The sequence below is a fragment of the Rutidosis leptorrhynchoides genome, chromosome 8 (assembly GCF_046630445.1).
Source record: "Rutidosis leptorrhynchoides isolate AG116_Rl617_1_P2 chromosome 8, CSIRO_AGI_Rlap_v1, whole genome shotgun sequence".
Taxonomy (NCBI): Eukaryota; Viridiplantae; Streptophyta; class Magnoliopsida; order Asterales; family Asteraceae; genus Rutidosis; species Rutidosis leptorrhynchoides.
In genome coordinates, this window is record NC_092340.1 from 262,404,430 (window position 1) to 262,476,518 (window position 72,089).

The 72,089-nt window shown below is 34.9% G+C and overlaps 2 protein-coding genes across 2 annotated transcripts; one reads left to right on the forward strand and one right to left on the reverse strand.

Annotated features, from left to right (window-relative positions):
- Positions 1-31,495: 31,495 nt before the first annotated feature.
- LOC139864914 (protein IQ-DOMAIN 11-like) lies at positions 31,496-46,307 on the forward strand. The gene is made up of 5 exons (XM_071853480.1): positions 31,496-31,561; positions 31,646-31,855; positions 32,243-32,449; positions 32,542-32,673; positions 45,753-46,307. The coding sequence occupies exons 1-5, from the start codon at positions 31,496-31,498 to the stop codon at positions 46,236-46,238; spliced, it is 1,101 nt and encodes a 366-aa protein (XP_071709581.1). The 3' UTR covers positions 46,239-46,307.
- A 622-nt stretch (positions 46,308-46,929) lies between these two features.
- Positions 46,930-48,649, reverse strand: LOC139864174 (F-box protein FBW2-like). The gene is made up of 2 exons (XM_071852760.1): positions 48,285-48,649; positions 46,930-47,335 (listed from the first exon to the last, which is right to left on the reverse strand). Exons 1-2 carry the CDS (start codon positions 48,647-48,649, stop codon positions 46,930-46,932), a joined length of 771 nt encoding a protein of 256 aa, XP_071708861.1.
- Positions 48,650-72,089: the final 23,440 nt, after the last annotated feature.

Consider the following 72,089-nt stretch of genomic DNA (forward strand, 5'->3'; position numbering starts at 1 on the left):
TTGACTTCCTCTATTACACCGGGGTGATTTTCGGTTCGGACTAGCGGATAAATATAATCTAGAATTTGGTATAGTATATAATCGTGGCGAGATACTCTGGAAATGAAAGAAAAGATGGTGTTTCGAACAGGTTTACCGATAAGTGCTTCAGGTTCTTCGCCAATAGGGCAATGTGGCGGATGGAAAGGATCACCTTCTTCTTGTCTCCAATAATTGAGGAGGCTACGAACCCATCCCCAATTCATCCAGAATAGATGATGACTGATTGGTTGATCCATTCCGGTCACACTGCTTTCGGAGCTTGAGTGGGATTCCATTTCGGAATTCGAGTGACTTGAACTAATGACGAATTCCATTTCATACGATTGAATAAAGAATTTTTAGATATGAAATAATTTTCTGGCTAACGGATGGTATTCTAATTACATAGAATATCCATATATATAGAATAAAAGGTTTCGTAGATTACGGAGAAATTTACGGAATATATCAGGCAATTTACAGTAACCAATGTGCTAAGATATGAATTAGCAAATACGCTAAGATATGAATTTTTGTCTATACACTATTCATGCAATCGATGCAGTACGATGTGTCTAGACTAAAGATGGTAAGCAGATAATTTTTGACACGAATGATAAGCAAAACTTTTAACATGCGGACCAGGTTCAAGTCCAGACTCATTAATATAACCTAACAACTACTAAGTTGAAGTCCAGACTCTCTAATGCATCCTAACGACTATCAGTTAGACACACTAATGCAAGACCTGGTTCGCTAAGACCACCGCTCTGATACCAAATGTAGAGACCCGTCCTAATCCATCTGGACGAAGTCCATATCGATTATAAACGATTCACAACAGTTGATTACATCGCGATGTACTTGACCTCTATATGATACATTTTACAAATATTGCATTCGTTTTTGAAAAGATAATCTTTAATTACATCTGATAAGGCTAAAAAGGAACATATATTTCATAGCAATATCCCTCCTAAATAATAGGTTTTCATATGTAATTGTATTATATTTTCATTGTAATTGTTTAAATAAATAAGTGCAAAGACAAAAGGCGAAAACGAAGATTTGAAGACAAAAACGTCCAAAAAGCTCAAATGTACAAGATACAATCCGAGTGGTTCAATTTATTGATGAGAAACGTCTCAAAATGACAAGAGTACAAGTTACAAAACGCAAAGTACATGATATTAAATTGTACGCAAGGATGTTCGAAAATCCGGAACCGGGACATGAGTCAACTCTCAACGCGTGACGCAACGGTGCAAAAATTACAAGTCTACTATGCACAAGAATATAATATAATATATAAATAATTATATTAATTATTTATATTTTATATTTATATATTTATTATGTCGACAAGCTAGGAGTCAAAAGTTTGTGAGCTGGATTTTCAAACTCCACGACTCGCGGAGTTTGAAGGCCAAAAACTCCATGACTCGCGGAGCTGTCAGAAATCAAAACGCCTATAAAAAGCCATGCATTCGTTCGATAAAAATAATAAATAATAAATAATAATAATAATACTCCGTAGTATAATATAAATAAATATATATATAATATATATATATACATATATATATATATATATATATATATATGTATATAGTATAGATTAGTGTTATATTAGATTAGTTTGGGTTATGTAAAAGTTATTTTTACGGGTTTTAAAGTCGGAGCTCTGTTCGTGTACCACTACGCGATAAATAATCAATGTACGCTATGTTCTCCTTTTTAAATTAATGTCTCGTAGCTAAGTTATTATTATGCTTATTTAATACCGAAGTAATCATGATGTTGGACTAAAAATATTAAAATTGGGTAATTGGGCTTTGTACCATAATTGGGGTTTGGATAAAAGAACGACACTTGTGGAAATTAGACTATGCGCTATTAATGGGTTTTATATTAACTAAACAATACCTTGTTAATTTAATATACAAACTTATAATTTGACGTATTTATATATAACCACATACGATTGACTGGGTACGGTGGGCGGGATATCTATAAATACCAATAATTATTCATTTTACCGGACACGGAACTGGATTAATAGTTAATAGACATGTTGAAACAGGGGTGAATTACATTCAAGGGTAATTGATGTAATTGTTAACAAAGTAGTAAAACCTTGGTTTACACACAGTCGATAACCTGGTGTATTCATTAAACAAAGTATTAAAACCTTGTTACAATTCGAATCCCCAATTAGTTGGAATATTTGACTTCGGGAATAAGAATTTGACGAAGGCTTTCGCTCTTTATATTTATGACTGATGGACTATTATGGACAAATTCGTATGGACATATTAAATAATCCAGGATAAAGAACAATTAACCCATGGGAATAAACTAAAATCAACACGTCAAACATCATGATTACGGAAGTTTAAATAAGCATAATTCCTTTATTTTTATATTTAATTGCACTTCTAATTATCGTACTTTTATTTATTGTTATTGAATTTAATTGCACTTTTAATTATCGTACTTTTTAATTATCGCAATTTTATTTTATCGCACTTTTATTTATCGCAATTTCATTATCGTTATTTACTTTACGCTTTAAATTTAGTCTTTTATTTATTTTTAATATTTTACATTAGGTTTTAACTACGACTAAAGTTTTAAAAATCGACAAACCGGTCATTAAACGGTAAACCCCCTTTTATATATTATTAATATAATATATTTTGTACGAATATAATTGTTTAAAATATAGTGTGAAATAAGCCAGCTCCCTGTGAAACGAACCGGACTTACTAAAAACTATACTACTCTACGACTAGGTACATTGCCTATAGTGTTGTAGCAAGATTTAGGTATATCCCATTTGTAAATAAATAATTAAAACTTGTGTAAAATTGTAGCATATTTAATAGTATTTCCTAGTAAAAATATAAGCTATTTCATATACACCTCGCATAACATCAAGTTTTTGGCGCCGCTGCCGGGGACTCGGTGAAATGCTATATTTTTAATTTATTTTTGTATATATATATATATATATATATATATATATATATATTTTTAGAAAAACAATATAAAAATTAAAAAAAAACACGTTTTTCAAACTCCACGACTCGCGGAGTTTGCAGGCTTAAAACTCCACGACTCGCGGAGCCACCCTGACAGGCGCACCCAGAAACCCTATTTCGCATTAATTACGGAATATTATTAATTATTATTATTTATAAACCCTATTTAATTTATTATTATTAATATTTAGTTTTAGTTTTTAAATTAATTTATATTTTGTATTTTAATTAGTTTTATTATGAATAAAAATTAATACTTTTATAAAATAATAAAGATAAAAATAATATTTTTATAAAAATTGTACTTTTTACAACTTTAAGTTTATTTTTATTTTTTTGTTTATTTTTATTTGTTTTTAGCATAATATTTGTATTTTTATTGTTCGTAGCTAGTTTTAAATTTAGTATTTTGCCGTAGCTTATTTTTATTTCTAGATTTTTAGGCTTTGCCGTAAAATCCCTCAAGTGCTTTTTCTTTAGATTAAGATTTAGGCGCTTTAGAATTTTACGACGCCGTTTTAAATTTTAGTGCCTTTTAAGTTATTGCCGTTTTGGATATAGAATTCCTGTAAGCTTTAATACCTTTAGGCGTAACTTTTAGATTTAATTTTTAGACTTTTAAGTTTCGACGTTTTTCTTTCTTATTTTTATTTTTCGACGTTTTTCGACGCGCACTCTTTTTGTTTCTTATTTCTCGCCACGCTAGTTTTAGGACTTAGAAATTTTCTCTACTTCTTCTCTAAAATTTCAAAAACGAAAAATTATTTTAAGCGGTTAAATTCATAGACATCCAAATTTTCTGCTTCGTAGTAATAGTTGGATTTGTTAGTAGCTAAGTTGTGAGCTTCCGATTTAAAGGGTTCTGGCTCCCTGCTACATCTTTTGGCTATTCGAAACGTGGGCAAAAGCAGAAAAGTCTATTAATTTGATAACTTTAAATAATTTTTATCTTTTTATAACTAATAGGATAATTAGTGAATGCACCACATTGTAGCTAAAATTTGGCCATCGCAATAAAATGAAAAATTTTGAAAACAAGGCCTTGGAAACTCTTTATGACATCCGAAATCAATTTAATCAATACTCTCAAATGGGTATTGATGACAATTCGTTCGGTCAATCTTGGATCACGAATGACGAAACAATAACTGGTTGTGAAATCTGTGGAGATTATCACTCAACATGGGAATGTTATTATTACGTTCCTATGGAAAATTATGCACCCATGGAACCTGAATGGAACGATTATGAGAAATACAATTCTAATTAGGATTATTCACAAGAATATATCCAAACTCAACAACCAGAAGACGAGGAAAATTATGTGCCTGAAAATTCTTTAGATTATATGAAAATCAAACTCGAAGAACTCGATGCTCAAAATGAACAAATGAGAGAGTTTATAAATCGGCAAGCTGAAACTATATCAGATTACACACCTGTTGATCTGAGGAGTCGTGTGCAAGAAAATCTCATATCATCGAATTTTGATGAATTCGAGAGCTCCGAAATCACCAACTATCCCGATGATACTTTTTATTCAGCTTTACCAATTTCACAACATATCGACACATTAGCCTCTACCGACGAAATCATCGACCAATCAATGAATGAAGAAGAAGTAAGGGTGACAAATTGGTACTCTTGGAAAAATGATAACGTTGAAAATTTTACCCCCGAGACCAAAATAGTGGGACCGATAAGTACCGTTAATGAAGAAGAATGTACTTCGATCCCGAAATTCACTATTCCACAACTTTCCAACCCAATATTCTTAATAGACGAGTCATCTACCGAAGATGAACTACGAGCTGTAATAGATAATGACACCTCGGATTTCACCCAATCGGGTAATAGAGGAGAAAACTTTGATCACGAGAATAAAAGGAAGAAAATATTAGGAATTGTCCACCCTATAATATATATGTCGGTGTATATCGATCCATTTGACCAAGAACCAGAAAAGAGATATATCCATTTACTAAAAGCTACACCTAAAAAAGAATTAAGTAGTGACGATCGGGTGGTTCTAAACTTTAAACCCATTGATATATTTTATACCACCCAAGATGTAAATAAGTGGCTCACTATTTTAATTCGTGGAACTTATTCTACCGACTTCACATGTCGTAAGCTAAGTGTGGGGAAGTTTAACCCCACTTAACGTTAAATTAGGGGTTCGGGTTAGTGCATAACTCGTTAATAAAAATGCATGATGAGTTAGGGTAAAAGATGCTTTTTCAAATATTAGTAAACAGTTCAGAAAAGCAGCCGTTTTTGAAAAAAAGCATGTGTGATAAAACAAGAAGGAATGAACGATGAGGCGCGCCATCTATCATTCGACGAGCTTTGTAATTACAAACTGGGTATTTTCAATCATTTTTCTACACTAATCACCCTCATGAATTTATAATTAGAGTCTGATTTCATGCAAATGAGGGCATTGCATGATCTCAAGTGTGGGAAAGGGTTATAAATTCTCTCGGGTTTATACTTGGTTTATTTGCCAAATTTTATGAAAATTTGAAAAAATTTTAACTAAATGAATTTAAAATCATGTTTATATATATTTATGAACGGTGAAAACTAGGTGTTAATACCGAAATTATTGTTACCTCGGAAAGAACATAAATTGAGAAACACCCTAAAACGCTTGAATTCATTTAAAATGGAATAAAGGAGAATAAAAAGGCAAAGAAAGAAACTAAGTGTGGGGAGAATGTACCTAGTTATTCAATTAAAAACTATCTAGCACATGTTTCCGTAAAGTTATTGCAGGTGGTTTTGTTTTGGACTAAACTAACTATTTTACCCGATGAAAGAAAAGAAAAGATGGATCTACACGATGAATCAATTCCATCATTAAAAAGAAGTAAAGTCTTCCGAAAAAGACACGCGCTTCTTGATTTAGGTCAAGAAGTTGTCATCCAGACCAGCTGTAGGTTGACGAAAAATCTAGAAAAGTCATCACTAAAATCAGCAGGAAATCCACGGACCTCACCATCAAACAGGGTCGCCAAGTGGTCAGACTTATCCTAACCATGAGAGGATCTGTCTTGTAAAATGGGGAGGACGCCGTGCAAATTAGCTTAATAAGACTAATGAATCAGACCCCCAGAAAGGATAATCTCCTTAAAGATTAAAAATCAGCTTCTAAGACTGATATTACTCAATCCTTGAGATTGACCTTAAAGATTGAGAATTACAAACTCATGGAATTCAATGATATCTAAACTCGAGCTTGAACGAGAAAATATTTTGATCAAAATTACAAACCGATTTGTTTTCTGAAAACCCATTTTCAATGCGTTCATTACTATTGAACGTAAAATCCTGGGAATTCACCTGGAATTCATTAGGTCACCTGAACAAAATCGGGTGTCAACCGTAAGAACGGTGGTCGCATAGCATGGTCGAAGACAGGACCTTGTGCCAGACCGAAAAATTATAGGATGATCTTTACTATTGCTCCTACAAAGGATAGTGCTAGCATCCGACACGTTATAGACCATAATTAAAAGCATGTCAGGGGACATTGCCTTAAAAGTTGCTTGTTCAACGCTTTCCTTTACAACCGGACGGTAGTTTGCCGAAAGGTAATATACGGGACAAGTAAACTGGATGTGTTGCTTTCCTAATACAAGGTTAGCAAGTGGGTGACACAAAACCATAAGTTTTGAGCTAAAATTTTCAAATCTGAAACCCACAAAACCCACAAAAATATTTTGCAACACCGGTGAAGGGTTATTCCAGAAAACTTGTCTAGGGTAAAAGCTAGATTGAATTTTCAAAAGATCAAATATTTTCATAAAGATCTAATTTCCTAACGGATCTAAATTTTCATAGTCATGTGGGACTGTAAACCGCCTTTCAAATGTGCACTTTGCTTTGGAAACCGAAAGTAAATCGGCTATTTGATTGCAAGTATCATTGACCTAAACCCGAGGCAACTGTGGATGACACACCCACCTTTAACCATGGTTCTATCATTACTATCATTGTTTATACCACCATATCAAAATCACTGATGTACAAAGTGTGAAGAATAAAGAAGTGATTCGTGTGATGTATTATATTATTTCAAGTTATGTATTGCTTGAGGACAAGCAACGTTTAAGTGTGGGGATGTTTGATAAGGCTAAAAAGGAACATATATTTCATAGCAATATCCCTCCTAAATAATAGGTTTTCATATGTAATTGTATTATATTTTCATTGTAATTGTTTAAATAAATAAGTGCGAAGACAAAAGGCGAAAACGAAGATTTGAAGACAAAAACGTCCAAAAAGCTCAAATGTACAAGATACAATCCAAGTGGTTCAATTTATTGATGAGAAACGTCTCAAAATGACAAGAGTACAAGTTACTAAACGCAAAGTACATGATATTAAATTGTACGCAAGGATGTTCGAAAATCCGGAACCGGGACATGAGTCAACTCTCAACGCGCGACGCAACGGTGCAAAAATTACAAGTCTACTATGCACAAGAATATAATATAATATATAAATAATTATATTAATTATTTATATTTTATATTTATATATTTATTATGTCGACAAGCTAGGAGCCAAAAGTTTGTGAGCTGGATTTTCAAACTCCACGACTCGCGGAGTTTGAAGGCCAAAAACTCCACGACTCGCGGAGCTGTCAGAAATCAAAACGCCTATAAAAGGCCATGCATTCGTTCGATAAAAATAATAAATAATAATAATAATACTCCGTAATATAATATAAATATATATATATATATATATATATATATATATATATATATATATATATATATATATATATATATATATATAGTATAGATTAGTGTTATATTAGATTAGTTTGGGTTATGTAAAAGTTATTTTTACGGATTTTAAAGTCGGAGCTCTGTTCGTGTATCACTACGCGATAAATAATCAATGTAAGCTATGTTCTCCTTTTTAAATTAATGTCTCGTAGCTAAGTTATTATTATGCTTATTTAATACCGAAGTAATCATGATGTTGGGCTAAAAATATTAAAATTGGGTAATTGGGCTTTGTACCATAATTGGGGTTTGGATAAAAGAACGACACTTGTGGAAATTAGACTATGGGCTATTAATGGGTTTTATATTAACTAAACAATACCTTGTTAATTTAATATACAAACTTATAATTTGACGTATTTATATATAACCACATACGCTTGACTGGGTACGGTGGGCGGGATATCTATAAATACCAATAATTATTCATTTTACCGGACACGGAACTGGATTAATAGTTAATAGACTTGTTGAAACAGGGGTGAATTACATTCAAGGGTAATTGGTGTAATTGTTAACAAAGTAGTAAAACCTTGGTTTACACGCAGTCGATAACCTGGTGTATTCATTAAACAAAGTATTAAAACCTTGTTACAATTCGAATCCCCAATTAGTTGGAATATTTGACTTCGGGAATAAGAATAATTTGATGAAGGCTTTCGCTCTTTATATTTATGACTGATGGACTATTATGGACAAATCCGTATGGATATATTAAATAATCCAGGACAAAGAACAATTAACCCATGGGAATAAACTAAAATCAACACGTCAAACATCATGATTACGGAAGTTTAAATAAGCATAATTCCTTTATTTTTATATTTAATTGCACTTCTAATTATCGTACTTTTATTTATTGTTATTGTATTTAATTGCACTTTTAATTATCGTACTTTTTAATTATCGCAATTTTATTTTATCGCACTTTTATTTATCGCAATTTCATTATCGTTATTTACTTTACGCTTTAAATTTAGTCTTTTATTTATTTTTAATATTTTACATTAGGTTTTAACTACGACTAAAGTTTTAAAAATTGACAAACCGGTCATTAAACGGTAAACCCCCTTTTATATATTATTAATATAATATATTTTGTACGAATATAATTGTTTAAAATATAGTGTGAAATAAGCCAGCTCCCTGTGGAACGAACCGGACTTACTAAAAACTATACTACTCTACGATTAGGTACACTGCCTATAGTGTTGTAGCAAGGTTTAGGTATATCCCATTTGTAAATAAATAATTAAAACTTGTGTAAAATTGTAGCATATTTAATAGTATTTCCTAGTAAAAATATAAGCTATTTCATTTACACCTCGCATAACATCAACATCGAAAGTTGACGGCATGCATACCATTTCGTAATATATCTAACTATAATTGTCTTAATAACAATCTTGATGAACTCAATGACTCGAATGCAACGTCTTTTGAAATATGTCATGAATGACTCCAAGTAATATCTCTAAGATGAGCAAATGCACAGCGAAAGATTTCTTTCATACCTGAGAATAAACATGCTTTAAAGTGTCAACCAAAAGGTTGGTGAGTTCATTAGTTTAACATAAATAATCATTTCCATCATTTTAATAGACCACAAGATTTTCATTTCTCATAAATAAACGTCCCATGCATAGAGACAAAAATATCATTCATATGGATTGAACACCTGGTAACCGACATTAACAAAATGCATATAAGAATATCCCCATCATTCCGGGATCCTCCTTCGGACATGATATAAATTTCGAAGGACTAAAGCATCCGGTACTTTGGATGGGGTTTGTTAGACCCAATAGATCTATCTTTAGGATTCGCGTCAATTAGGGTGTCTGTTCCCTAATTCTTAGATTACCAGACTTGATAAAAAGGGGCATATTCGATTTCGATAATTCAACCATAGAATGTAGTTTCACGTACTTGTGTCTATTTTGTAAATCATTTATAAAAATTGCGCATGTATTCTCAGCCCAAAAATATAAAGGGTAAAAAAATGTAAATGAAACTCACTGTAATGTATTTTGTAGTAAAAATACATATAACGACATTGAACAATGCAGGGTTGGCCTCGGATTCACGAACCAATATCATTTGTGTATTCATTAATACATATCCTTGTAATCGAATAATTATATACATATATATTTATATTATTATTAATGATCTAATTTTTATATTAGTAACATATATATTTTCATTAATAATATATATTCATTTGTTATACATAAAAATATTAATTTTCGTTATGTTATATGTATTAAAAATATTTTTAATATATATATATATATATATATATATATATATATCATTTGTATATTAATAGTAGTAGTTATAATAATGTCAAAATAATAGCACTAGTGGTAAAAATGATAATTATTATAATACTTATTATTATTATTAATAAAGATAATAATTTTAATAATTCTATTAATGATAATGATATTTATAATAATTGTACAAATGTTAAATATAATGTTAATGGTAGTAATGATAACGATACTTAATAATTTTAACAATAATAATAATAATGGTCATACTAGTTTTTAATACAATTATAGGTTTAAAATATTGATACTTTTAGTTATAATGATAATATTAATACTTTATAATAAAATTTAATAGTACTTTTATTAATCTTGCTAAGATAACTATAATAATACTACCTAGATGATCACCTTAACAATAATAATTACATTAATAATACTTATAAAATTAATAATAATAATAATAATAATAATAATCAAGATTACACCACTTATAATTACACTAATAATAATACTAATACCTATAATACTTATACTTATATTAATTATAATAAATGTATAATAATAATAACAATAAATAAAATAATAATAACAACAACAATACTTAATAATAACAATAATAATAATTAGTAATAATAATAATAATAATAAAAATAAAAATAATAATAATAATAATAATAATAATAATAATAATAATAATAATAATAATAATAATAATAATAATAATAATTAATGGTGTATCCTATCGTATACACACATAAAAGGCATAATAGTTGCATAAAAATAGCAACAGGAAGGCTGGAAACAACAGTTTTGTGGAGTTGTCCGTCCAGCGTTCTCCGCTGTACAGGCTGCTCCATCATGCGTAAGCCCTGAAGGCCGCCTAGCGCATAAGCCCTGGCCGGAGAGCGCCACATTTAGCATAAATTTTAGAGCACATGTAGCAGAACGTATCATCATTTGACACGTGTCCCCAAACAAATCTGGTAGATCTGACACTATAAATAGACCTCTTGGGTCGTCATTTTACACAAGTTCAGATATTCTGACAACTTTGAGAGCTGAGACTTCACTTCTCTTTCTCTCTCTACTTTCTCTCACTAGAAGTCATCCGGCTAGCACTCTTACGCTCTACGGACGACAGATTGATTAAGCCACCCCACAAGTTTCTACACTTGTGAACCGGGTCTGCAGGGATTATTTTCCGAGGGTAAAAATCAATCGGCAACACTCCGCCCTCCTAAAGCTAGATCACTTCTAGTCTCTTGTTGACATACTAAGCCTTACCTCATAAGGAAATAGGTGTTAACAATGGCGCCATCTACTAATGCAAAGAACACACGAAACGGAAAAGGAACGAAAGCAGCTGAAGCTCCATTTGTACTTGAGGCAGTCAACAATCCATCAACTGACGACATGGTCACTGTTGAAGATGTACCTATTTCACCACTAGATGGTACGATTGAAGAAACAGTTGCTGAAACTATAGAAAGGCTTAAACATTTGGCAACTAATTCAGAGAAAAGGCCAGTAATCGAAGAAGCGACAGCTAAAAGTGCAGAAAGACTTCCAAATTTTGTTACTAATCCAGAGCGACGACCATTGATGCAACCACAGCGATGTCCGTCATTTATACCTTTTCGGCGGATGGCGGATGGCAAAGACAAGCAGATAATGAAAAGGCAATCTATATCAAAGTACAAGTTATCCAGGCTACTTGACAAGCTGGGCAGTCTTATTGATGATTCTGGGGATGATAATGACCTGAGTTGTGATAATAATGACTCTGATGATGAAATTGACAAAGATGAGTTCATGTCAGAAAAGCAGGCAGTGTTGCTTTTCAATGACATTCTTAAGCAGACAGCTCCAGCAAAATACAAGCAACGCTTAGCGCAGCCCGCCGTCCGTGCTATGGCTGTGGACAACTTTTTTGCCCTCATTACTGGAGAACAAGCCACCAAGCCACCAGCGATGGCAGAATCAACGCAGTGTTTCATTGATCGAATTGCTAATTATCCATTGCCCAGAAATCTTGCTATACCAACAATTGGAGTTTATGATGGCACAACGGATCCGGAAGACTTTTTGACAATGTTCGAAGGCGTTATGAGGTTGTAGCATTGAGAGGATGAAACTTTGTGTCATATGTTTCCTATGGTACTGCAGAAAATGGCATGTGAATGGTTTGCTGGTTTGTCGCCAAGGAGTATTACCAGTTTTCTCGATTTGAGAGCAAAATTTGTGATGCAATACCAAAATCTTTGGAGCTGTACTCTGACTCATCTTGATGCACACGAGATCACAATGCATCATAATGAATCTTTGAGCAATTTTATGAAACGTTATACACTTGAAGCACAGAAGATCCCTGATTGTCCAGAATCACAGCTTGTATCTGGCTTCATTTTTTGTCTGGACCAGCGACGGTTTAGTGCACTTGTTCATGCGTTACGGTATGACTTGCCAAAAACATTGCATCAGGCGTTGGAGGTAGCACAGAGGCATGTTCGAGCTGGTGAGCGTGGGTTAAACAAGTTTGAAACTGGTGGCAGTAGCAAGCCGCACAACGGAGGACGGTATTTTGACAGAAATCAGAGAAGGAATGATAATTCAAATGGAGGATGGAGAGGAAACAATCACCCTAATGATTTCCACCACAACAGAAAGCCAATCAAAAGGCACCCGTTGATAATGGCGCTTACTAAAACGCCGAAAGAGATCCTTTTCACTGAACCAATTCGGACCACTTTCAATGCTCCAGCGCCTATGGAAGAGAGGGAGGGTCCAAAGAGTGAGTTGTGGTGTGATTTTCATGAGGCTTGGGGCCATGATACGGACAATTGCAAATCTTTGATGAGAGAAATTATAGCGAAAATCAAGGCAGGAGAATTGAATCATTTGTTGCCTGGAAAACAGTACAGGAGGAATGATCCTCGCAGGAAATTTGCGTGGCAAAGGAATGATTGTAGCAGAGGACGCCGTGGAGAGAACAGAAGAGAGCAGCATGGCGGAAGAGATAATCGGAACCAACCGCAGTACGGAGAACGGATCACAGAGCGTGAGACAACTCCAGAAGTTGTAATCAGGATGGTTTATATTAACGATGGTCATTATGAAGAAGGTGAATCATCAAACAGCAATTTGGACAGGTGGAGATATGCCCCAATTATCTTTCAGCCAATTCAAAATTGGGCGTTGTCCGTCTAACCAGTGATCATTTCAGCAGAGATAGCAAATAAGTTTGTCAATTGTATCTACACAGATACAGGAAGTGAAGCTGACATCATCTACTGGCATTGTTTGAGAACTTTTCCAAGGCATGTGCAGAGCAGGGCTAGGCAAACGAGGTTGAAAGTTTCTGGACTAACAGGAGCACCGATAAATGCCATGGGGCAGATTCGTTTGGAAGTTGTTATGGGCACATTTCCAGTATTGAGAGCAGAAAAGATTGACTTTACTATTCTAGATGGAAATTCTCGTTTCAATGTCTTTTTTGGGCGGACAGCGATAGCAAAATTTGGCGCCATAACATCAACGGCCCATGCAGAGGTCAGATTCCCCACTCCAAATGGAGTCGCAGCCATACATTCATAGTATGTGCAGCCAACAAGGGAAAGTTCAACGTTTGCAAATGGGCTAGAAGGCAGAATGAATCAGAGAAGGCGTGATAGGTTATTCAGCGAGGAAGAAGTTCAGGAGTTTTTCATTTCGTAAGCAAGTGTGAAGGCCGGACAGCGCTGGGCACTCGGCATATGAAGAAGCAATTTGTCAACAAGTTATCAAGAACAGTGTTTATCTTTTCAATAAAGAGCAGTTTCATTTAGCATTTCAATAAAAGCAGTCTTTTACAATCGTTGTACTCATGCCTGTTTGGCATTTGAAGAACACATTTCGAATTATAAGATGAAGCAGCGTTTATCAAACTTACTGTGAACCATTGTGGTTATTTTGCAGTGCATACATTAGCAATTGCATACATTAAACATTCATGACGTACTAATTAGGCTTGATCCACCTAAAAGTCGTCATCAATCGTTTATGTACTGCACAGTACTGAACAATAATTTTATATTTTTCTTAAACAAAGTGCTGCCCGTGACAAATGTAAAACATTACATTTATAACCTGCCCACGGAAGGATCGTATTTTTAAATACCTCCGATGGCGGAAGCTTTTGTGCCGGCCAGTAAAGGCACAAGGGATCGGCTAGAAAACGTTTAAGTTTTACTAGAATGCACCGAGGCATGATACAAAACTCAGATACTTGTCATGACAAACATTATAAAAAATTAGTTCACAGAACGAAGTTATATATTTTATGTATGAAGGAAAAATAATTAGCAATTCTTCCTCATATACTTTATGACGGAAGGCGTAAGACGGAGAGTTTATTGATTTATAGTCATTCTTCTAAAACACTTCATAATTCTTCCTCATTAATTTTATGATGGAAGGCGTAATCAGACATCGTATTCTTAATACTGCAAGGCATTTACATATGAGTTACCTTATGCACTTTTCAAAATGATTTGCTCAAATTATACACTGTACAATTGTGTATAGAAATTTTATGCTCAGGTGCATAATTGATTGGTTTTAAAGCGTTAAGCATAAAAATATTTGCAACAAGCATATAAGCACACATAGTCATCACAATAAAGTCAGTATATATATAATGTTAAAGTCAGTAAGAAATTTATTACAAAACATTGTTTGAAATTTTTACAAAGATCAATTAAACTGCACGCCAAGCACATCTTGAGCAGAAGAGTCTTCTTTGCTGCATACTTCATCATAAACATTTATCTTCAGATTTATCAATTTGTTCTTGGCCTCATCAACTTTTTCTTGAGTACCAGGAGGCATAAGTTTGGCAATGGCAGCAGAAGGAGTTTGGTTGGGAGCAAGGCGTTTGAACAGCTTGCCGGTCACATCAGCAATAGCATGGGCACATGCAGCATCAACATAATCATTGTAGGGATTCCCTACAAGACTGGATCCAAGCACCTTAGCTATCAGACCTGGCACACCTTTCTTAAGCTCAGCAAAATTGCCCTCACCTTTCTCCGCCCTCCGGAGTAGCTCAACAGACTTCTCTCTCTCTGCACTCAGCTATTTCTCCAGCTCACCCACTTTCACCTGCTCAGCATCCTTTTCCCCTTGCAGAACAGCAGCAACATCTTGAGCACTTTTTAACTCAACTTCTTTAGCCTTTATTATTTTCTGCGCATCATTTAAGGCACGCTCAGCATCAACAGCTCTTTTACGAGCATTTGCATTTTCAGCTATGTCTTTACGAGCAAAGGCAAGAATAGACTCTTGATGTTCCTGCAGTTACAACACAGAGTCCAGGTGGTTGGTTAGCAGTACATGAGATGCCATAGTTGATTCCCTGAGTTGATGAGAATAAAGAGCAGAGAATTGGGGTTTCAGCTCAGGGATAACACAACCCTGTACATCAATAAAATTTTATGAGTTATTTCAAACAGCTCACATCAATAAATTACAAGCATATATATGCAGAGGGTCTTATCGTTCATACCTGAATAAGAGTTGTAAATTCTTTATCTTTAGTGGCGGGGTTTGCAATGATGGCTTGCAAAGCCCTCACATGAGCAAGAAGAGTTGGCTCTTGAACATTGGAGGAGGTGACAGCAGGATTAGTGATATTAGGAAGAGGAGAATCATAAGCAGAGTTGCCTTCAGGCCTATCTTCATGAAATTCAGATTCATCGAAGGGAGCAAAGTTTGGGTCAGGCATTTTCAGGCCCTTCTCTCCTTCACTTTTAAGATTCCTCTCCGGCCTCCGGTCACCACCCTCCGTAGCCTTCCCTTGGCTATCATCTGACTCTGCTAAAATTACTAACAAAAACAAATTAGTATTATGAACAAACATAACAGTTATAAGCAAAAACATGTGCATTTTCAAAAGAGAGCAGAATGGACATACTTCTCCTACGTCTTTGCTTTTTGCCCTCCTCAGTACTCTTCACCCTTTTAGAGCCTATGCTCTTCTTTCTTGTCTTTTGGATTGGAGGAGGAGTAGGGTTGGTTTCACCCGTAATGTCAACTGATGCCGATGTTTGCTGATCGGCAGTGGTGGTATCATCAATTGTCCGCTCAGTGTCTGTATGATCAGACCCGGATTCGCTGTCTGAGCTGCTCACAGCAATTTCTTTCCCCTTTTCAGCATCAGCAGCAGCTTTAGCTTCAGCTGCAACTCTCTCTGCCTCAAGCTCTTCAACAGTTTTGTCACGAGCAGTGACCTCTACATCATCATCAAGATCAGGGGATAAAAGAGCAGAGCGGACCTGCATCACGGAGTTGCCTGCAAAGATTACACATTAATAGCAATATAAGTACACATGACAAACAGTAGACAAAAATCTATATATATAATAGGATGATCATATCACATCCTACCCTGTTTTTTCTCACGAAGTACTGGCACAGAATTGCTTGGCCATTCTTGGCTCACTTTGAACAGCACAAGGATTCCCCCATACCTTTCGTATGATCTGGGTGGAATACGGAGTCCTTTCAAGCTATTTACTATCTGCTGTTCTGCGGGAGAAATTTTAACACCCTTTCCTATGCCAGTATCAATAGCACCCCACTCCCGGATAACGGAGTATTCTTCCGGAATAACAGTTTCATCAACAAAGAAAAATGGACTTTTCCAGTCCTTCAAGTTTGAAACTCTATTTAGACCAACAAAATGATTATTTTTCTTACTATCAATAGTAAGCCAGCAATCGCTAATCGTGCGGATTCTAAACAAAGAGATAAAAACATTAATGCGAGGCTTTATATTAATAGCATTGCAGTACATTTCAAAAAGGATGATTTTTTGAAGACCATGGGGATGTATCTGACTAAGACAGGCCCAGTAATATCTAAGAAGGCGAAGAAGAAAGTTAGTAAGGGGAACACGGAGGTTGCCGTGGGTAATTTGTAAAGCGTATAAAGTAATTTTCCCCTCAGGAGGGTTGTCAGCAGTTTGTCCGATGGTGGGAAGAACAGGGTTGTATTGATTGAGATGGCGAAAGGCAATCTTTAATCCATCAAAATATTCACTAGTCAATGATGAAGCCATCGTGCTAACTTATGGAATGTTAGCAGTATTTGATGAAGAAGGCTTGGCGTGTTCTTGGCCAGTACTCCGTGAAGAAGCCATGATAATACAGTAACAGATATCAACAAGAAGAAAATAGCAGTAAGATGAAGTGTACTGACCTTGGAAGACGGTAAACCTTAAAAAGTTGAAGATTGAAGAAGGCGATGAAGATTTGGGAGAAATATGCTTTTTGGATCTTGGCAAAGGTAAAAAAGTGATGGTAACAGGGTTATGACGGTTTTTATAAGGGTTCATCGGTGCAATTTTTATGGTCATGATTGAGACACGTGTATGGGCGAGTTTAAACGAAGGGTACAAAATAATACTTTTTACAACTGGAGGCGCGTGGATGATCTCAGCCGTAAGAAGACAATCATAACAGTGTCAGTAAAATTCGTCTGCATTTAATGCCTAAAATGTTTTCCCCGATGCAAGTGGGCAATGAACAGGCTGGTTTGGCATGCGTTATCAAAAGTTTAACAACTTAATCATTTTTCAAATGCTTAAGTCCTTAAACTGGGGGGACTTAATGGTGTATCCTATCATATACACACATAAAAGGCATAATAGTTGCATAAAAATAGCATCAGGAAGGCTGGAAACAACAGTTTTGTGGAGTTGTCCGTCCAGCGTTCTCCGCTATACAGGCTGCTCCGTCATGCGTAAGCCCTGAAGGCCGCCTAGCGCATAAGCCCTGGCCGGAGAGCGCCACATTTAGCATAAATTTCGGAGCACATGTAGCAGAACGTATCATCATTTGACACGTGTCCCAAACAAATCTGGTAGATCTGACACTATAAATATACCCCTTGGGTCGTCATTTTACACAAGTTCAGATATTCTGACAACTTTGAGAGCTGAGACTTCACTTCTCTTTCTCTCTCTACTTTCTCTTACTAGAAGTCATCCGGCTAGCACTCTTACGCTCTACGGACAACAGATTGATTGAGCCACCCCATAAGTTTCTACACTTGTGAACCGGGTCTGCAGGGATTATTTCCCGAGGGTAAAAATCAATCGGTAACACTCCGCCCTCCTAAAGCTAGATCACTTCTAGTCTCTTGTTGACATACTAAGCCTTACCTCATAAGGAAATAGGTGTTAACAATAATAATAATAATAATAATAATAATAATAATAATAATAATAATAATAATAATAATAATAATAATAATAATAATAATAATACCTAATATATAAAGATTCACGCGTTTTATTTAGTGGTTACCAGAATCAGATCCATCTAGCAGAGCAACCCAGAGAGAAAAGGTTTTCATCATCGAGCAATCGATCAGCAACCATTATCATCCTCATCATCATCATCTTATCTTTACTTCCTTATCATTACCATTATCAATCGAACACCCAATTTTATTATCGGTACAGTTATAATGGTTTGAAATTAGATTTTCAATTTCTCCTGAGTCCCTTTGATTTTGTCTAACCCTAACTATAATTTAGTATGAATCTGTTTGCAGTTAGGGTTTTTAAATGGATTCCATTGTATGGTGGGTGCATTGAAGTTATGTCATAGCAGAAGTACTCGTTCTGTTATTCGACAACTCCGGCAGTACTCGGTTAAAGTTACCTCTGTTGACACCAATTTACGCCGCCGCATCATAGATTGTTGGTATCATCACCATCGGGTATCGGTATTATTACAAACTTAATCGATTAGTAATTCATCTCCATATTTGTAAGTTCTGTTTTAACTCATCTTGTTATCAATCAATTGTTTAGGATTCGAATCAATAATCTTGTATGTGTAGTAGCAGTAGATGTATGAATTTAATTGTTTGTGTGTGTGGTAATGTTTATCTAGTGATGATGTGGTGTTTGATCGAATGAATACCGAGTAATGATTGAAGATGATTCATGGTAATAATCTACTGAATCAGTGGTATGCAGCAATATCTTGTTTGTGTGATCTTCGTTTAGAACAGGTTTAGAATAGGTAGATATAGAACGATAGTGGTGAATGTGATAATATTTCGACGGTTTTATGGTTTGATTCATGACTTAACATTAGAAATTAGCTTGATGGTTTGCAGGTTTGATTATTGCAGGTACATCAGCAGGAGCAGCAACGAATAGCAGAGATTTTTGTAGCAGGTTGTCGAATAAAGGTATATGTAACAATTTATGATGACAGGAGGTGATTGGTTGTAAGTTAAAACAAAACTAGGTAGCAGCAGCATAGTATTAGCAATAAAGTGATGGTTTGATGTTTATAAATGAATGTTTACAGGGTCTGTATACAGGATGAGAGTAGTAAAAGAGAAAGACAAGGTGGCTGTAGGAGGTGGTGATTGTGTGTTGATTGATGATGGCCGGGGATGGTACCGGTGATGACTTCAATGGTGGGATTTTTAAACAGAATCGTTTACAGAAATAGAAGAAGGTTGTGGTTGTTGTGGTGTTGTTCACAAGGTGGTGTTAAAGTGGCGGTTGGGTGTGGCAACGGATGGTGGTAAATCAAAGTTGTACCGGTGGATGGTGTTCTTAATCATGAAGGAGAAGTAGATTACTTGAGGGTTTTGGTTGGTACGTGAATGGCTTAATGAATGAAGCTATATGAGTTAGTATATATGTATATATTTATAAATCAAGTTGCCTTTGTGGTATAGTAGATGAAAATGATGTGGAACTGAAAGTAGAATATTGAAATAGTATACTCCATTTGTAATTCATTTACATAGACGCATTATTGTTTGGTGGGGTTCGTTGGAAATAATGGTGGTCAATTGAAATAGGAAATAGAAAGGAAATAATCATATGGTGGGATATTATAATCATACATATGTATATGTATATAATATTAGCAAGTCATTTTAACAACGAATAATATCCTCACAAAAGTCACTGATTAAGATGTTTATTTGTAAATGTAACATGTGAAAGTAAAAAAAAAAAATTAATAATTAACAGTTGTTGCCTTCTTTGCAAATAATACTATATCTTAATCCTATATTAAATAATATAATATTAATAATAAATGAGAAAATGTTTTTAAAGAAGAAGTGACAGCCATTTGGGTATAAGTTTGGATTGTTGCAGTTGAGTGGGTTCACGGATATGAAACAAACTAGGAGAGTAATACTTTGAAGAAGAAAAGTAATATATTGCAAAAGGACTCTTTCCATGTTTAAGATATCATGCATCCAATTCAATATTACAATTAAAAATTAATTATTAATCTTCTAGTTAAATTCGATGATATTAAACAATATATCATTATACTAATTATCAATATAAATCTTCGTAACTACATAATTAATATATTTTCAATTAAATTGTATAATATTGTTTCAAGTTATTACATATACATATTTCTATATATATACATATTTATTTAAAATTAATTGTTCGTGAATCGTCGGAAGTGGTCGAAGGTCAAATGCATTTATAAAAATAGTTCAAAATTTTTTAGATTCAACATTACAGACTTTACTTATCGTGTCGAAATCATATAAAGATTAAGTTTAAATTTAATCAGAAATTTCTGGGTCGTCACACAATCCAGCCAAAAAGTACCGACCAGAAAAAGAACCACACCCATTGAACGGACCACCTGCAATCAAGAGACAGATACACAAAAATCCAGCAAGCACCGCTATCTGATAACCAGAGAACCCGTAGGAACTCGCCGCCTGGAAACAGAAAGAGGTGGAGCCGCATCTGAACTCTGGTGAAGACAACCCAAGAAATCCGGCGAGAGAGCATCAACCCCAGAACCATGATCAAACCCAAAAATGCGAAGAAGTGTCCACATAGAACAAAGAGATATAGAGAAGGTCGACCAAAACTGTCCCACAAGAACACTCCGATGAGATCCGAGAAAACCAACAGTCACTTGAAAAAATGCTTGTACGATGGGCGGATCAGGTAGAAGGCACCGGACCACCGGCGAGAAGCTGGTGGCCAGAGGTGGCGGATCACGTGGTCATAAGTCTTTAAAACGACGTTTGACCAAAATATGTCGCATTCATTTCAATTATAAAGATGTTCCAAAGATTACAGAGTAGTTCAACGGTTAAACATGTTACAACGTTTTAAATACAATTGAAACCCATGAGACACAGTTTAACATAATTCAAAAGACGCTCCATGTATGCACATATACTCGACATCCAAGCAAGTATCAAAAATAGTGAGCAGAAGCATGTAACACATATCGTTCAAAGACCTGAGAAAAACATAGAAAAATCTGTCAACGAAAACGTTGGTGAAATCATAGGCTTAGTAAGTGAGTACGTAAGTAAGTAAGTAAGTAAATTGAACCATAAGATTTACAACATTGAAAAGATAATAGTAAACCATTCTAAAATTGTTATCACGAGCACCCAATTATCAAAGCTTAACTTTCCACGAACCCCATCACAATAGTGTTAGAACATACACTGTTTCTCGAAAATATATTTCATCCGACTAACGGTAGCGAACCGTCCGAATGAGGGTTTTTCAAACCCATATGGTCATACAACATAAGTTCTCGCTTACACCCGGCAAGTGTAACTAATGATAATCGAATTGAGGATTTTTGTTCTAACTCGTACGTAGAATGTTTGTTTTCGTACTTGTGTTCACTTTGTTAATCGAAACGTTTATGTTTTCTCATCCCAAATGTAAGTTTAAAAGAGTAAAAGTGGGACTATGATCTCACCTTGAGTGCACGGTCAAATAGGTACTTCACAAGTAAACGTGTGCAAGGACAATTGCTAGTCTTGACCTAAACAAGTAGGCTGTATCAAAAACGGTAAACACGATGGGTCAAAGTTGTTCAATTAGTCCTATGGCTCGTTACGACTCGATTACATATATCATGTGAATCACATTGCCAAGTTTCATGCATGATTCAAATATAAAAGCATGTTAGGATGATTGCATAAGCATTTGGTTAAATTTAAACAAAAGTCAACTTTGGTCGAGTCAAAGTCAACGAAAAAGTCAACACGTTCGGGTCGGGCCCCGAATTATTTTTTCTAAGGTTTTTAATCATATATTAGCATGTTAGAACAAGTTACATGTGAATCGGAGGTGCGTAGCATAGTTAGAATTAAATGGTAAATGGCCAACCAAAACAGCACATGATAGTTCATCTGGACGGCATCCAGATGTGAAGGCTTAGACGGCGTCCCAATGTATTACAGGGTGCTGATGCTGCAATTTGACAAGTCTAGAACCAAAACTCAAACCAACACAAATTGTGAACCGAAAACACTTAAAACATGTATCTTATATCGTTGGAAAGGTATTTTGACGAGGAATACAACTAAACACATATCATCAAACAATTACATCATTTAAAATGACTAAATCCTCGTCGAATGATTGTTAAAAGTTCATCATTGACGTTTCAAGTTCGTAAAACGCATTTTATGATTCGGGCAACCAATTTACATGCATCATATGCCGTTTCGAAAGTAATTAAACATACATTGCAAGTAAATACTTACTAACAATGTCTCATGGAATTCAAAGCATCAAACGTTCATTTTAAAATCTATTAAACCCTAGTCAAGAATCACAAAATCATTAATCATGTTAATGTAAGGCTTTCATACCATCCAACATACCAAATCGAAGCATATGAAGCTTGTAACACATTTAACACATGAACTTTAACATCTAACAACCTTTAATCAACTAAAATTAAAGATCAAACTAACCCATTTCAAGTGTTCATGCTAGTTACACCAAATAACAAGATCGAGCATACAATTTACATACACGACATCACAATGAGCCATAGACACTAATTATCACACTTTTAAGTCAAGGACACTAAGAACATGAAATCTAGAGTTTTAGAAAAGTTACCCAAATGAGATGAAATTGGTATCAAGTTGTAGAGGATGAAGAGAGGATTCCAAATATGCAATTTGTTTTGATGTTAGCTTCTTGATTTGGATTTAGATGATGAATTAAGGATTTGGGTGTTTGAGAGGAAAATGGAAGTAATAGAGAAGAGAGAAGAGGATGAATGAATGTGTGGTGGTGAAGGTGGGTTGACTAGTTGACCTAGTCAACTAGTTTGCCCACTAGGCAACTTTGGTCTCTCGAGTTTAAAAGCGGGTGCGTGAATTAACCGAACGAAATATTTAAACGCTAGGGTAAACGAGAGATGTTATAATCCAATAACGGGAATGTTAAGAATGTTGATTAACGAAAGGTACGAATATAGATGACAAAAGATTATATATATAAAAAAAAAGACGGGCGTTAAAATGAGTTAACGGAAAAATGCAGGATGTTACATTACCCACACCTTAAAAGAAATTTCGTCCCGAAATTTAGTTAGAAGTAGTAGTCGATGTCTCTTCCTCGAGACCTTGTGTTATTAACTCTATGAAAGAGCGAAGGTACTTGCTTTTCATTTGGTTCTCTTTGGCATTCCAACGAATTTGAAAATTTGAATTTTACGTTGTCTGAAGTTTGTTTTCACGATTCATAATTTCAACTGGTTCTCCTATGAAGTGGAGTTTTTCATCAATAGTAAGCTTATCTAGGAGAATATCACGTTCCTGTCCCGTAGGACACGTCTCTAAGTTTATTACATGAAATGCAGGATGAATGGAATTCGATTGGGTCGGATGATCTAAACGGCATGTAGCGGGTCCAATACGCCCCAAGATTTCAAAAAGGATCAATATATCGTGGAGTTAACTTTCCACGTTCTCGGAACGGATTACACCTTTCCAAGGTGCGATTTCTCAATATTTTGTGGTCACTCACTTGGAATTCGAGAGGTTGACGTCCTACATTGGTATGGTGGCGATTTCGGGTCGTCTTGAGCCTTTCTTGGATTTGAACAATCTTAACGGTTATTTCTCGAACGAGTTCGGATCCGGTGATTTACTTGTCACCTACTTCGGTCCAACGAATAGGAGAGCAACATTTGCGGCCATATAAGGTTTCAAAAAAAAAAATGTGGCGTTAATACACGAGTGGTAACTACTGTTGTAAGAGGGAAACAACTAAAGGCAACAATACAAGTTTGTAACATGTCTTTCCAAGATTTGAATCGTACGTTTGCTTGGTCCGTCGGGTTGTGGATGATACGAGGTACTCATGTCTAAACGTATTCCCAAGGCTTCTTGTAAAACTAGAAGTGAAACGAGTATTTCGATCCAAGATAATTGACATTGGTACACCGTGTTGGAATAGAATTCCTTAAGGTATGTTGAACAAGTTAGTTAGGGCTCGAAAACGTTTGTTGGAACAAGCTTCTTATCGGCTACTGAAAATGTTCGTCAGGGCTACTCACCCTCGTGGCAAATACTAGTAATACGTGAAGAGTCTCTCTTTCCATTGAGAATTTAGATAAAAGGTTTCCTTATACGGAAGTACCAGCGAAAAAGATAGGAGTAAAATGAGGGTTTAGAATAGGATGAGTTTTCATCTTGATGTAGTCATATCGCGCATCTTGTGGCCAAATGTCGGGACTTGGCGGGAACGAGATAGTACACGTAGTTGTATAGTTCGGAGTTGAGTAGTAGTTGGCCATATTTCGGGAACATAAGGACGATAAGTCAAAGAAGAAAGAGGTATCCTTGGATTGTGTGGTATCTTAGGTTCTAGTAATATCAGACGGTAATAGTGAAATAACAGAGTTATGTATCGTGGTACATGGTGATGTGAAGATTGATCGGGAAAAATTATGAATTTCAATTTCCTTGATTTCGAGTCGAGAGAGTATGCCTTTCAGGCGTTCACGTAGAAATATTTCCATAATTAAGTTCCATTTTGTGCTACACGAATTTGACTAGTAAGGTAGGTGTGGATAATCACGTTCAAGGTTCGGGTACGGAGAGGTCTAATTCTTCCCTTAGTAAGATAACGAGATTAAAGGACGAGCAAACGGGAAAAGTCGGAAATGAATCTTCGGTACTAACCGGCGAGATCCAAGGTTTTACGAATACAAGTCAGAATCGTGAGGGTTTCCCAATTACGTGTGGCTTCGATTTTTGGCGGAATTCACTTTAATACGTGGGCCACTAACAACATGGTTTAGGAATTGGACTTCGTTTAACCAAAATTTACACTTGGAGAATTTGGCATAGGGGTGCTCTTTTCTCAAAAGTTCGAACGTGAGACAGAGATGTTGTTCATTTTCTTCTTTACTTGAATTAAATAGGTTAGGATATCACCTATGGATATGATGACGGATTTGTCTAGATATGTTTACATACGCGTTTCATAAGATCCATGAATACGGACGGAGCCTCAGTTAGACGGAATGGCGCTAAAAGAAACTATTAATATTCGTAGCAACTTCGGAAGGCGATTTTGGAGATATCTTCTCCCTTAACCCTCAATTGATGATAATCGGATATGGGGGTCGATTTTGGTATACACACGGGATCCCTGGAATTGTTCAAGAGGTCTTTGATACGAGGAAAAGGATATCGGTTCTTATCCGGAAGTTATTTAGTTCACGCTAATCAATGCATATGTAAGGAAACATTTTCTTCTTAACGAATAGGTTTTGAGCTCCCTAGTTCTATAGGTAGCAAGTCAATTTCAAATTCTTTATCCAAAAAGCTTAACGTACACTCTCCGATAAAATTGTTTGGCACACAATAGTTTTTCGTTGGTCACTTGAATGGCATAAGTAGTATCTAGGGAGGGGGGAGTAGTGAAGCGCAAAAGGCACGAGTCAAATCCGTGGATACAAAACTCTTATCGACACCCGAATCAAATAAATAAGAAACGTAAGAGTTGTTGAGGAGAAACGTACCCGTGACTAGTTCATTGTCATCTCGGGTATCCTTGGTGTTGATGTTGAGAGCTCGGTCGCGTGCATTGGGGTTGACTTTCTTCTTTGGGCAAGCATTCTTAAAATGACCCGGTTGGCCACATTCGAAACAAACACCCGTTCGGTGTGCATTGGGCACCTTTGGAGCGACGGGGGCGACACTTCTACAATCGCTGGCTACATGACCACTTCTATGACATTTGATGCAAAATGGTTCGCCACATTCACCCAAATGATGTTTGCGACACTTGTCACAATAAGGTAGGTTTCCGGCATACCCCTTTTTGCCGTCGGAGGTGAAAGGCTTCTTGGTGAAATTGTTGTTGCTTGATTGGGGGGCTTCCCACTTTCTTTTGTTGCCACCCGATTTCTCATCGGCCTTCGGTGCCGGCACTTTAATTACATCCACCGTTTCCATAAATTGAAGGGCCATCGTTAAAGCCTCTTATAGGTTGGCGGGTTTTGATGACATTACCCCGTGTTGAATGCTCGTAGGGAGGCCATCCATGTAAAGCTCAACTCTTAAGGACTCGGGAGCCATGAGGTTTGGGCACATTAAGGCTAGTTCGGTAAACCGTTGATTGTAAGCTTCGAGGTCATTCCGGACCATTTTTAAATTTCTTAGGCCCTGTTCGAGCCTTCGAGTCTCGTCACGCGAAAAGTATTCGGTGATCATTCTTTCTCTTAATTCGGTCCAAGAGATTGTGTGGGCTTCATCGGTACCCACAGATTGTACATACGTGTTCCACCACGAGAGAGCAGTACTGGCGAAAGTGAGGGTGGAAAACTTGACCTTGTCTTGGTCCCGGCATTCGCTTATGCTAAAAATGGTTTCCGTTTGCTCAAACCATCGGGTGAGAGCAACCGGTCCCCCGGTTCCATCGAAAGTGGGAGGTTTGCACCCTACGAAGTTCTTGTAGGTGCATCCCTCGTTTGAATTATTGGCTCCATGGTTAGTGTTGTTGTTCTTGTTGTTGGAGGAGTGACTGGCCATGGCCGCATCCACGGCGGTGGCTATCATTTGTTGAAGAGCTCGTTCGAGAGTTTTGGGAGAAGTGTTGTGTTAACCTCAGTGAGCCATTGTTCCTTGAAAACGCAAGAGTATCGTTGATTAGTATTCTCAATAATACTAATCGTGATATGGAATAAAGATAGAGAGGTTATTTTCCCTTGACTCGCCCTAAATTCTTTATATTATAATGTCGGAACGTCCATATGAGTCACCATAATATAATCCCGGAAATTATATTACCCTAATTCATATGTGCATTTGACATTACATCATAAAGTCAAGATGACGTGTCAATCAATTTAAACAACGTGATATTATGATGAAATAAGAGTTAGATACGAATAAAAGAATTCGAGTATAAATGCACAAGTAGTCAAGTATTTCCTACTTCAAGTCTATATGCCGGTTGTAGTCTAGACTCACTAATGTACCCTATGACTCGGGGTTGACACCAATGAACTCTAAATCCCTACAACCAACACTCTGATACCATCTGTAGCGACCCGACAAAATCGTCATTGACGGCGCCGTCTACTTAGGTCCCATCACGTGGTCATAAATCTTTAAAACGACGTTTGACCAAAATATGTCGCATTCATTTCAATTATAAAGATGTTCCAAAGATTACAGAGTAGTTCAACGGTTAAACATTTTACAACGTTTTAAGTACAATTGAAACCCATGCGACACAGTTTAACATAATTCAAAAGACGCTCCATGTATACACATATACTCGACATCCAAGCAAGTATCAAAAATAGTGAGTGGAAGCATGTAACACATATCGTTCAAAGACCTGAGAAAAACATAGAAAAATCTGTCAACGAAAACGTTGGTGAAATCATAGGTTTAGTAAGTGAGTACGTAAGTAAGTAAGTAAGTTGAACCACAAGATTTACAACGTTGAAAAGATAATAGTAAACCATTCTAAAATTCTTATCACGAGCACCCAATTATCAAGGCTTAACTTTCCACGAATCTCATCACAATAGTGTTAGAACATACACTGTTTCTCGAAAATATATTTCATCCGACTAACGGTAGCGAACCGTACGAATGAGGGTTTTTCAAACCCATATGGCCATACAACATAAGTTCTCACTTACACCCGGCAAGTGTAACTAATGATAATCAAATTGAGGATTTTTGTTCTAACTCGTACGTAGAATGTTTGTTTTCGTACTTGTGTTCTCTTTGTTAATCGAAACGTTTATGTTTTCTCATCCCAACTGTAAGTTTAAAAGAGTAAAAGTGGGACTATGATCTCATCTTGAGTGCACGGTCAAATAGGTACTTCACAAGTAAACGTGTGCAAGGACAATTGCTAGTCTTGACCTAAACAAGTAGGCTGTATCAATAACAGTAAACACGATGGGTCAAAGTTGTTCAATTAGTCATATGGCTCGTTACGACTCGATTACATATAGCATGTGAATCACGTTGCCAAGTTTCATGCATGATTTAAATATAAAAGCATGTTAGGATGATTGCATAAGCATTTGGTTAAGTTTAAACAAAAGTCAACTTTGGTCGAGTCAAAGTCAACGAAAAAGTCAACACGTTCGGGTCGGGCCCCGAACTATTTTTCTGAGGTTTTTAATCATATATTAGCATGTTAGAATAAGTTACATGTGAATCGGAGGTGCGTAGCATAGTTAGAATTAAATGGTAAATGGCCAACCAAAACAGCACCTGATAGTTCATCTGGACGGCGTCCAAAAGGTCTGGATGGAGTCCAGATGTGAAGGCTTAGACGGCGTCCCAAGGGGTGGGATGGCGTCCCAATGTATTACAGGGTGCTGATGCTGCAATTTGACAAGTCTCGAACCAAAACTCAAACCAACACAAATTGTGAACCGAAAACACTTAAAACATGTATCTTATATCGTTGGAAAGGTATTTTGACGAGGAATACAACTAAACGCATATCATCAAACAATTACATCATTTAAAATGACTAAATCCTCGTCGAATGATCGTTAAAAGTTCATCATTGACGTTTCAAGTTCTTAAAACGCATTTTATGATTCGGGCAACCAATTTACATGTATCATATGCCGTTTCGAAAGTAATTAAACATACATTGCAAGTAAACACTTACTAACAACGTCTCATGGCATTCAAAGCATCAAAAGTTCATTTTAAAATCTAATAAACCCTAGTCAAGAATCACAAAATCATTAATCATGTTAATGTAAGGCTTTCATGTCATCCAACATACCAAATCGAAGCATATGAAGCTAGTAACACAATTAACACATGAACTTTAATATCTAACCACCTTTAATCAACTAAAATCAAAGATCAAACTAACCCATTTCAAGTGTTCATGCTAGTTACACTAAATACAAGATCGAGCATACAATTTACATACACGACATCACAATGAGCCATAGACACTAATTATCACACTTTTAAGTCAAGAACACTAAGAACATGAAATCTAGAGTTTTAGAAAAGTTATCCAAACGAGATGAAATTAGTATCAAGTTGTAGAGGATGAAGAGAGGATTCCAAATATGCAATTTATTTTGATGTTAGCTTCTTGATTTGAATTTAGATGATGAATTAAGGATTTGGGTGTTTGAGAGGAAAATGGAAGTAATAGAGAAGAGAGAAGAGGATGAATGAATGTGTGGTGGTGAAGGTGGGTTAACTAGTTGACCTAGTCAACTAGTTTGCCCACTAGGCAACTTTGGTCCCTCGAGTTTAAAAGCGAGTGCGTGAATTAACCGAACGAAATATTTAAACGTTAGGGTAAACGAGAGATGTTATAATCCAATAACGGGCATGTTAAGAATGTTGATTAACGAAAGGTACGAATATAAATGACAAAAGATTATATATATATATATATATATATATATATAAAAAGACGGGCGTCAAAATGAGTTAACGGAAAAATGCGGGATGTTACAGCGGAGAACGGTGAGGCTACAACGTAACGTTGAAAGCTAATAAAAAATTAAGTGAAGACAATGTGTACTTCTTGATGAGGCTTACTCTTTTAACTTTGATTGAGATTTTGAAAGAAAAAATTAGGACAGAACACTTTTAAATTATGGCTTCTTTCTCTCATTGATGGGTCCTTACCTTTTGTCTCCCAAACTCGTGTGTAGTTTTTTTAACAACAAACTATATATATTTCATCTTCAACCTGTTCATCTAATCGGTTCTAGAGTATTTGTAAATTTTAAGTCAGGCCAAACCATTTATTAGTCCTTTTGCAATTTGCAGTTAGATTCAAATGAGAAAAAAACAAAAGGACGAGAACCGCGAGTAGTGCAAAAATTCGATAAAATATGTGCGTGAATGTGTAAACTAAATTACATAATCACAATTCACAACCTTATTTTGCTAGCTCAGTATAAACAATTTATTGAGAGTGCGCCACTTGGTTCCGTTTGGCTCACGGAATACAATAGGTTGGATTCCGTGAACCAAACGAGACCTATTCTTAAACTATAGTAAAATCAGCTCGTTTGGAAAAACAAAATTAATAGTAATAAAAATTAATATTAATACTCCGTGATAAAAGAAAAAAGAGTACATGTGTGTGTCCCATATTAATCATGTGCTTACTATTATCATGTTTTAGATTCACTTAGTAACAACAGAGGTCTACTTATTGTGTCAAAAGTATCATTGTTCCAAAATTCTCAAGTTGTTCACTTTAGTTTTTCTCTTTTCAGTGAAGGATACCAATATTACCTTTACCTTTTTACTATGAAATCTTATTCAATACTATGGTGGAAAGCCACTTGGCACTCTCTTACAATTTTTTTTACAACATTCAAGGAATAGAACCATAAAACTAATAGGTGACACTTTTGACCCATATATGTGTAAATGGGTCAATTTGGTGTGTTTATACCTAAATCTTTGAGGGTCACGGTAATATAAACTAATAATTTACTAAAAAAGAATGATCAAGTAGGACAAAAAAGTTAAATATGTCAGATCAACAACGGGTCAAATGAGTAGAAACTTATCCTAAGTGTATGTAAATGTACAAAACACAAGGATATTATATGTTCATGGCATTATGTTCTTGTTAATCATATATAGTATTTTGTTTAATTTAAATAAATTAAAAAAGATACAACAGTTTTAACGGGTCTACCCAACATGACCCAACCAATTTTGACCCGTTTCCCGACCCATCTTAGAGGCCCTTTTTTCCATAGTGTTGACCAAGTCAATGAATTATATTACATATTTATGGCAAACATTCTTCATCTGATCTCATAGACTTCACCTGCAGTAAAATCCCTCCCATTAAAAATGCTACATCTGAATTTAAAGTACATTCCAAATCATGATATCCCCAATTGATATTTAATGTACCTTTTGAATTCTGAAAATTTGTGATCAAATCTACCCAATTAAAGACTCTTTACAACTTTATATGTTTTCATAACTTAGAATCACCAATACCAAGTAAATTCACTAGTCGATGATCAAAATGGCAAAAAGAAGATGGCTCAATCTTATAAAGAAGCTATTCATCACAGAAACATGTCAAAATAAGGTATTTATGTAATACAGTATAAATTTATATTTATTTATATTATATTTTGTAGTTATATTAATCTGGGATGGTTGTAATTAACAGGATAAGAAGTGGAGATGGGTATTTGGGAGGCATAAAACGAAGAGGTTAACCTCACAATCAGTAATTATAGAGATACCACGGTCAGCCGAAAAAAAGATGAAACAGGAAAGTGTAAATGTGGATCAAGAAGTTGATGAACATAATATTCAAACTGCGTTTCGGGATAATAATGCAGCCACCAAGATTCAAACTGCGTTTCGGGGACTTCTGGTATGTTTTACTATAAATATATTCCTTTTTTTTCAAAAAATTTCTTCATTCAAAATGATCCACACACCATAGAGTTGAAACTAGATAGTTTTTTGATTAGGAAGTGTAGTTCTCTTAGTATTTATTTGGTGGATGCTATCAATTATCAGGTATAATCAAAATTTAACTTTTGACTTTTGAGGTCAAACTCAATAACTTTCAAGATTATGTTACTGCGAATTCTCGGAAGTATGTAAAAGTTTCAAAATAAAAATCATTTGAAAATAAATCAGACACTACCTAAAAATGGCTAGAACAGACCCAGGGAAAATTGCATTAAAATCACAAGTCAATTTTATGACTTTTTAAAGTCAAAGTAATGAGTTTTACTTTTGACTGATGTTTTAGGCAAGAAAAGCTCTAAGGGCACTAAAAGGACTAGTGACGTTACAAGCTATAATCCGTGGTCATTTAGTTCGACGTCAAGCGGTCACAATTCTAAAATGTTTACAATCTGTTGTAAATATTCAATCGCAAGCGTCTGCGAAGAGAGTCCAAGTGGCAAACTTCAGTTCTCGTAACAATTTTCAAGAAAAAAGAGGAACAGATATAAAGGTTTGGTCTTTTTCATTGCGAACGATTAATTTTAGCTTCTTGTCTTTTTATCGATCTTAGTAATAAAGCTTAGTTGTTTAACAAACGTACAGATCGATATGAAGAGTCAGAAGAGGTGGGACGACAGCATTCTAACTAAGGAAGACGAGAATGCTATGATGTGCAGTAAATGGGTAGCAGCTATGAAGAGAGAAAGAATCAAAGAGTATGCAAATAATCACAGAGTAAGTGTATATTTTGTTGTAAATTTAGTGTAATTTTGGGTTTTAATCTACACTTGTAAATGGGTTTGGAGGTACGGAGTGTACACCCATTAAGTGATAGATTACCTGGACCCAAAAGTGATTTTCCATTATTTACTATCATGACTTGGTCTACCTGAAATTTGACTAAGTGTTTTCAGTACTAAGTTTTCTTAGTAAGCTGAAATTTGGCTAAGTATTTTGTGCTGGTTGTTCTGCATTGCTGGTCCTTGTACTGGTTGTTCTGCATTGCTGGTCCTTGTGCTGGTTGTTCTGCATTGCTGGTCCCTGTGCTGGTTGTTCTGCGCAGCTGGTCCCTGTGCTGGTTGTTCTGCGCAGCTGGTCCCTGTGCTGGTTGTTCTGCGCAGCTGGTCCCTGTGCTGGTTGTTCTGCGCAGCTGGTCCTGTTTGCTGGTTCCTCTGCGCTGCTGGTCCTGTATGCTGACTTTTGCGCTGCTGGTCCTGTATGCTGACTTTTGCGCTGCTGGTCCTGTTTGCTGATTTTTGCGCTGCTGGTCCTTTTGCAGTGCTGGTTCTTAAGAGACAGCAGTAAGAAAACACTTAACACAATTTTGAGTGATTACGGAAGAATTATTCTTGCACCCACTTTTGCTTTAGTGGTTGAAGGAATAATACTTGTTTATTATAAAGTGATCACTCATGCTTTGATAGTTGTAAAATATAATATTTGTTTATTGTAAAAGTAACAACTTTTACTTTAATGATGGAAGTGATAATATTTGTTTATAGAAATATTCTTCCTGTAACCACTTTTGAATATTATAGAAGATACTTTTATTAATCAATCGGCCAATTGATTTTAATAAAAGACTCTTTCATGATTAAGGGTGTTTATAAATATATTAACCAATATGCATGAGAAAAATACACAAGTTACGAACACCAAAATATTCTTCTGCAAAAGGAATTCTTGTTTCTACCAAAACAAGAATTTAATCTCTGTCTTATCCCAAAGTGATATTCGTGTAACCCAGGCTATAAGGGTCGAATAATTACTTTCGGAAAGTGATACCACGATTCAGTGATTTATCCGTCTATCGATTATTTTACCCTACACGAAAGAAACTAATAAAACCTCCAACAATCGAAAGTAATTATTCGTTATAATCGATGGCGGCTACGATGAAACACATGACGGCGAATTTCTCCAAACTTGATAAGTTTGAGGGAATTGATTTTAGGAGATGGCAAAAGAAGATGCACTTCTTTCTGAGCAGCATGAGTGTGGTGTACGTACTCAGCACACCAATTCCTGAAGATCATGGTGATGATGCCACTATTGAACAAATTCGAAAAAGGTGCAAGTGGGAGAACGATGACTACATCGCTAGAGGTTTAATCCTCAATGGTATGGCTGATTCTCTTTTTGATATTTACCTAAATGTTGAATCTTCTAAAGAACTATGGGACTGTTTAGAAACCAAGTATATGTCTGATGATGCTTCTAGTAAAAAGTTCCTTGTGAGTAATTTTAATAATTACAAGATGGTCGATTCAAGACCGGTCTTGGAACAATACAATGAGCTCATTCGTATACTTGGTCAATTCACACAACATAAGATGAACATGGATGAGTCTATTCAAGTCTCAAGCATAATTGATAAACTACCTCCATCTTGGAAAGAATTTAAACATTCTTTGAAACATAAGAAAGAGGAGTTAACTCTTGTTGAGTTCGGTAGTCATCTGCGTATTGAGGAATCCCTCAGGTTGCAGGATAATGACAAGCCAAAGAGCAACGAAGTTGCTGGTACGTCTGTTGTCAATATGGTGGAACATAAAAAGTTCACTAGTAATAATGACAAAAAGGGCAAACGTAAACATCAAGGTTATAACAAGGCTAATCCGAACAAGAAGTCTAAATTGACTTGTTGGAAGTGTGGTAAAACTGGACACATGAAAAAGGATTGCAAGGTTATTTTTGGTAATAATAATGCCAAAGGATCTAGCACAAGCGGTTCGGGAAATGGTTTAAACAACCACAACTCGAAAGGTCAGAATATATTTAATAATTCAAATGAGAATTATTATGTTTCATATATATCTGAGGCTTATTTTGTGCAGGATGATGATGTCGCGTGGTGGGTTGACTCGGGAGCCACCACCCATGTATGCAAGGATAGATTTTGGTTCAAGACTTACGAGTCCGTGACTGATGGATCAATTCTTCATATGGGAAATGAGTCAACAGCCTCTGTTCATGGACGTGGAAGTGTGGATTTGTGTTTTAGTTCTGGAAAAATTATTTGTTTGTTTGATGTTTTGTATGTACCACAAATAAGAAAAAATTTGGTTTCCAGTAGTGTGTTAAATTGTTGTGGTTATAAACAAGTGATTGAATCTGATAAGTTTGTTTTGTCAAAACATGGTATGTTTGTTGGTTTTGGTTATTTATGCAATAGAATGTTTAGACTTAACATTAATCACTTGAATGTTAATTTTGCTTTTATTTCTACTTCTAGCATAAATAATTCTACACTTTGGCATGCTAGACTAGGACATGTACACTTTAAAAGAATGCAAGATATGTCTAAAGATGGATTAATACCGGCCTTTGACATGAACAATGAAAAGTGTAAAACGTGTATGTTAACAAAGATCACTAAGAAACCATTTCAAAATGTACATCGTGATACTGAAATTTTGGAATTAATACATAGTGATTTATGTGATTTGCATGCTACTCCTACTTTAGGGAACAAGAAATATTTTGTGACTTTTATTGATGATGCTTCTAGATTTTGCTATGTTTATTTGTTACATACTAAGGATGAAGCATTAGATAAATTTAAAACTGAAGTAGAATTACAACAAAAGGCTTTGATTAAAAGACTTAGAACAGATAGGGGAGGTGAATACATTGACCAATCGTATTTCCAATCCGTTGGTATTATCCATGAGACCACAGCTCCTTATACTCCACAACAAAATGGTATATCTGAAAGGAAGAATAGGGTCCTTAAGGAAATGGTTAATTCCATGTTATCCTATTCGGGTTTAAGTGAAGGATTTTGGGGGGAAGCTATGTTAACAGCTTGTTATTTGCTTAATAGAGTTCCTAACAAAAGAAACAAGATTACACCTTATGAACTTTGGAATAAAAGGAAACCTAACTTGAATTATCTTCGGGTATGGGGCTGTAGGGCGGTTGTAAGACTACCTGATCCCAAGAAGAAAAGTTTAGGTGAAAGAGGTATAGATTGCATATTTGTTGGATATGTTAAACATTCCAAGGCATATAGGTTCTATGTAATAGAGCCTAATGAGTTTGTCTCAATCAATTCTGTGATTGATTCAAGGGATGCAATCTTTGATGAAAATCGATTTTCATCTATACCTAGACCAAAGGATATGATTCCAAGTAACAATGGAATCAATAAGGATTGTAATGATGAAGTCTCTGAAAAGGCTGTTGATCAGTCACTTGAGCTTCGGAAAAGCAAAAGAAAAAGGAAACCTGAATCATTTGGACCAGATTTTCAACTATACTTAGTTGAAGGTTCTAGGGATGATGTTTCTACCCAATATTCGTATTGTTTCAATGTTGATGATGATCCTAAAACATATGATGAAGCAATGAGGTCTCAGGATGTTGCATTCTGGAAAGAGGCAATTAATGATGAGATAGATTCTATCATGGGCAATAACACTTGGTTGTTAGCTGATCTACCTCCTGGTTGCAAACCTTTGGGTTGCAAATGGATTTTCAAAAAGAAGATGAAGGTGGATGGAACTATTGAAAAGTTCAAGGCAAGGTTAGTCATTCAAGGCTTTAGACAAAAGTCTGGAATTGACTATTTTGATACTTATGCTCCCGTGGCACGTATCACTACCATTAGACTGCTGATTACTTTGGCTACGATTCACAATCTAGTTATTCACCAGATGGATGTGAAGACAGCATTCTTGAATGGTGAATTGGATGAAGAGGTTTATATGAACCAACCTCAGGGCTTTGTCATGCCAGGAACTGAAGGCAAGGTGTGCAAACTTGTGAAATCCTTATATGGTTTGAAACAAGCACCTAAACAATGGCATCAAAAGTTTGATGAAGTGATTTTATCTAGTGGTTTTAAATTAAACCAAGCAGATAAATGTGTATATAGTAAATTTGATGATTCTGGTAAAGGAGTTATAATTTGTCTATATGTTGATGACATGTTAATCTTTGGGACTGACCAAAGTCAGGTTGATTTAACAAAAGAATTTTTGTCATCAAAATTCTCCATGAAAGATATGGGGGAGGCTGACGTTATCCTTGGCATTAGGATCAAACGTGAAAGCAAAGGAACTTTGATTTGTCAATCTCATTATATTGAGAAGGTGTTGAAAAAGTTCAATTGCTTTGAATGTAATCCTGTGAGTACCCCTGTTGATCCAAGTGAGAAGCTTATGCCTAATCAAGATGAAGCTGTATCACAACTTGAGTATTCTCAGGTGATTGGCTGTTTGATGTACGCCATGACTTGTACAAGGCCGGATATTGCTTTTGCTGTGGGAAAACTGAGTAGATATACTAGTAATCCTAGTACTCATCACTGGCAAGCAATTAGGCGGGTACTGAAGTACTTGAAGAAAACTATGGACTATAGTTTATCTTATAATGGGTTTCCTTCGGTAATAGAAGGATATTCTGATGCGAGTTGGATAACCAATATTGAAGATCATTCTTCAACGAGTGGTTGGGTGTTCTTGCTTGGGGGAGGTGCTATTTCATGGGCTTCTAAGAAGCAGACATGTATTACCAACTCAACGATGGAATCTGAGTTTGTTGCTTTAGATGCTGCTGGTAAAGAAGCAGAATGGCTTAGAAACTTGATCCATGAGATACCATTATGGCCTAAACCTATTGCACCCATGTCTATCCATTGTGATAGTGCTGCGACATTGGCAAAGGCTTATAGCCAGATGTACAATGGAAAGTCTAGACACTTAGGTGTCAGACATAGCATGATTCGTGAACTCATCATGAATGGGGTGATTTCTATAGTGTTCGTGAGGTCACAACAGAATTTAGCTGATCACTTGACGAAGGGATTGGCAAGAGACTTGGTGAAAAAGTGTGCTGTGGGGATGGGTTTAAAGTCCACATAAATTTCTAATTATAAGATACCCAATTCCCTTCTGATGAAAATTAGAAGTTGAATTCAATGTGGAAGGCTTATACTTAGAAATTTGGAGTACAAAATTTTGTATCATCCCAAGGTAAGGTATGTACTCGGACCTGTTGAAGGTGAGGATGAAGTTTAGCTTCTTAATGGTTTATTTGAAAAAGTGCAATAGCAGGTGCATGACTGAAATGAACTACCTATGTGAATGTGAAGTTTTGCCGCTTCAACAAAGCTTGGACTTTTGCTTTAGATACATTCATGAATGGATATGGACACATGGCTTGTAAAGTGTCAGGATAGCTTTAGAGTATTTGAAAACTTATGTGTATGTTATTTTCAGTTATTCAAATGGGTTGAAGGGTTCAATTCTTAGAACACCCCGATTCTCGAATATTTGGAATGTGTAATGTACTAAGGTGAAAATTCAATCTTCAAGATATTTTCATTTATGCATGAGTTTTGTTTTAATTTGTTTAATTCTCATGAAATGAATTGCACTAAATTGGGGAGGATTGTTGTAAATTTAGTGTAATTTTGGGTTTTAATCTACACTTGTAAATGGGTTTGGAGGTACGGAGTGTACACCCATTAAGTGATAGATTACCTGGACCCAAAAGTGATTTTCCATTATTTACTATCATGACTTGGTCTACCTGAAATTTGACTAAGTGTTTTCAGTACTAAGTTTTCTTAGTAAGCAGAAATTTGGCTAAGTGTTTTGTGCTGGTTGTTCTGCATTGCTGGTCCTTGTACTGGTTGTTCTGCATTGCTGGTCCTTGTGCTGGTTGTTCTGCATTGCTGGTCCCTGTGCTGGTTGTTCTGCGCAGCTGGTCCCTGTGCTGGTTGTTCTGCGCAGCTGGTCCCTGTGCTGGTTGTTCTGCGCAGCTGGTCCCTGTGCTGGTTGTTCTGCGCAGCTGGTCCTGTTTGCTGGTTCCTCTGCGCTGCTGGTCCTGTATGCTGACTTTTGCGCTGCTGGTCCTGTATGCTGACTTTTGCGCTGCTGGTCCTGTTTGCTGATTTTTGCGCTGCTGGTCCTTTTGCAGTGCTGGTTCTTAAGAGACAGCAGTAAGAAAACACTTAACACAATTTTGAGTGATTACGGAAGAATTATTCTTGCACCCACTTTTGCTTTAGTGGTTGAAGGAATAATACTTGTTTATTATAAAGTGATCACTCATGCTTTGATAGTTGTAAAATATAATATTTGTTTATTGTAAAAGTAACAACTTTTACTTTAATGATGGAAGTGATAATATTTGTTTATAGAAATATTCTTCCTGTAACCACTTTTGAATATTATAGAAGATACTTTTATTAATCAATCGGCCAATTGATTTTAATAAAAGACTCTTTCATGATTAAGGGTGTTTATAAATATATTAACCAATATGCATGAGAAAAATACACAAGTTACGAACACCAAAATATTCTTCTGCAAAAGGAATTCTTGTTTCTACCAAAACAAGAATTTAATCTCTGTCTTATCCCAAAGTGATATTCGTGTAACCCAGGCTATAAGGGTCGAATAATTACTTTCGGAAAGTGATACCACGATTCAGTGATTTATCCGTCTATCGATTATTTTACCCTACACGAAAGAAACTAATAAAACCTCCAACAATCGAAAGTAATTATTCGTTATAATCGATGGCGGCTACGATGAAACACATGACGGCGAATTTCTCCAAACTTGATAAGTTTGAGGGAATTGATTTTAGGAGATGGCAAAAGAAGATGCACTTCTTTCTGAGCAGCATGAGTGTGGTGTACGTACTCAGCACACCAATTCCTGAAGATCATGGTGATGATGCCACTATTGAACAAATTCGAAAAAGGTGCAAGTGGGAGAACGATGACTACATCGCTAGAGGTTTAATCCTCAATGGTATGGCTGATTCTCTTTTTGATATTTACCTAAATGTTGAATCTTCTAAAGAACTATGGGACTGTTTAGAAACCAAGTATATGTCTGAGGATGCTTCTAGTAAAAAGTTCCTTGTGAGTAATTTTAATAATTACAAGATGGTCGATTCAAGACCGGTCTTGGAACAATACAATGAGCTCATTCGTATACTTGGTCAATTCACACAACATAAGATGAACATGGATGAGTCTATTCAAGTCTCAAGCATAATTGATAAACTACCTCCATCTTGGAAAGAATTTAAACATTCTTTGAAACATAAGAAGGAGGAGTTAACTCTTGTTGAGTTCGGTAGTCATCTGCGTATTGAGGAATCCCTCAGGTTGCAGGATAATGACAAGCCAAAGAGCAACGAAGTTGCTGGTACGTCTGTTGTCAATATGGTGGAACATAAAAAGTTCACTAGTAATAATGACAAAAAGGGCAAACGTAAACATCAAGGTTATAACAAGGCTAATCCGAACAAGAAGTCTAAATTGACTTGTTGGAAGTGTGGTAAAACTGGACACATGAAAAAGGATTGCAAGGTTATTTTTGGTAATAATAATGCCAAAGGATCTAGCACAAGCGGTTCGGGAAATGGTTTAAACAACCACAACTCGAAAGGTCAGAATATATTTAATAATTCAAATGAGAATTATTATGTTTCATATATATCTGAGGCTTATTTTGTGCAGGATGATGATGTCGCGTGGTGGGTTGACTCGGGAGCCACCACCCATTTATGCAAGGATAGATTTTGGTTCAAGACTTACGAGTCCGTGACTGATGGATCAATTCTTCATATGGGAAATGAGTCAACAGCCTCTGTTCATGGACGTGGAAGTGTGGATTTGTGTTTTAGTTCTGGAAAAATTATTTGTTTGTTTGATGTTTTGTATGTACCACAAATAAGAAAAAATTTGGTTTCCAGTAGTGTGTTAAATTGTTGTGGTTATAAACAAGTGATTGAATCTGATAAGTTTGTTTTGTCAAAACATGGTATGTTTGTTGGTTTTGGTTATTTATGCAATAGAATGTTTAGACTTAACATTAATCACTTGAATGTTAATTTTGCTTTTATTTCTACTTCTAGCATAAATAATTCTACACTTTGGCATGCTAGACTAGGACATGTACACTTTAAAAGAATGCAAGATATGTCTAAAGATGGATTAATACCGGCCTTTGACATGAACAATGAAAAGTGTAAAACGTGTATGTTAACAAAGATCACTAAGAAACCATTTCAAAATGTACATCGTGATACTGAAATTTTGGAATTAATACATAGTGATTTATGTGATTTGCATGCTACTCCTACTTTAGGGAACAAGAAATATTTTGTGACTTTTATTGATGATGCTTCTAGATTTTGCTATGTTTATTTGTTACATACTAAGGATGAAGCATTAGATAAATTTAAAACTGAAGTAGAATTACAACAAAAGGCTTTGATTAAAAGACTTAGAACAGATAGGGGAGGTGAATACATTGACCAATCGTATTTCCAATCCGTTGGTATTATCCATGAGACCACAGCTCCTTATACTCCACAACAAAATGGTATATCTGAAAGGAAGAATAGGGTCCTTAAGGAAATGGTTAATTCCATGTTATCCTATTCGGGTTTAAGTGAAGGATTTTGGGGGGAAGCTATGTTAACAGCTTGTTATTTGCTTAATAGAGTTCCTAACAAAAGAAACAAGATTACACCTTATGAACTTTGGAATAAAAGGAAACCTAACTTGAATTATCTTCGGGTATGGGGCTGTAGGGCGGTTGTAAGACTACCTGATCCCAAGAAGAAAAGTTTAGGTGAAAGAGGTATAGATTGCATATTTGTTGGATATGTTGAACATTCCAAGGCATATAGGTTCTATGTAATAGAGCCTAATGAGTTTGTCTCAATCAATTCTGTGATTGATTCAAGGGATGCAATCTTTGATGAAAATCGATTTTCATCTATACCTAGACCAAAGGATATGATTCCAAGTAACAATGGAATCAATAAGGATTGTAATGATGAAGTCTCTGAAAAGGCTGTTGATCAGTCACTTGAGCTTCAGAAAAGCAAAAGAAAAAGGAAACCTAAATCATTTGGACCAGATTTTCAACTATACTTAGTTGAAGGTTCTAGGGATGATGTTTCTACCCAATATTCGTATTGTTTCAATGTTGATGATGATCCTAAAACATATGATGAAGCAATGAGGTCTCAGGATGTTGCATTCTGGAAAGAGGCAATTAATGATGAGATAGATTCTATCATGGGCAATAACACTTGGTTGTTAGCTGATCTACCTCCTGGTTGCAAACCTTTGGGTTGCAAATGGATTTTCAAAAAGAAGATGAAGGTGGATGGAACTATTGAAAAGTTCAAGGCAAGGTTAGTCATTCAAGGCTTTAGACAAAAGTCTGGAATTGACTATTTTGATACTTATGCTCCCGTGGCACGTATCACTACCATTAGACTGCTGATTGCTTTGGCTACGATTCACAATCTAGTTATTCACCAGATGGATGTGAAGACAGCATTCTTGAATGGTGAATTGGATGAAGAGGTTTATATGAACCAACCTCAGGGCTTTGTCATGCCAGGAACTGAAGGCAAGGTGTGCAAACTTGTGAAATCCTTATATGGTTTGAAACAAGCACCTAAGCAATGGCATCAAAAGTTTGATGAAGTGATTTTATCTAGTGGTTTTAAATTAAACCAAGCAGATAAATGTGTATATAGTAAATTTGATGATTCTGGTAAAGGAGTTATAATTTGTCTATATGTTGATGACATGTTAATCTTTGGGACTGACCAAAGTCAGGTTGATTTAACAAAAGAATTTTTGTCATCAAAATTCTCCATGAAAGATATGGGGGAGGCTGACGTTATCCTTGGCATTAGGATCAAACGTGAAAGCAAAGGAACTTTGATTTGTCAATCTCATTATATTGAGAAGGTGTTGAAAAAGTTCAATTGCTTTGAATGTAATCCTGTGAGTACCCCTGTTGATCCAAGTGAGAAGCTTATGCCTAATCAAGATGAAGCTGTATCACAACTTGAGTATTCTCAGGTGATTGGCTGTTTGATGTACGCCATGACTTGTACAAGGCCGGATATTGCTTTTGCTGTGGGAAAACTGAGTAGATATACTAGTAATCCTAGTACTCATCACTGGCAAGCAATTAGGCGGGTACTGAAGTACTTGAAGAAAACTATGGACTATAGTTTATCTTATAATGGGTTTCCTTCGGTAATAGAAGGATATTCTGATGCGAGTTGGATAACCAATATTGAAGATCATTCTTCAACGAGTGGTTGGGTGTTCTTGCTTGGGGGAGGTGCTATTTCATGGGCTTCTAAGAAGCAGACATGTATTACCAACTCAACGATGGAATCTGAGTTTGTTGCTTTAGATGCTGCTGGTAAAGAAGCAGAATGGCTTAGAAACTTGATCCATGAGATACCATTATGGCCTAAACCTATAGCACCCATGTCTATCCATTGTGATAGTGCTGCGACATTGGCAAAGGCTTATAGCCAGATGTACAATGGAAAGTCTAGACACTTAGGTGTCAGACATAGCATGATTCGTGAACTCATCATGAATGGGGTGATTTCTATAGTGTTCGTGAGGTCACAACAGAATTTAGCTGATCACTTGACGAAGGGATTGGCAAGAGACTTGGTGAAAAAGTCTGCTGTGGGGATGGGTTTAAAGTCCACATAAATTTCTAATTATAAGATACCCAATTCCCTTCTGATGAAAATTAGAAGTTGAATTCAATGTGGAAGGCTTATACTTAGAAATTTGGAGTACAAAATTTTGTATCATCCCAAGGTAAGGTATGTACTAGGACCTGTTGAAGGTGAGGATGAAGTTTAGCTTCTTAATGGTTTATTTGAAAAAGTGCAATAGCAGGTGCATGACTGAAATGAACTACCTATGTGAATGTGAAGTTTTGCCGCTTCAACAAAGCTTGGACTTTTGCTTTAGATACATTCATGAATGGATATGGACACATGGCTTGTAAAGTGTCAGGATAGCTTTAGAGTATTTGAAAACTTATGTGTATGTTATTTTCAGTTATTCAAATGGGTTGAAGGGTTCAATTCTTAGAACACCCCGATTCTCGAATATTTGGAATGTGTAATGTACTAAGGTGAAAATTCAATCTTCAAGATATTTTCATTTATGCATGAGTTTTGTTTTAATTTGTTTAATTCTCATGAAATGAATTGCACTAAATTGGGGAGGATTGTTGTAAATTTAGTGTAATTTTGGGTTTTAATCTACACTTGTAAATGGGTTTGGAGGTACGGAGTGTACACCCATTAAGTGATAGATTACCTGGACCCAAAAGTGATTTTCCATTATTTACTATCATGACTTGGTCTACCTGAAATTTGACTAAGTGTTTTCAGTACTAAGTTTTCTTAGTAAGCTGAAATTTGGCTAAGTGTTTTGTGCTGGTTGTTCTGCATTGCTGGTCCTTGTACTGGTTGTTCTGCATTGCTGGTCCTTGTGCTGGTTGTTCTGCATTGCTGGTCCCTGTGCTGGTTGTTCTGCGCAGCTGGTCCCTGTGCTGGTTGTTCTGCGCAGCTGGTCCCTGTGCTGGTTGTTCTGCGCAGCTGGTCCTGTTTGCTGGTTCCTCTGCGCTGCTGGTCCTGTATGCTGACTTTTGCGCTGCTGGTCCTGTATGCTGACTTTTGCGCTGCTGGTCCTGTTTGCTGATTTTTGCGCTGCTGGTCCTTTTGCAGTGCTGGTTCTTAAGAGACAGCAGTAAGAAAACACTTAACACAATTTTGAGTGATTACGGAAGAATTATTCTTGCACCCACTTTTGCTTTAGTGGTTGAAGGAATAATACTTGTTTATTATAAAGTGATCACTCATGCTTTGATAGTTGTAAAATATAATATTTGTTTATTGTAAAAGTAACAACTTTTACTTTAATGATGGAAGTGATAATATTTGTTTATAGAAATATTCTTCCTGTAACCACTTTTGAATATTATAGAAGATACTTTTATTAATCAATCGGCCAATTGATTTTAATAAAAGACTCTTTCATGATTAAGGGTGTTTATAAATATATTAACCAATATGCATGAGAAAAATACACAAGTTACGAACACCAAAATATTCTTCTGCAAAAGGAATTCTTGTTTCTACCAAAACAAGAATTTAATCTCTGTCTTATCCCAAAGTGATATTCGTGTAACCCAGGCTATAAGGGTCGAATAATTACTTTCGGAAAGTGATACCACGATTCAGTGATTTATCCGTCTATCGATTATTTTACCCTACACGAAAGAAACTAATAAAACCTCCAACATATTTTGTGTATTTTATAGGTCAAAACACTAAAATAAATCGATCTCACATGTTATAATAAATCGATATTGGTTACAATCAAATGGGTTGTAAGAGAAGGTGTTAAGATGTTCATTTGTTGTTTGGAGTTGTACTAATCAATAAGTTTTGCCATAAGCTACTTTTTTAACAAAATTTGATGTTAGAAACTGTGTTACGAAACCCACCCTAGTGGTCCAATGGCTCACCCCAATACTTAGGTGTTAGGAGGGGGGGAAAGGTCTCGAGTTCGAGTCCCCCTTCCTTAAAAATACCTGTGGACTTTATTCCGATAAGTCAGGTTGCTCCATGGGAGGTTTTACCGACCATATTCAGGATAGGTCCGACCCGCCCGCCCCTTGGGATGGTTTAAGGTTTGGATCCCTGTAACTGTAATATGGTTCGGGTTACCGCCCGTAAGCGCGTGTGTGCATGGTAAATGAGAGTATTCGATGTCAACTATTGCCTTTTAAAAAAAAAAAAAACTATGTGTTACGACAAGTCGCATAAATCATACTTTCAGTTTCCAAACACGAATCCAAACAACCCCTTATAAAGACTTATGTCAAATGAATCAAATTCTGGTAAAATTCATTTAATATTTAACTTTGAATAATCAATTTGACCTTTAAAACCAGTTTTTTTTCCTTGTCTGATTCATGTTTCTTTCACAGTTGTCTGCAGAATCTGAACAGGGCAAAATTAATGGCAAATGGAGGTACTTGTTAGAACAATGGATAGACAACCAATTGGCTAAAATAGACGACGGAGAAGAATTCGAAAGTCAAAAGGTCAAACTACAAAATCTAAAGGGAAAAGATAGTTCAACTTATCTCTCAAAAACAGCTCATCACACTAAACAACGATCCATTGGAGAAGAACATTCGATTTCAGTGACAGGTTCACCCGTGGGTCCCACATACATGGCTGCAACACAATCTGCAAGAGCAAAATCACGGTCATTGAGCTCACCACGGTTAAGACCAATAACTGCAGAATCATGGTCTGCAACCAATTCTCCATATAAACATAAACTGTTGTCTCCTATATCTTCTATCAATAGCGATGCAAGCAATAGTCGGATGTGGAATTTTAACAGTCGTGGTGGATTTTCGGAAAGATCACCGAACTTAAAAGGTGTTCCTAGACATGTGAAATAAAACAGAACTTCAAAACATCAAAGTTTTACTTCAGAATCTTTGTATCGTATCAGGTAACGCGTGAACAACATATTAGTAGCTATACTATATTTTTTTCACTTGTTAGTAAAACAGAGCTTCTGCTGGTTCTCTTGATTTAGTGTATTTGTCCTAAATTATAATAGAAATATCGAAATGTTATAGTATATATTCCACGAGACGAATCCTTAACTTATGGATTGGTCTTTTGGGTTGTGCTGTATCTATTCGAAATGTTTGATATGATGTTTTTGCAATCATAATTATAGCTTTACTTTATTAATAAAGGAACAGAAGACAAGACAATAGAGACATAAATTGCCTGGTGTTTGGGGTCGAGTTCCTCGCAAAAAGTCTTAGGTTCAAACATCATTAGAAGCATATCCTAAGAAAAGGGTCGGAAACGGTCACAGAGAGTACATCTGAGTAAAGAAAAACATCCCTTCTCCGGGTAGGATGAACAAAGAAAATATTATCCATTTATCTGTTTACTGGACAAAAGTTTCAAAATTGTAACCAAAGTTTCAAGTTTTCCAAAACAAAGCCAAAATCAAGTGAATCTTTACTCTAGTAACCATAGTTTCAAAACTTTCAAAACAAAGTTAAATTGAAGTGAATCTTCACTTTAGTAACCATATATATTCACATGTAAAAAATCTATCCTTTCTAACACTTATATTATACCACCTTCGAATGTCACATGAAAACATCCATTAATAACTAGATGTTTAAGTGACTTACATTTGGTAAGAATTTCAAAAAGTCCATCATTACCAAACGTGCCATAACCAAGTTCAAGACTCTGTAAATACATCATGGTATCAGCTATAACGTTGGCTTCGGAATCATCCAAAGGATCAATACATATATTGTTATAATGTTCTTTAAGGTCCATGTTCCTTTTCAAACAAACCAAAGATTTGCAGTGGCTCCCAAACGCTTCGAGTCCTTTGGCTGTGATGTTACTGCATTGGCTAATGTCAAGCTCTTTAAGATTTGGTAGTGATTTGATATGATTCAACACTATCTCGTCACAAATACTGCTCAATGGCATTTGCAATACGGTTAGATATCTTCCGCTGCAGAAAGTAGAAAGAAAAAAAACAAAGTAATACGTGTTGATAATTCTTCTTCATATGGTAAACATTGATGATCATATCACATAATACAACAACATTATCAATAATAATTAATACAATACAATAGTTGGTAGCAGTGTATCATTACGCATTGTATGATGACTAAACAGAATGTTCCTAATTACATACGGCACGTTCTCTTCACTGAAGCTTTCTATGCTACAAAAAGTCGAATTGTATGCGGTATATAATTACAGTAATCTAAATGAAACGTTAGATTAAAGTCTTAAACTTGTAATGTTGTTCAATACATTTAATCTACTTAGGTGATGTTTGTTTTTTTAAAATGTTTTTTGTCTGAAGATCAAGATGTGGCCTAAAGGTCTTGTATGTTGAATAGGAAAGATCGTTTGTTGTTATATCAGCAAAATAATTTAATCATGTATGCGACACTTATAAGTTATAAACATAATTCTAACTCTCGAGAATACAAATAGGACATTATTTTATCTTATGTCTTTAGAAAAGACAAACAGTACTGTAGGTAAAAACGTCGGCGAACCCGCAGGCAAAAGACATAATATGATAGAGTCTAAAAACGAACACCTCAATCATGGACTGTGTTTATTATAATTGAGTTCGTTGTTTAAGTTATGGTTGTTATCGAACCAAACAGTTGATGAATTGTTTGAGTTTGAGCTTGATATTTCGAACTTGAGTCAGAGCAAAATTTAAGTGTCCGATTAATTAATCTAGTCGAGATTTAAAAACTAGCATTATTCGAGGCTTCGAGCAAAACGAATTCACATACAAACAAATAATTAATCAATTTTGGACACTTAAAAATTTTAAAGGACTAAACAAAACCCTAGCTAGCTTCAATTGTTTTACCTTTTAGTCACTGGTACATTCACATACAAATAAATAAACACGTGCATGTAATACGTACCGAATCGCAATGGAGATAAACCCAGAGTTACCCGAACCATAACAAGTTAAACGTCGAAACTTATTTTTGCTCCATCTCATGAGCTTTGTAACTGATATGTCCACCGAAACATCATCAAGTTTTCTAAATAATCGAGACCAATCCGCAACATCGACATGGATATTACACCAGAAGTACTCTGATGATACAACTTTATTCCATGCTTTACACACTAACGACACTGTTTTAATTATCTCATCAATGGGTATTGTTTCAAGGATGAACACCAAAATCTCAGGGTTCATGTCCGCCCAACTACCACCGTAATACTCCACCGCCGCCGCCACCTTTTTCTTGCCGGAAAGCACCATTCTCTTCTTCCTCATATCTCTCGGATTAACTAAAATTTTCAAGTCAATTGTTTTCTTCTAAAATAATTAATAATAAATAATTAAACAATAAATAAATAATAAACGATAATTGATAATGTTAATGATAATCAATGATATGATATGAGTACCATATAATAATTCGGTTATGTATCAGCATTTTTAAATGATTCTCGTGGACAGGCCCAATATGAATGGGCTCAATGTAAGCCCCATATGATCAACTTATATGTAAATCCTAGCTAATCAATATCTAAGAGGAATTAGAGGATACATTAGGGGTCTATGTTTCTTTCAACTTAATAATATAAAATTTAATATCTGAGAATCAACTATTAGCGTTTGTTATTGACAAATATGACGATACTTCAATGGAATTTTTTTAATCTATTTGGTGAATTTACATTTAAGTCATGACTTCTGACATTATATATATTATTAACTTTTTTTCTTTTTCTTTTGAAAGGTGGTTAAGAGTAACTGACAGTGGTCCGCACGTGATGTCAGAACTCACTCACACAATCATTTTTGAGATGAACATTACAGTCCTTCCGCCCCTCATAAGAAAACCCCACTGTGAATGTATACAGGCATCACATGTGATAAAACTCTCTTAGGTTAGGATTTAACGCAACGTACGCAACCTTCAAGGCCTATAAAATGGCGGGTAAATATTTTGCTGCTCATTAGATTGAACCCCTATCATTATTTATGGCAAGTCAGGTCATCATCAATACACCAACACCTTGAGGTTAACTGTTTTTCTACTAATCCAAATAGAGTGTACAATCTACAATGTATAAAAACACTATCAATAAGCTAAATCTTAAAAGTTAAAATGGCTTAATAAGTCAAGTTGAGATGTTCCTTCCAAATCCCTTTGGACGAATACATCATTCCTTGATTTCATAGTGAGGTTTTGACATCTATATGATACGTTTTGTAAACATTGCATTCTTTTGAAAAGGCACACCATAAATGAATATATAAATCCAATGTTTTCGAAATCTGATGATTTCTATGTATAGATAATTACCGTATATAATAGTTTTTAATAATACATCCGTTGACAATACAGTCAAATAAGATACATGGTGATGATTTTGTGAATGTAAAGTTTTCTCGAATAAAGCATTTATGACTCCATGCACATAGCTTGTATAACGTATAAGCAAACAGCGGAAGACTTCTAGGAACCTGAGAATAAACATGCTTAAAAGTGTCAACACAAAGGTTGGTGAGTTCATAGTTTTAATGTTGCGCATAATCTGTATATAAAGGTGGATCACAAGATTTCAGTTGTTTCATTCGAAACGTTTATCAAAAGATTCTACGTAACAGAGCACCCTGGTAACTAAACTTTAACGTTATAATGATAATTACTCTATTCGTTTTAATACACGCAAACCAACGTGTCATAAACTCAAATAACATACGTCCGTTAAAAGGCTAGCGCTCTAGCTCGGACGGGGATGTCAAGCCTTATGGATCCATATACTATTATTCGAGCCCACCAGTCCATATCCTATGTACTGGCAGCTACTAGTTACCAAAGCTAAGGGATTTTCGGTTTAACTCAGTGTAGAATTAAGTATGTACTTGTGTCTTATTGCGTTTAAAATAAATTGCATGTATTCTTAGCCCAAAATATTTAAAGTATTTAAAAAGGGATCTATAAACTCACCTTAGCAGCACATAAGGTCATTCACCGAAATGTGATCGAAACTCGAAATGCAAAATAACCGTAGATCTCAACCTAGAGAACATTTGTTGGTCAATACATGTCTAATAAGCTAAGTCAGGTCATAGTGTATCACAATCCTAATGCTCGAGACCGACATGCAAAAGTTAACAAAAGTCATCTCAAAAGTCAACCTGACCCAATATGATCTTTAAATCTATACATATTTATTATATTAACATAGTATCAGTCTTGATAATTGAATAAATTTATAGTTTATCAAACTCAAAATATTATTTATTTCAGGAGCGATATTATATTTAAATTATCATGGCAATTGAAAATATTTTATTATACTTGTAAAATCAGATTATAGTGTTTATAAAGCTTTAAGACATGATAAGACAGTCAACTTTGACAATTGTTTACCAAAACGAGACGTGCCTTATATAGAAATTTATTTACTCGCTTAGTAATATTTAAAAATCCAAATTATTAATCTTATAAACAAGTTGTTTAAATATCAAATGCAGATTCAAAAACAATTTCAATTAATGTTAATCATAATTCAGTTGACCATATCTTCTAATCCGTTCATCTAAATCACGCGATTTCTAAATGAAAAGTTAATAATTTTTCGCCAGCTTTCCAAAAACATGCATATCATATACTTTATATCAGTAGCATATGTATCAAATTCGTGATTCATCATAAACTATCTAACGACAAAATTAAAGCATACTAGCATGCATAATCCTATATACTCGAGCACTAGTCAGGGATACACTATCGATATATAAAAGATAGGATATGAGTGCTCACGTATCAATATTGTGATTCAATATTGCAGGAAAGTACGTAGACGCGATCGAGATGATAAACACTAGTTTGACCTCACGAGCAATACCTCCGAACAATACCCATAACCTCCATAGCTATAACCCATAATTTTCTTAGCTCTATCCCGCTCGAAAAGCCCGTTTGAAATAATATGCCCATGACCTCGTCGTAGTATTTTATGTATAATAATACTAATAATAATACTACTACTAATAATAATAATACGATTAATAAAAAAAAAAAAAAAATAATAATAATAATAATAATAATAATAATAATAATAATAATAATAATAATAATAATAATAATAATAATAATAATAATAATAATAATAATAATAATAATAATAATAATAATAATACATATGAATATAGAGAGAGTGCGAGCGATAGATAGAATGAAGAAAATTGTGACGATCGCTCCAAATTCATATGGACGAACACGTCATTCATTGATTTCATTGCGAGGTATTTGACCTCTATATGATACGTTTTGTAAACATTGCATTCTTTTGAAAAGGCACACCATAAATGAATATTTAAATCAAAGATTTTCGACATCTGATGATTTTTACATATAGACAATCACCATAAATAATAGTTTACAACAGTACATCCGTTGACAATGCAGTCAAAATAAGATACATGGTGATGATTTGGTGAATGCAACGTTTCCTTGAAAAATATGTCATGTAAGACTCCATGCACATAGCTTGTCTAACATCTAAGCAAACAGCAGAAGACTTCTAGGAAACCTGAGAATAAACATGCTAACAAGTGTCAACACAAAGGTTGGTGAGTTCATAGTTTTAATGTTTCGTATAATCTGTATATAAAGGTAGATCACAAGATTTCAGTTGTTTCATCCAGAAACGTATATAAAAATATTCTACAAGATTGAGCACCCTGGTAGCTAAACTTTAACGTTATAATAAGTACCCATGTTTTAACATACATGCAACCAACATGTATAATACACGCAAACCAACGTGTACTAAACTCAAATAGCATACGTCTGTTTTTATAGTTCAGGCTAGGGTTTCTATACCTGGAACAGACGGGGATGTCAAGCCCTATGGATCCATATACAACTACTCGCGCCCACCAGTTCTTATAACCGACAGTTACTAGTTACCAAAGCTAAGGGATTTTTGGTTCAAACTCGGTGTAGAATTAAGTATGTACTTGTGTCCATTGTTTTTAAAATAAAGTGCATGTATTCTCAGCCCAAAAATATAGATTGCAAAACCAATTAAAAAGGGAGCAAATGAAACTCACCTTATCAGCATATAAAGTCGTTCACCGTAATGTGATCGAAACTCAGAGTATCGAATAACTGTAGATCTCAACGTATCAATATTGAGATTCAATATTGTAGAAAAGTACGTAGACGTAACGGAGATGATAAACACTAGGTTTGATTCACAAATATACCCCCGAACATTACCCATAACCTCCTTAGCAATAACCCATAATTTCCTTAACTCTAGCTTGCTCGTAAACTCGTTTTGAAATCGTTTGGACATAACCTCGTCGTAGTATTTTATGTATAATACTAATAATATTACTAATAAAACTAATAAGATTAATAATAATAATATTAATCTTAATAATATATATATATATATATATATATATATATATATATATATATATATATATATATATATATATATATATATATATATATATATATATATTTGAGAGACAGAGAGATTTGAGAAGAGAAAAAGTAAATAAATCCGAACAAAATTGTGAGCTTTATAGACCTGGCCTGGTTCCCACTGCCATGCGATCGCATGGCTGGGTAGAAGGATTCCCATGCGATCGCATGGGGTCCTTTTCCAGCTCACAAAACTTTTGTCTCAACGTTTGTTGACATATTTTTATATTAATATATAATATATAATTTATATAATTAATTATATATTATATTAAATTCACGTGCATAGTTGACTTGAAATTTTTGTTCCGATAAGTCGTACGTCATTACTCGACTTATGTCCCGGTTCCGGTTTTTCGAACGTCCTTTCGTACACTGAGAAAACTGGCACTTTACCTTTCGTGACTCGTACATTTGTCAAAATATAGCCTTAAATTATCCCTAAATTATATCACTCAAAGTGTATCTTAAACTTTCTAGTGTTTTGGTCATTTACTTCTATAAATCATCGTCTCGTAGTATATACATATACATATATACATTTTTTTTATTTTGAAATAGTGTTTTCCTGTAGCAAAGTTAATGTAGCAAAGTCAATTTTTACTGTAGCAACTCGCTGTAGCAAAGTCAATTTTTACTGTAGCAAATAGTGATTTTCGAAAACACTGTAGCAATTCGAAAATACTGTAGCAAATTAGTGTTTTACTTGTTTATTTTAAACGTTTTAATTCACTTATCTAAATATCAATCGAATTAACAAACGAATGTTACTATCGTTTACTAAATAACTTAAAATCATATATATATATATATATATATATATATATATATATATATATATATATATATATATATATATATATATATATATATATATATATATATATATATATATATATATATATATATATATATATATATATATATATATATATATATATGCACATTAAGTTATATATATATTGTTCGTGAATCATAGAGAACAGTCAAAGAATAATTGATTATATGAATATAGTTCCAAAACTGTCGTGACTCAATATTACAGACTTTGCTTATCGTGTCGGAAATGTTAATCATACAAAGATTAAGTTTAAATTTGGTCAGAAATTTCCGGGTCATCACAGTACCTACCCGTTAAAGAAATTTCGTCCCGAAATTTGAGTGAGGTCGTCATGGCTAACAATAAAAATGTTTTAATGACGAATATGAGTTGATAATAGAGTTTTATCTATGTTTGAATAATATGGATAAAATAATCCAATTACTCGAAGCGTATGAGAGAAGTTATCGTAATCAAGTGAAATGGAGAATAGAGATGCGTCTTATCTCTTAATCTAGTAACGATTGATTTCCGGATTTTAAGGAATAGAAAATCTTCATAATTTAAATAAGATTTGATTTTTCGGAATTTGCGGAAATTAGAATTTTCTTTGATTAAATGCGTAATCTGCCTCTATTGTTGCGTCCGATATTTTGCTATAAATTGACCTCTTCCGTTTCATTATTTTCACTCCTCCTACATCTTCTTCCTCATTTCATACTTTCAAAAGATTGTGAAATGCTTCATCCAGTTCTGATTCTTGATATACTCCTAACTTTCATATCTGTCATTCTTCTTTTTCATCTACCACCAGAGGAAGTTATTTTCTTCTACTATTACCTTGGGGTTATATTGTTTTTTTCATTCTCCCGTGTCTTTATATTGCTATACGCATTGATATACACGGTTTGTAATTTCGGGGTTGTTTTTGGGCTTTATATTTTCCATTATATTTCGGAGCTTCATGCTTTCGTTTTTTTTCTTCCCGAATTTAAGTCAAGCGAATAATGGTCCATAGTTCGTAGCTATACATTTCGGAATGAACATAGTTAATGTTCTAAGAAAGAAACGGTAATGGCACAATCTGACTTGTCAAATTACCAGAATATCCGGAAAAGACCGAATCATTAAGAAAAATATTTTCTTGATATGTTTAGAGGTTAAATAGAATAAAAGAATTATGTAACATGGGTCATGATGAGGGTGTGATCTGTGAACATTTATCAAGTTCCATTAGAACCTCAGCATGACTTACTGTAATATAATTACGTTGATCAAGTGTCATTATATTATACTAACTCATGCTTTAGCTCCCAACACCACTTCAAAAATATTCATATTTTAAACTCGAAGGTTTCAAAATTTAGAAACTAAAATTGTTTCTTTTATGATGTTACACAGATATCGCAAGGAGAAAACTGATTTCCGATAAGAATGACTATGGAATTATCTCCAGAAATATGGAGGATAAAGATAAGATGATATCTTAGAATTTCTAATATCAGAGGATGATGAAGAATATTGTCCGCAAGGGTTTAGATTCGGAGGCAAGGTATTTGTTAATGGCTTCAGCAGATACTGAATCATTTGGATTCTTTGAAGGCAGGTTTATTCTTTGTGATTTATCCACAGCCTCCTTCATACTTTGCTCAATCCGTTTTCCAGTTCCAAACCTTCTATTTTTCTCAGCTTTACCACCATACTATTCTTTATCATCAAACTTTTGACTGTTAAGGTCGTTTACAGTTTTTTCTGCTTCATCAACATTTTTCTGAAATTCGGAGAACTAGTTTCGTAGTTTGGGGTATTTTTCGGAAATTTCACATTCGAAGTATGTAAGTCCAGGAGGTAGATGTTATATGAACACATATAACTGTTGGCCTAGATGTGCTGCAAAATTTCAAAATACTGCTTGCTAATTCCCGATAGTTGGTATGGCAATTGCTGTTACAAGATGTGGATGAGTACTTGATAGGGTTTCAATGAACAATTATAATAGTTTTTCGGAGAGACTTTAAGTCACAGATTAATGAATTTGCTGGTACATTTACTGTTAATATGGTGGAACATGAAAGGTTCCCCAGTAACAAAAACGTATATGCCAAATTTACAAGTCTGAAAGGTCATCGTTGACTGGTTGAACGGTTGATAATACTGGATACTTTTGAAAAGGAATTTCAAGGTTATTTTTAGTAATAACAATGCTAAAGGATCTTTCACATTTTTGAGGTCAAAGTATAGCTTTGAAAGATGTAGAGATCTAAGAATGATGTCACCGGTTCAGAGTTATGACTTGGATTCTGATCCGTCAATATCAGAATATGTAATTTAATTTGTATGGAAACGATTGTATATCGCTGTGAGTATAGTTAATAATTTTTGAATCAAAGTTGAAGAATGTACAGTGTAACTTATTAATTGCGAACTTATATATTTCCAGGGTATTACCTACCCGTTAAAGATTTCACAATTAATACTTTGTATAAAAGAATTTTTATTACCGTCTTTATGAAAATATATATATGTATATTTTCTTCAGATGTAACACAGATTTAATGAGTTAATATCATATTAAGCTCTTTTAATTTTTGGATTGACTTAGAAATGATTAATCTCTAAAACATTAAAGATTACATAATCTTTTGCGGAGTATTTCACTAATGTAATCGATACTTCATTATTTATTCTTATTCCTCGGTGAAGGATGTTGATGCTCGTGGAATTTTTGTGAACCTTACAAGGCACAGATGATGTTTTCTGGAAAGTTTCGAGTACATCGAAAATGAAAATGTAAAATCAATTATGTAATTGAATAATACACTTGGTTTATTATGAAATGGAATTCATTAAGTTGAAACAGAGATTGTAGTTAACAATGGTTAAGTTGTTAAGGAAGGATGTACATCATTACATATTAGTAATATGAACTAACCAAGTAGTACCTACCAGTTAAGATTCACACGTAATAGCTTAGTACGAATAGATTTATTTTGATTTCAAAATTCATATATATTAAATATACATAAAATTTCTTCAGGGGAAATGAGTTAATACTTCATCGGTTATTGTTGCTGGTATTTCTTGGTAACTACAATGCGTATGACATTGATGTTCAAGGTACATATTGTGATGTTGAGGCTTGCGGTGCGGATGTTGTTGGTGGTGGTAATGGTACTGTTGGTGTTGTTGTTGGTGGTACTGTTGATGCCGGTGATGCTGCTGGTGTTTGTAACCTTTGCACCATATTCTCCAAAGCCATTACCCGAGCGCGAAGCTCGTTGAATTCTTCTACTATACCGGGATGATTGGCGGTTCAGACGAGACAATGAATAAGATCCAGAATTTGAGAGAGTATATGATCATGACGAGATATTCTGGAGATGAGAGAGAAAATGGTATTACGAACAGGTTCGCCGGTAAGTGCTTCAGGTTCTTCGCCAAGAGGGCAATGTGGTGGATGGAAGGGATCGCCTTCTTCTTGTCTCCAATAATTAAGTAGGCTACAAACCCATCCCCAATTCATCCAGAATAGATGATGGCTAATTGGTTGATCCATTCCGGTTACACTTTCTTCAGAGTTCAGGTGAATATCCATATCGGAATAGCTGTCGAAATTTAAGGAATTTGAATTGGATACGGGATCCATCTTGTATAATTAGATAGATGATTTTTGATATGAAATAGATTATAGAATTTAGATTGGTACTCTTCAATACATAATTTACATATGTATATATAATACCAAAATCCCGTAAATTATGGAGAAATTTTCGGAAGATGGCAGTCTAAGTTTATAGTAACAGATACGCGAAGATATGAATTTTGTCTATACACTATTCATGCAATCAATGCAGTAAAACGTGTCTAGACTTAATAATGATAAGAATGTAATTTCCGACAAGAAATGATAAGCAAAACTTTTAACATGCAGACACGGTCGAAGTCCAGACTTACTAATGCATCTTAACAACTATCAGTTAGACACACTCATGCAAGACCTGGTTCGCTAGGACCAACGCTCTGATACCAACTGTGACGATCGCTCCAAATCCATATGGACGAACACGTCATTCATTGATTTCATTGCGAGGTATTTGACCTCTATATGATACGTTTTGTAAACATTGCATTCTTTTGAAAAGGCACACCATAAATGAATATTTAAATCAAAGGTTTTCGACATCTGATATTTTTACATATAGACAATCACCATAAATAATAGTTTACAACAGTACATCCGTTGACAATGCAGTCAAAATAAGATACATGGTGATGATTTGGTGAATGCAATGTTTCCTTGAAAAATATGTCATGTAAGACTCCATGCACATAACTTGTCTAACATCTAAGCAAACAGCGGAAGACTTCTAGAAAACCTGAGAATAAACATGCTAACAAGTGTCAACACAAAGGTTGGTGAGTTCATAGTTTTAATGTTACGTATAATCTGTATATAAAGGTAGATCACAAGATTTCAGTTGTTTCATCCAGAAACGTTTATAAAAATATTCTACAAGATTGAGCACCCTGGTAGCTAAACTTTAACGTTATAATAAGTACCCCTGTTTTAACATACATGCAACCAACATGTACAATACACGTAAACCAACGTGTACTAAACTCAAATAGCATACGTCTATTTTATAGTTCAGGCTAGGGTTTCTATACCTGGAACAGACGTGGATGTCAAGCCCTATGGATCCATATACAACTACTCGCGCCCACCAGTTCTTATAACCGACAGTTACTAGTTACCAAAGCTAAGGGATTTTCGGTTCAAACTCGGTCTAGAATTAAGTATGTACTTGTGTCCATTGTTTTTAAAATAAAGTGCATGTATTCTCAGCCCAAAAATATAGATTGCAAAACCAATTAAAAAGGGAGCAAATGAAACTCACCTTATCAGCATATAAAGTCGTTCATCATAATGTGATCGAAACTCAGAGTATCGAATAACCGTAGATCTCAACGTATCAATATTGAGATTCAATATTGTAGAAAAGTACGTAGACGTAATGGAGATGATAAACACTAGGTTTGATTCACAAATATACCCCCGAACAATACCCATAACCTCCTTAGCAATAACCCATAATTTCCTTAACTCTAGCTTGCTCGTAAACTTGTTTTGAAATCGTTTGGACATAACCTCGTCGTAGTACTTTATGTATAATACTAATAATATTACTAATAAAACTAATAAGATTAATAATAATAATATTAATCTTAATAATATATATATATATATATATATATATATATATATATATATATATATATATATATATATATATATATATATATATATATATATATATATATATATATATATATATTTGATGTAGTGACCCGAACTTTTCCATGTTTATATATATTAATTGAGATTGATATTTACATGATTAAATGTTTCCAACATGTTAAGCAATCAAACTTGTTAAGACTTGATTAATTGAAATATGTTTCATATAGACAATTGACCATCCAAGTTGACCGGTGATTCACGAACGTTAAAACTTGTAAAAACTATATGATGACATATATATGGATATATATAGTTAACATGATACTATGATAAGTAAACATATCATTAAGTATATTAACAATGAACTACATATGTAAAAACAAGACTACTAACTTAATTATTTTTAAACGAGACATATATGTAACGATTATCGTTGTAAAGACATTTAATGTATATATATCATATTAAGAGATATTCATACATGATAATATCATGATAATATAATAATTTAAAATCTCATTTGATATTATAAACATTGGGTTAACAACATTTAACAAGATCGTTAACCTAAAGGTTTCAAAACAACACTTACATGTAACGACTAACGATGACTTAACGACTCAGTTAAAATGTATATACATGTAGTGTTTTAATATGTATTTATACACTTTTGAAAGACTTCAATACACTTATCAAAATACTTCTACTTAACAAAAATGCTTACAATTACATCCTCGTTCAGTTTCATCAACAATTCTACTCGTATACACCCGTATTCGTACTCGTACAATACACAGCTTTTAGATGTATGTACTATTGGTATATACACTCCAATGATCAGCTCTTAGCAGCCCATGTGAGTCACCTAACACATGTGGGAACCATCATTTGGCAACTAGCATGAAATATCTCATAAAATTACAAAAATATGAGTAATCATTCATGACTTATTTACATGAAAACAAAATTACATATCCTTTATATCTAATCCATACACCAACGACCAAAAACACCTACAAACACTTTCATTCTTCAATTTTATTTATCTAATTGATCTCTCTCAAGTTCTATCTTCAAGTTCTAAGTGTTCTTCATATATTCTACAAGTTCTAGTTACATAAAATCAAGAATACTTTCAAGTTTGCTAGCTCACTTTCAATCTTGTAAGGTGATCATCCAACCTCAAGAAATCTTTATTTCTTACAGTAGGTTATCATTCTAATACAAGGTAATAATCATATTCAAACTTTGGTTCAATTTCTATAACTATAACAATCTTATTTCAAGTGATGATCTTACTTGAACTTGTTTTCGTGTCATAATTCTGCTTCAAGAACTTCGAGCCATCCAAGGATCCGTTGAAGCTAGATCCATTTTTCTCTTTTCCAGTAGGTTTATCCAAGGAACTTAAGGTAGTAATGATGTTCATAAAATCATTCGATTCATACATATAAAGCTATCTTATTCGAAGGTTTAAACTTGTAATCACTAGAACATAGTTTAGTTAATTCTAAACTTGTTCGCAAACAAAAGTTAATCCTTCTAACTTGACTTTTAAAATTAACTAAACACATGTTCTATATCTATATGATATGCTAACTTAATGATTTAAAACCTGGAAACACGAAAAACACCGTAAAACCGGATTTACGCCGTCGTAGTAACACCGCGGGCTGTTTTGGGTTAGTTAATTAAAAACTATGATAAACTTTGATTTAAAAGTTGTTATTCTGAGAAAATGATTTTTATTATGAACATGAAACTATATCCAAAAATTATGGTTAAACTCAAAGTGGAAGTATGTTTTCTAAAATGGTCATCTAGACGTCGTTCTTTCGACTGAAATGACTACCTTTACAAAACCGACTTGTAACTTATTTTTCTGACAATAAACCTATCCTTTTTCTGTTTAGATTCATAAAATAGAGTTCAATATGAAACCATAGCAATTTGATTCACTCAAAACGGATTTAAAATGAAGAAGTTATGGCTAAAACAAGATTGGATAATTTTTCTCATTTTAGCTACGTGAAAATTGGTAACAAATCTATTCCAACCATAACTTAATCAACTTGTATTGTATATTATGTAATCTTGAGATACCATAGACACGTATACAATGTTTCGACCTATCATGTCGACACATCTATATATATTTCGGAACAACCATAGACACTCTATATGTGAATGTTGGAGTTAGCTATACAGGGTTGAGGTTGATTCAAAAATATATATAGTTTGAGTTGTGATCAATACTGAGATACGTATACACTGGGTCGTGGATTGATTCAAGATAATATTTATCGATTTATTTCTGTACATCTAACTGTGGACAACTAGTTGTAGGTTACTAACGAGGACAGCTGACTTAATAAACTTAAAACATCAAAATATATTAAAAGTGTTGTAAATATATTTTGAACATACTTTGATATATATGTATATATTGTTATAGGTTCGTGAATCAACCAGTGGCCAAGTCTTACTTCCCGAAGAAGTAAAAATCTGTGAAAGTGAGTTATAGTCCCATTTTTAAAATCTAATATTTTTGGGATGAGAATACATGCAGGTTTTATAAATGATTTACAAAATAGACACAAGTACGTGAAACTACATTCTATGGTTGAATTATTGAAATCGAATATGCCCCTTTTTATTAAGTCTGGTAATCTAAGAATTAGGGAACAGACACCCTAATTGACGCGAATCCTAAAGATAGATCTATTGGGCCCAACAAGCCCCATCCAAAGTACCGGATGCTTTAGTACTTCGAAATTTATATCATATCCGAAGGGTGTCCCGGAATGATGGGGATATTCTTATATATGCATCTTGTTAATGTCGATTACCAGGTGTTCACCATATGAATGATTTTTATCTCTATGTATGGGATGTGTATTGAAATATGAAATCTTGTGGTCTATTGTTACGATTTGATATATATAGGTTAAACCTATAACTCACCAACATTTTTGTTGACGTTTAAAGCATGTTTATTCTCAGGTGAATATTAAGAGCTTCCGCTGTTGCATACTAAAATAAGGACAAGATTTGGAGTCCATGTTTGTATGATATTGTGTAAAAACTGCATTCAAGAAACTGATTTCGATGTAACATATTTGTATTGTAAACCATTATGTAATGGTCGTGTGTAAACAGGATATTTTAGATTATCATTATTTGATAATCTACGTAAAGCTTTTTAAACCTTCATTTATAAAATAAAGGTTATGGTTTGTTTTAAAAATGAATGCAGTCTTTGAAAAACGTCTCATATAGAGGTCAAAACCTCGCAACGAAATCAATTAATATGGAACGTTTTTAATCAATAAGAACGGGACATTTCAGTTGGTATCAGAGCGTTGGTCTTAGAGAACCAGAATTTTGCATTAGTGTGTCTTATCGAGTTTGTTAGGATGCATTAGTGAGTCTGGACTTCGACCGTGTTTACTTGAAAAATGATTGCTTAACAAATTTTGTTGGAAACTGTATATTTTTAACATGTGAATATTATGTGATATATTAATCTCTTAACGCGTTTGATATTATGTGATAGATGTCTACCTCTAGAACATGTCCCATTGACTCACCTAATAATAATGAAGAGTCAAATATAAATTGGAATGATTCGTGGACTGATTCACAAGTTCCCGAAGAGGAACCGGAAGAAGAGACGGAACCAGAAGAAGAATCGGAACCGGAAGAAGAATCGGAACCGGATGAAGAAATAGAACCGGTGGGGGGAAATAATAAAACGGTTAAGTAAAAGAAAATCCTCAACCAACCGACCAAGGTTAATTATGGTCAATGGTGTTTCCGCTAAGGAAGCAAAATATTGGGAGGATTACCAATTCTCCGATGAATCGGATTCCGACGAGAATTCCGATGATGTTATAGAAATTACCCCAACTGATTTTAAAAAGGCAAAAGAAAATAATAAGGGAAAGGGCATAAAAATAGAGAAATCTAATTCCAACCCCGATGAACTTTATATGTATCGTCAACCCCCGAAGTCCTTAAGTTGTAACAATGACCCGGGAACCTCTAAACCACCAGGTTTTTCTAAACCAATGTGGAAAACGACGGCTCGTATTAGGGGAACATCATATATCCCTAGAAACTTGGCAAAACGAACCAAAACCGAAGAAGAAGAAACAAGCGAGTCGGAATAAGATAGTTGTATTCGTGTGGTGTAATATATGTAATATAGTGTGCTTATGCTTTATGATATATGCAAAAATTGCTTGTATTAATAAGTATTTTTTTTTATGAATCTAACTCTTGTCTATTTTACAGTATAAAAATACAAAATGGATAGACAACCCAATATTTTAAGAGACCTACCCGGAGACATGATTGATGAAATCTTGTCTAGAGTCGGTCAGAATTCTTCGGCACAACTATTTAAGGCGAGATCAGTTTGTAAGACATTCGAAGAACGTTCCAAGAATGCCTTGGTTTATAAAAGGCTTTCGTTCGAAAGATGGGGGATATCACATTGGGAAATCCATAAGTTACGATGTGTTTACTTTGACGCATATATTGCGGGGAACCCAAATGCCATTTTACGCAATGGGTTAAGAAATTATTTTGACTCAATATATCCGAATATTGGACTTCGTGATTTAGAAAAAGCGGCTAACATGCAACATAAAGAAGCATGTTATGCTTACGGATTAGTAATGTTCGCTTCTCACCAAAGTGAGAACAAGAACATCGGCCTACAACTATTAAACAAAACGTTCCCACAAGTGACGGAGTCGGTAATTGGGGTAAGAAATGAGGTTTTTAGATTGTTACGGGACTGTTGGACATTACGTAACCCTCGTCCCTTTGACGACGTTACAACACGCTGTCTTATCAACGGCCATAACGGTTATGTTCCACAAGACCAAGGATGGGAAGTAGTCCTAGTAAAACCAGAATGCATGACTTGTTTCTGGACGTATGAATTACGTGTCTTTATTGCCTTTGCTGAACGACTTGTGTACTAGCTAGAATTATCTTCACAACTATCTTGTATCAAAGTTATTGTGTTCTATATTTCATGCTTTATGTAAAATAAGCGGTATTGTAAGTTTGTAAAATATTGTATAAAAGTTTGAACGCGAAATATTATTATAATCAGTTTTTCATATAGAATTGTAGTAGTTGAATTGTATATTAGCTACTAAGTATGAACTTAACGGGTAGGTACTACCCGAATTTAAACCTATAAAACGCTAATATGAAGAAAAAGCTTTTATAAATGAGTTCATATTATGCTACAAAATACTATTAACTACTCTTAATATTCTGTATGATTAACTTGTTCCATTTGACTATTTTGAAGGAAATGGCACCGACTACTCGACACACCGTGAATATGAATGAAGAGGAATTCCGTACTTTTCTAGCTTCAAACATAGCCGCAGTACAGGCTGCGCTACATACCAATAATAACCTTGGATCTAGCAGTACAGGAAATCATGTAGGATGCACCTACAAAGAATTCACTGCCTGCAAACCTTTGGAATTTGATGGAACCGAAGGACCGATCGGATTGAAACGGTGGACTGAGAAGGTCGAATCGGTGTTTGCCATAAGTAAGTGTACTGAAGAGGACAAAGTGAAGTACGCTACGCATACCTTCACAGGTTCTGCGTTAACATGGTGGAATACCTATCTAGAGCAAGTGGGACAAGACGATGCGTACGCACTACCGTGGTCAGCATTCAAGCACTTGATGAACGAGAAGTACCGTCCCAGAACCGAGGTCAATAAGCTCAAGACAGAACTTAGAGGGTTACGAACCCAAGGATTTGATATTACCACGTACGAAAGACGATTCACAGAATTGTGCCTATTGTGTCCGGGAGCATTCGAAGATGAGGAAGAGAAGATCGACGCGTTTGTGAAAGGATTACCGGAAAGAATCCAAGAAGATATAAGTTCACACGAGCCCGCCTCCATACAACAGGCATGTAGAATGGCTCACAAACTAGTGAACCAGATTGAAGAAAGAATTAAAGAACAGACTGCTGAAGAGGCCAATGTGAAGCAAGTCAAAAGAAAGTGGGAGGAAAACGGTGATAAGAATCACCAATACAACAACAACAGCAATTACAACAATAATCGCAACAATTATCCCAACAATCGCAACATCAATCGCAACTACAACAAACGGCCCAACAACAACAACAACAACAGCAGTAACTACAACAATCATTCCAACAACAATAATAACCGCAACAACAACAACAATCAGAAGCAGCTATGGCAAAGGTGTGAAAAGTATCACTCGGGGTTCTGCACCAAATTTTGCAACAAGTGTAAAAGAAATGGTCATAGTGCGGTGAAGTGTGAGGTCTACAGACCAGGGGTTAATAGAACGAAAGGAACAAATGGTGTCGGAACGAGTAATGGCGGAGCAAGTAGTGTCGGAGCAAGTTATGCCAATGTAGTTTGTTATAAATGTGGAAAACCTGGCCACATTATTAGAAATTGCCCGAACCAGGAGAACACGAATGGACAAGGCCGCGGAAGAGTTTTCAATATTAATGCGGCAGAGGCACAGGAAGACCCGGAGCTTGTTACGGGTACGTTTCTTATTGACAATAAATATGCTTACGTTTTATTTGATTCGGGTGCGGATAGAAGCTATATGAGTAGAGATTTTTGTGCTAAATTAAGTTGTCCATTGACGCCTTTGGATAGTAAATTTTTACTCGAATTAGCAAATGGTAAATTAATTTCAGCAGATAATATATGTCGGAATCGAGAAATTAAACTGGTTAGCGAAACATTTAAGAATGATTTGATACCAGTAGAGTTAGGGAGTTTTGATGTGATAATCGGTATGGACTGGTTGAAAGAAGTAAAAGTAGAGATCGTTTGTTACAAAAATGCAATTCGCATTATACGAGAAAAAGGAAAACCCTTAATGGTGTACGGAGAAAAGGGCGACACAAAGCTACATCTTATTAGTAATTTGAAGGCACAAAAACTAATAAGAAAAGGTTGCTATGCTGTTCTAGCACACGTCGAGAAAGTACAAACTGAAGAAAAGAGCATCAATGATGTTCCCATTGCAAAAGAATTTCCCGATGTATTTCCGAAAGAATTACCGGAATTACCCCCACATCGATCCGTTGAATTTCAAATAGATCTTGTACCAGGAGCTGCACCAATTGCTCGTGCTCCTTACAGACTCGCACCCAGCGAGATGAAAGAACTGCAAAGCCAATTACAAGAACTTTTAGAGCATGGTTTCATTCGACCAAGCACATCACCGTGGGGAGCTCCTGTTTTGTTTGTCAAGAAGAAAGATGGTACATTCAGGTTGTGTATCGACTACCGAGAGTTGAACAAACTTACCATCAAGAACCGCTACCCACTACCGAGAATCGACGACTTATTTGATCAACTACAAGGCTCGTCTGTTTATTCAAAGATTGACTTACGTTCCGGGTATCATCAAATGCGGGTGAAAGAAGATGATATTCCAAAGACTGCTTTCAGAACACGTTACGGTCATTACGAGTTTATGGTCATGCCGTTTGGTTTAACTAATGCACCAGCTGTGTTCATGGACCTTATGAACCGAGTGTGTGGGCCATATCATGACAAGTTTGTCATTGTTTTCATCGATGACATACTTATTTACTCAAAGAATGATCAAGAGCACGAAGAACATTTGAGAAAAGTGCTAGAAGTATTGAGGAAAGAAAAACTGTACGCTAAGTTTTCAAAGTGTGCATTTTGGTTGGAAGAAGTTCAATTCCTCGGTCACATAGTGAACAAAGAAGGTATCCAGGTGGACCCGGCAAAGATCGAAATCGTTGAAAAGTGGGAAACCCCAAAAACTCCGAAGCATATACGTCAATTTTTAGGATTGGCTGGTTACTACAGAAGATTCATCCAAGATTTCTCCAAAATAGCAAAACCCTTAACTGCATTAACGCATAAAGGGAAGAAATTTGAATGGAATGATGAACAAGAGAAAGCGTTTCAGTTATTAAAGAAAAAGCTAACTACGGCACCTATATTGTCATTGCCTGAAGGGGATGATGATTTTGTGATTTATTGTGACGCATCAAAGCAAGGTCTCGGTTGTGTATTAATGCAACGAATGAAGGTGATTGCTTATGCGTCTAGACAATTGAAGATTCACGAACAAAATTATACGACGCATGATTTGGAATTAGGAGCGGTTGTTTTTGTATTAAAGACATGGAGGCACTAATTATATGGGGTCAAAAGTATTATATATACCGACCACAAAAGTCTTCAACACATATTTAATCAGAAACAACTGAATATGAGGCAGCGTAGGTGGATTGAATTGTTGAATGATTACGACTTTGAGATTCGTTACCACCCGGGGAAGGTAAATGTGGTAGCCGATGCCTTGAGCAGGAAGGACAGAGAACCCATTCGAGTAAAATCTATGAATATAATGATTCATAATAACCTTACTACTCAAATAAAGGAGGCGCAACAAGGAGTATTAAAAGAAGGAAATTTAAAGGATGAAATACCCAAAGGATCGGAGCAGCATCTTAATATTCGGGAAGACGGAATCCGGTATAGGGCTGAAAGGATTTGGGTACCAAAATTTGGAGATATGAGAGAAATGGTACTTAGAGAAGCTCATAAAACCAGATACTCAATACATCCTGGAACGGGGAAGATGTACAAGGATCTCAAGAAACATTTTTGGTGGCCGGGTATGAAAGCCGATGTTGCTAAATACGTAGGAGAATGTTTGACGTGTTCTAAGGTCAAAGCTGAGCATCAGAAACCATCAGGTCTACTTCAACAACCCGAAATCCCGGAATGGAAATAGGAAAACATTACCATAGATTTCATCACTAAATTGCCAAGGACTGCAAGTGGTTTTGATACTATTTGGGTAATAGTTGATCGTCTCACCAAATCAGCACACTTCCTGCCAATAAGAGAAGATGACAAGATGGAGAAGTTAGCACGACTGTATTTGAAGGAAGTCGTCTCCAGACATGGAATACCAATCTCTATTATCTCTGATAGGGATGGCAGATTTATTTCAAGATTCTGGCAGACATTACAGCAAGCATTAGGAACTCGTCTAGACATGAGTACTGCCTATCATCTACAAACTGATGGGCAGAGCGAAAGGACGATACAAATGCTTAAAGACATGCTACGAGCATGTGTTATTGATTTCGGAAACAGTTGGGATCGACATATACCGTTAGCAGAATTTTCCTACAACAACAGCTACCATTCAAGCATTGAGATGGCGCCGTTTGAAGCACTTTATGGTAGAAAGTGCAGGTCTCCAATTTGTTGGAGTGAAGTGGGGGATAGACATATTACGGGTCCGGAGATTATACAAGAAACTACCGAGAAGATCATCCAAATTCAACAACGGTTGAAAACCGCCCAAAGTCGACAAAAGAGCTACGCTGACATTAAAAGAAAAGATATAGAATTTGAAATTGGAGAGATGGTCATGCTTAAAGTTGCACCTTGGAAAGGCGTTGTTCGATTTGGTAAACGAGGGAAATTAAATCCAAGTTATATTGGACCATTCAAGATTATTGATCGTGTCGGACCAGTAGCTTACCGACTTGAGTTACCTCAACAACTCGCGGCTGTACATAAAACTTTCCACGTCTCGAATTTGAAGAAATGTTTTGCTAAAGAAGATCTCACTATTCAGTTAGATGAAATCCAAAACAACGAAAAACTCCAATTCATCGAAGAACCCGTCGAAATAATGGATCGTGAGGTTAAAAGACTTAAGCAAAACAAGATACCAATTGTTAAGGTTCGATGGAATGCTCGTAGAGGACCCAAGTTCACCTGGGAGTGTGAAGATCAGATGAAGAAGAAATACCCACATCTATTTCCAGAAGATTCGTCAACACCTTCAACAGCTTAAAATTTCGGGACGAAATTTATTTAACGGGTAGGTACTGTAGTGACCCGAACTTTTCCATGTTTATATATATTAATTGAGATTGATATTTACATGATTAAATGTTTCCAACATGTTAAGTAATCAAACTTGTTAAGACTTGATTAATTGAAATATGTTTCATATAGACAATTGACCATCCAAGTTGACCGGTGATTCACGAACGTTAAAACTTGTAAAAACTATATGATGACATATATATGGATATATATATATAGTTAACATGATACTATGATAAGTAAACATATCATTAAGTATATTAACAATGAACTACATATGTAAAAACAAGACTACTAACTTAATGATTTTTAAACGAGACATATATGTAACGATTATCGTTGTAAAGACATTTAATGTATATATATCATATTAAGAGATATTCATACATGATAATATCATGATAATATAATAATTTAAAATCTCATTTGATATTATAAACATTGGGTTAACAACATTTAATAAGATCGTTAACCTAAAGGTTTCAAAACAACACTTACATGTAACGACTAACGATGACTTAACGACTCAGTTAAAATGTATATACATGTAGTGTTTTAATATGTATTTATACACTTTTGAAAGACTTCAATACACTTATCAAAATACTTCTACTTAACAAAAATGCTTACAATTACATCCTCATTCAGTTTCATCAACAATTCTACTCGTATGCACCCGTATTCGTACTCGTACAATACACAACTTTTAGATGTATGTACTATTGGTATATACACTCCAATGATCAGCTCTTAGCAGCCCATGTGAGTCACCTAACACATGTGGGAACCATCATTTGGCAACTAGCATGAAATATCTCATAAAATTACAAAAATATGAGTAATCATTCATGACTTATTTACATGAAAACAAAATTACATATCCTTTATATCTAATCCATACACCAACGACCAAAAACACCTACAAACACTTTCATTCTTCAATTTTATTCATCTAATTGATCTCTCTCAAGTTCTATCTTCAAGTTCTAAGTGTTCTTCATATATTCTACAAGTTCTAGTTACATAAAATCAAGAATACTTTCAAGTTTGCTAGCTCACTTCCAATCTTGTAAGGTGATCATCCAACCTCAAGAAATCTTTATTTCTTACAGTAGGTTATCATTCTAATACAAGGTAATAATCATATTCAAACTTTGGTTCAATTTCTATAACTATAACAATCTTATTTCAAGTGATGATCTTACTTGAACTTGTTTTCGTGTCATAATTCTGCTTCAAGAACTTCGAGCCATCCAAGGATCCGTTGAAGCTAGATCCATTTTTCTCTTTTCCAGTAGGTTTATCCAAGGAACTTAAGGTAGTAATGATGTTCATAACATCATTCGATTCATACATATAAAGCTATCTTATTCGAAGGTTTAAACTTGTAATCACTAGAACATAGTTTAGTTAATTCTAAACTTGTTCGCAAACAAAAGTTAATCCTTCTAACTTGACTTTTAAAATTAACTAAACACATGTTCTATATCTATATGATATGCTAACTTAATGATTTAAAACCTGGAAACACGAAAAACACCGTAAAACCGGATTTACGCCGTCGTAGTAACACCGCGGGATGTTTTGGGTTAGTTAATTAAAAACTATGATAAACTTTGATTTAAAAGTTGTTATTCTGAGAAAATGATTTTTATTATGAACATGAAACTATATCCAAAAGTTATGGTTAAACTCAAAGTGGAAGTATGTTTTCTAAAATGGTCATCTAGACGTCGTTCTTTCGACTGAAATGACTACCTTTACAAAAACGACTTGTAACTTATTTTTCCGACTATAAACCTATACTTTTTCTGTTTAGATTCATAAAATAGAGTTCAATATGAAACCATAGCAATTTGATTCACTCAAAACGGATTTAAAATGAAGAAGTTATGGCTAAAACAAGATTGGATAATTTTTCTCATTTTAGCTACGTGAAAATTGGTAACAAATCTATTCCAACCATAACTTAATCAACTTGTATTGTATATTATGTAATCTTGAGATACCATAGACACGTATACAATGTTTCGACCTATCATGTCGACACATCTATATATATTTCGGAACAACCATAGACACTCTATATGTGAATGTTGGAGTTAGCTATACAGGGTTGAGGTTGATTCAAAAATATATATAGTTTGAGTTGTGATCAATACTGAGATACGTATACACTGGGTCGTGGATTGATTCAAGATAATATTTATCGATTTATTTCTGTACATCTAACTGTGGACAACTAGTTGTAGGTTACTAACGAGGACAGCTGACTTAATAAACTTAAAACATCAAAATATATTAAAAGTGTTGTAAATATATTTTGAACATACTTTGATATATATGTATATATTGTTATAGGTTCGTGAATCAACCAGTGGCCAAGTCTTACTTCCCGACGAAGTAAAAATCTGTGAAAGTGAGTTATAGTCCCATTTTTAAAATCTAATATTTTTGGGATGAGAATACATGAAGGTTTTATAAATGATTTACAAAATAGAAACAAGTACGTGAAACTACATTCTATGGTTGAATTATCGAAATCGAATATGCCCCTTTTTATTAAGTCTGGTAATCTAAGAATTAGGGAACAGACACCCTAATTGACGCGAATCCTAAAGATAGATCTATTGGGCCCAACAAGCCCCATCCAAAGTACCGGATGCTTTAGTACTTCGAAATTTATATCATATCCGAAGGGTGTCCCGGAATGATGGGGATATTCTTATATATGCATCTTGTTAATGTCGATTACCAGGTGTTCACCATATGAATGATTTTTATCTCTATGTATGGGATGTGTATTGAAATATGAAATCTTGTGGTCTATTGTTACGATTTGATATATATAGGTTAAACCTATAACTCACCAACATTTTTGTTGACGTTTAAAGCATGTTTATTCTCAGGTGAATATTAAGAGCTTCCGCTGTTGCATACTAAAATAAGGACAAGATTTGGAGTCCATGTTTGTATGATATTGTGTAAAAACTGCATTCAAGAAACTGATTTCGATGTAACATATTTGTATTGTAAACCATTATGTAATGGTCGTGTGTAAACATGATATTTTAGATTATCATTATTTGATAATCTACGTAAAGCTTTTTAAACCTTCATTTATAAAATAAAGGTTATGGTTTGTTTTAAAAATGAATGCAGTCTTTGAAAAACGTCTCATATAGAGGTCAAAACCTCGCAACGAAATCAATTAATATGGAACGTTTTTAATCAATAAGAACGGGACATT

Coding starts and splice junctions, on each gene's coding strand:
- LOC139864174 (XM_071852760.1), bottom strand. CDS start 48,649: ATGAGGAAGAAGAGAATGGTGCTTTCCGGCAAGAAAAAGGTGGCGGCG. Junction 47,336..48,284: donor TTTATCTCCATTGCGATTCG/GTACGTATTACA, acceptor TACTTTCTGCAG/CGGAAGATATCTAACCGTAT.
- LOC139864914 (XM_071853480.1), top strand. CDS start 31,496: ATGGCAAAAAGAAGATGGCTCAATCTTATAAAGAAGCTATTCATCACA. Junction 31,562..31,645: donor CAGAAACATGTCAAAATAAG/GTATTTATGTAA, acceptor TGTAATTAACAG/GATAAGAAGTGGAGATGGGT. Junction 32,450..32,541: donor AAAGAGGAACAGATATAAAG/GTTTGGTCTTTT, acceptor ACAAACGTACAG/ATCGATATGAAGAGTCAGAA.